The sequence below is a fragment of the Antechinus flavipes genome, chromosome 3 (genome assembly GCF_016432865.1).
Source record: "Antechinus flavipes isolate AdamAnt ecotype Samford, QLD, Australia chromosome 3, AdamAnt_v2, whole genome shotgun sequence".
Classification (NCBI taxonomy): domain Eukaryota; kingdom Metazoa; phylum Chordata; class Mammalia; order Dasyuromorphia; family Dasyuridae; genus Antechinus; species Antechinus flavipes.
The window spans coordinates 259,989,127-260,061,215 of record NC_067400.1 but is presented as its reverse complement, the minus strand read 5'-3'; the positions used below and the strand labels follow the sequence as shown (position 1 = coordinate 260,061,215).

Genomic DNA, 72,089 nt, shown 5'->3' with positions numbered 1-72,089 from the left:
AAAGAAGTAACATTTATCATCTCCCCATATGGAAATGTAAAAATTTAACTTTATTGAGTCCTCTGGGGTTTCTCTTTCATGTTTACCTTAAATACACTTCTCTTGGGTCTTGTATTTGAAAGTTGAATTTTCTATTCATCTCTGGTCTTTTCATCAGGAATGTTTATAAGTCCACTATTTCCTTAAATATCCATTTCCCCCATTGATCATTTTTTTATTGTAATCTTAGGTATTTTGTCTTCCTGAATATTATATCCCAAACCCTCTGCTGCCTAACAAGGCAGGTGCTAGATCCTTTGTGATTCTGACTGGCTCCATGATACTTAAATAATTTATTTCTGGATATTTGAAGTATTTTTTTTAATCTGGAATTTTACTGTAATATTCCTGGAAGTTTTCATTTGGGAGATCTTTTATAGTGGAGATAGGTGGAGTCTTTCCATTTCTATTTTACTCTCTGGCTCTAGGATATTGAGGCAGTATTTCCTTTATCTTTTCTTGAAATATTATGTTTAGGATCTATCTTTGATGATGGCTTTTAGGGAGTCCAGGGATTTTTAAAAATACTTCTCTCAATCTATTATCTAGGCCATTTATTTTTCTAATGGGAATATTTTATATTTTGTACTTTCCCCCCTTCTTTTCACTTTGTTTTATCATTTCTCAATGTCTTAGAGAGTCATTAGCCTTCACTTCTCAAATTCTAAAATTTTTTTTTCAATGAGTTTTTCTATCTCTTTTTTCATTTGACTAATTGTTTTTTAAATTCTTTTCCTCAGTGAAATTTTGTTCCTCTTTTTCCATTTGGCCAATTCTATTTTGTAAGATAGTATTTTCTTCAATATTTTTATGCCTCTTTTACCAAACTATTAATTTTTTTTTCATATTTTTTCTCTTGATTTCATTTCTTGGTGCAATTTTCTCTTACCACTCATATTTTTTTGAAAAGAGTTTTTTCAGCAGAATTCTCATTAGGTTTGTGTCCAATTCACTTTTTTTTCCCTTTAAGGTTTTTTTCTGTAACTGTTTTGATTTCACTATCTTGTTCTGAGTTTACTTCTTGATCTTCCCTGTCAACTTAGTAATTTTTTTTTTTTTTTATGGTCAGATTCTGCTTTTGTTGTTTGCTCATTTTCTCACCCTTTTTTTCCCCCTTTGAACTTTATTTTAAAGTTGGGCTCTGTTCTGGGCATGTGAAGGGAGAGGCACTATTTCAAGCTTCAGGTTCCCTCCCTCCCCCATTGCTGTTTTTCGGTGCTAGTTTGGAGTGTTTGTAAGTTTTCTGTGCTTCCAAGCGAGTGTGATCCAGGGAGAGATGTAACCACTTCTCCCCTGATATATATATATACCCTCTGGTTCTTACACAGGCAGGGTCTCTGATTCCTTGGGACTAGAGGTGATCCCATGTGACCAAAAGCAATACTGCTACTCAGGGGTTCCTCTTGACTAAAAGTGTTCCTCTCCACCCTTAAACTATGACCCAGATATGAATATGGGCAACGGATTTGCCAAAGTGTATGGTTTTGTATACCATGCTAGAGCAGGAGTCTCTTGTAATTTTTTTTCTGATTAGCTGCCAATTACCTTACTATCTCTGGCTTGAAAGCATCTGAAGCTCCTGATTCTGTCACCACTATCCAGTGCCACCAGTAGTGTTTCATCCATGTGGATTCTAGGCCATCTTTCACCTCAGAATCATGAATTTCTTTCCCTCCTTTTCCCCCTCTCTCTCCCTCCCTCTGTCTTCCTCCTTTTCTTCCTCCCTTCTTCCCCTTTTCCCTTCCTCTTTCTCCTTCTCTCTTTTCCCCCTCTTCTCTTCCCTCTCCCAAACTCCTAAGTTGTCTTGTGTTGGAATCTTTACAAGCTGCTAACTCATTAGAGTTGATAGATTATTGATCTGATCTTACAAGAAGATGTTTTGGGCCAGAACCTGAAACAAGGTACTATGTAGAACTAATTGATACAATGCTTGTGTTAACATCTTTACTCATTGGAGTTCACACTTTTGGGAAATTTCAGGGTTTAGTATGAGATATCCGAATTTACACCTCCCTTGAAGCTCTTAGGGCCAGAGAGCATGCTGGGAGATATCCTACAATTCCTCTCTCTCATATATAAGAAACAGACAGAGGTTCTCAGACAGAATTCAGCTGAATTACATGGAGAGGGGAGCATCAAGTCAGAAGAAGCCACAAGTCGGAGTTGAGCTAGAGCCAGGAGAGAATTACTTTGGAAGGCAAGAGAGAGATTTATCTTTGTGCTGGCTGGAGGCTAAAGGGGACAGAGGCAAAGGACAAAGCTGCAAGAGCTCTTGGAACCAAACAGAGAGATAGATCTCAACTAACTGGGCTATTTTGGAAGGAGAAAATAAACATTTGCATTTTATCACCTGGCTGCGTTTTGAGGTGATTATTACTTTCAACTGAAACTAAGACTGCCTCCAGAAAACCTCCCCAAGAAACCTGCTCGCTCCCAGAGAGAACCATTATTATATTTATTTTAAAGAAGAAAAAGAACATCACAGTCTTGGGCTGGAAGAATATCTCATTCTGACCTGTTGTTGGTTCTGCCACTCTAAAATTTGATTTGAGGCATTATATTAATGGCAACATTTAAAAGGCAACATCAGAAGAGCTAAGCTGAGTGCTTTCTCTCACCATTTTGGCTGTCCTCCAAAAAGTGAGGCATGAATTTTACATGATTTTTAGACAGTCTTTTCAGGGATTATAGTCATAATAATGACAAGAGATATGTAACAATAGCAAGCAGAAATGGTTGGACAAAATGGGTTTTGTTTTTTAAGGAGGAAAAAATTATTTTTCTCTCTGTTGAGGAGGTGGCTACAAGAAAGAAAGATTAGAATTAGTGAGATGGTGGAGATGAGAGAATGGATAATCTGTTGGAAAAGATGGATGGAATATCTGTTATGTCAGAAAACCCTATTTGATCAGTCTATGTGATGGGGATGCACTGGAGGATATTGAGGAGAGAAAGTTTGAAAAAGAAAAAAAAAAACACTGTGGGTAATATAAGATCTTCAAAGGCAAATTAAAAAAAAATAAAAGACTTCTGAGTATTGGTGAGTGTGTAGTTTAGAGTAATTATCTTGAATTTGATTGATCCAGTCATCATCATAGAAAGATATTCTAGGTTAAGGGGTAGAAATGAGGATGTGATTTATATTTTCCCCCATCTAGCTCAGGTGATATGTCATGGTGTGCAAATTTGTTGGCCCAAAGTAAAATAATTAATTATATTTATTTATATTGTTTGGTCATTTCAATCATGATTCTTTTTGACTTGGAGTTTTGCGGCAAAGATATTAATATAGTTTATTGTTTCCTTCTCCAATTCATTTTACAGATAAGGAAACCGAGGAAAATAGGGTTAGGTTAAGTGATTTGCCTCGAGCCATATAGCTAGTAAGTTTCTGAAGCTGGATTTGAACTCAGAAAGAGGAATCTTCCTGACACTAGGCCTGGCTTTCCATCCATTATGTTACCTAATTGGTCTATATTGATCTATACAATAAGCTTTATGGCATTTTGTATTTTCTGAATCTATTAAATTTGTAAAATATTCCCATTTTTCTATAATCACATCTTTTACATAATTTGACATTGAGTTTAGAAGATTTATACACACATATTCTTTAATTTTCCTTCATAAAACCATACTTTTATCACATTAGGCTTTAAATTCACCTTTGACAGCAGGGCATTTTTCCAAGACCAAACTCAATTAAAACCTTTAGATTCAAATCAGATTTAAATCATGAGTTCCCAGTCTACTAATGCATGTTTATCTCCATCAATTATAAACACATCTTAATCTTTCATTTTCTATAATCAGTGATATGTTTCAGTTTTCCATTTTTATTCAGAATGCATATCATTCCAGAATAATTCTTTCTCAATATATTAATATAATTATTAAAGTTCATTATTCCCTCAATGTGGACAGGACCTCAGGAAAAAATCCCTATACCATATTGGGGTTAATATTTTGCATTATGATAAAGATGCCCAGATGTTTCAATCTATTGGACAAAGCAATGTTTTTGACATAGCGTGGAATGGAACACTTTAATTTATTAGTAAAAATTACCCTTCTTTCAATCTTTATTACTTTAGTTTGTCTTACCATGATAAATATCTTTCATAGCAAATATTATTGTTTTTATTTTTGTATAAGAAGTCTAGATTGATGTATAGACCCATCAATATCACCTCCTCCAGATGTCAGGCACCTCTGAAAGTCTTCAACTGTTTTTTGAAAATTAATTAGATTGTTTATATATGTAGTTTGTCACTTCTTAGTGGGTTGGTTTTTGTTTGTTTTCGAAATCACATTCTTTTTTGTGGATTTGTTTGACTGGTCTTATGTAATTATATGCTTGAATAATTCCCAAAACAATTTACTTTCCCACATCAACAACCCCATGCAGTATGTTTAAAAGTCACTAAAGTATGCTCTTTTGTTTGTTTGTTTGTTTTTTGTTTTTAAGTAAGCTTTTAAAAAGCTTTTTTTTCTCTTGGAACTATGGTTTCCTTGGAGTAATATTCATTCTTATAAGCTATAAAATTAAAAAAAAATTAACAAATTGAACTAACTTGACAGAGAACTAACTAAATGTGGAAAAGCCAGTTTAATCTGATTTCATTTGATCAAGAGAGGGAGGTTGTACAGTCATTGTGTTAAACCTTGTATTAAACCTAGAGTCAGGTAACCCTTCAAATTCTGATTCAGATACTTGCTAATTGTATAACCTTAAACAAGTCACTATCTCATTTCCCTAAATTTACTCAACTGTAAAATGGGGGTAACAACTATTTTGTGAGAATTTTTGTTAATTTGTAATATTTGTAAAGCACTTAGCTTGATGAGATTAGATTCAGGGAACCAAATGATGAGATTAGGGTTCCTGGTGGTCAGAAAGTTAAATGATAAGGTTAGTGGCAGTTCGGGGATCAGGGAACCAAATGAAGAGTTTTGGATTATCTGAATCCCCTTGGCACATAGCAGGGAGTTGTGGGAACTCTCTTCTGAAAGCACAGAGGTCCTTTGTAAAGGAATTTACAAACCTGAAAAGCTAGACTGATTAAAAAAAAAGAGGTTTATTTTTGGCATTGGGAAGTCAACCTTTGCTATGCATGAATAGAAAGGCTGAATTCCTTAGCAGCAAGGTCCTGACAGAAAGATGTAAAATCTTGTTAGGGAAATAGGTGAGGAAGATAAAGAGAGGATAACTATGAAAGAGATTATCATTCCAGTGGGCAGAGTTTGCTGCTATGCCAAGGATGGCATGTTAGGTCCTCTGCAAGGAGTGAGTTTAAAATTGGCTCTTTTATAATAGAAGCCTTTGGCTACAAGCAAAAGCCTGCTCCTGATAGGGGCCAGTGGGTGGAGTTTGAGCTGGAATTGAATAGAATTGAATAAGTCTCTTTAATTCAATAGAAATCTTAATCAGTAGTGAGTGTTATCAATGGGGGTGGTGCCCATCTCTCAGGGTCTTTTACAGAGGCCCGGATTCAAGGAGAATCTGCCCTTCAAGGAGTTTTAGAGTTTCAGGGCTCCCTTCATCAAGCTCAATGTCTGGCACATAGTAGGTTATATATATGCTTATTTCTTTCCCCCTCCCTTCCAGATTATCCATTCTGAATCAGACTTGTGTCAATATAATACATACATTATCATTGCTACCACAAAATGAAAATATAACAAAATTATTTCTCATCCAAAAGATGAGTTGACTATATTGAACAAGGTACCTGAACCAATGACAGTACTAGAAAATCTGTTTTTATTTTTCAGGTATAAGGTACAGGATACTCTTTTATGCAAGGGACCTATTGATTCAAGTCCCATCGGGATACATATAGAGAAACAATTCCTTTAGATCACTTTCAGCTGGATTTTTAATATTTTATCTGAGATATAGGCAAAAATGGTTGCTTTGGTTATCAAAACTTAACTAATTTCAACTTCAGGTATGAAATTGCAATTATAATTCAGAAATTATGCACAGAAACAAATATAAAACATAAGTTTTGGTTCCAATAAAATTTAAAATCCCTGAGTTCAGAATCCAAAGCTAGATATAGTTTCAAGTAAATAGGATACAACAGATTTTTTTTTAAGTCATTCATATACTGCTATAATTGCAGATTATAGTCATACATGATCAGGTTTAATGTGTAAACATAAGATCTTTGGGATCTGAACTCTTAATGTATGCAAAAGTCTTTAACTGGGTTTAGAAGGGAGGAGCATTATTGACTAAGAAAACAAGTCAGACACACCTTAGAGTTATTTAAATAGCTGAATGATTTTCAGTATTTTGAATTATAGCATGGGAGTTAGCAGATTCCAGTCTTAGGAGAGCTTTGTAGAGCAGATCCCTCCAAAAGAGAGGATACTTCCTCTACTCCTCTGAATCCTTTAACAGAATCACTGGACTAGTAAAAGGCAGAGAGGTATTATAATGGAGAGAGTGCTGGGCTTAGACTAAGGAAGTATTTGAAGACTCAAATCCAGTCTCAGACACTTACTAGCTGTGTGACCTCAAGTTAGTCACTTAACCCTGTTTATCTCAGTTGCCTCATATGTAAAATGAACTGGAGAAGAAAATGGCAAACCACTTTAGTATCTTTGACTTCAAAACACCAGATGGGTCATGACTGAAAAATGATCCGTCCCAACCAGTAAAAGGCAATGCATTCAATAAGGAGCAAAAATATATACCTGAAAGCATATATATATATATTATATATAATTACATATATATATATATATATATATAAAATACAACAGATTTTTTTTTGTTGTATATAGTATACAACTATATATGGTATAAGTATATAGTTGTATAAGTATAGTATATAGAGATAGTAACCTCAAATGAATGTAAAACAATCACTTCAAAAGTGTCCTGTCACCTTTCCCAAAGTAGAAAAGAAGGTCTGCTATGGACTCAAAAGGAAAAAAAAAAAAAAAAGAGGAAAACCTAGGAGATAATGATCTATCTATCTGTTGCACCTAAGGAGATCTAGTTGCATGTAGACTCTATGATAAGGGGAAAAAATACTTCTGGTATCCAGAAAGTTTTTATACCAATTTTTCTTATAAAATCATCTTATTTAATGCCTTTGCTAAAATGTAATCAATTCTAGTGGATGTTTATTCAAAGGAATGACATTAGTGAGCTCATGAACTACGATAGGAGGAATGATGACCCATGGGATCACTCTGAGGGAGGAAGTACCTCTAAGAGGTCTCATCTTGGGCATAGAGGTTGGGAAAGTAATCCAAAGGAACTTTTATACAATAATAGAGGATATTGTTGAAATAGGTGACTATTAGATTTAGACTCAGAAAAGAGCTGAGTTAAGTCATAATAGGTATAATAGTTTGGGGGAACATAGAAAGATGGAAGAATCAGAGATTATTCTGAAGGTTTAAAAAGATGTAGAGGTATGAGATTATGAGCATGATGAGTAAATGTCAGAAGGTGAATTCCAGATTTCAGTATCTTAGTTTAAAATAATAAAATATCTTATGTTTCTTTCTTTGGGTGTAGCTAAAGTATAGCAGGAATGGAAGTCATGGGAGTTAGGAAAGTTGATGAATTAAGAAATCAATCAAAAGGATCATTAATAGGAATATTGAAGTCTTTAAGGATGATGACAAGTATTTTTTGGGTGAAAAGGAACTTCATTCAGGTGCTGAAGTAATTGAGAGTTATGAGAGAATATACTACAGATTGATAGCAGCAGCAAGAATTCAGATACTTGATCTAATGATGACTACAACTTCAAAGAAGTTATTAAAAGATTAAAAGTAGATGTTTGTAAATTAATTCCTTTCCCTAGACCTCTGAAACAGGTAATGCCATTTTATATGCATAAGAGTAAAGGTAAAGAATTGAAATATTTGTAGATATATAGATGTAGATATAGTTTTTTATTTATTTTAAAGAAGGAATAGAATTTTACAGCCTGAGATAACATGCATCTCTTCCTATACTAATTAAGTCCTTATTAGGAGTTTCTGATGTGTATTACATTATCGAATCCTCAGTTTTCTCTTGCCTTTATACTTCCAAATCTTTTAGACAACAAAAGCATTATCCTTATTCTGAGGGAAGGCTGAGTACGGCCTGTCAGCAACCAATGTGAAAAGAATTTGGACCACTTGCTGACCATTGTTAAGATAATATTTGCACTCATGAAAGTAATCTAGGAAGTGAGATTCATTGGCTTTAAAACTAGCCAGTGAAAAAAACAGCATAGAGGAATGATAGAGAATAGGAATGGAAATCCATCTGTGAGATTTAAGGTTTGGCTTTATTATAATATCTTAACATTAAAAGCCACCTTCAGGATTTCCTAAAACTATAACCAGAAAGAGCTAAGATTATAAAGGAAATAAGATGCTATACAATATAAGGATTACTATTTAATATTTTATTGTATTAGTATCCCAATCTCTTGGCAAAAGGAAAATTCCCCCTTCAATGTCTTTTACTGAAAACAAACAAAAAACCAAAATATTTCTCAGCCAGATATAAAGCAGCTTCATTTCCAGACTGATTCCAAACTGCAAGATGATGAAAATCATTAGTTTGACACATGAGCATAAATAATGCATAACCATGAAATTGATACAGGGTGCCTTATTGCAGACATGAAGTAATATATTAGAAAACCACTATGAAGTATAGGATACTTAAATAGAATATGTTTCCTTTTTTGCCAGCATAATGAAACATTTCGAGGCCCAGTTATTTTCAAATGATTATATCAATGCATTTTTATGGTTTCATTTCCCAACACAACTCCAGGTATGTGCCAGAAATTATAGCGGTGAATATGAGGAAGTGGCCAAAATGCAAACTTCTATTCTTTCTTTAATGTCTTGTTAGTAGAGTTGAGCTCAACTTATAAGTGAAAAGGATGCATGGAAACCATTTGTCATCTGCTACAGGTTGAGCAGCAAAAGGGTTCCAGAGACCTCCTGTTCTCCTCCTGGACTATGATTTTGCTTTTGTTCTCCAATTTTGGGGTTGTGATAAAGATGTTAATTCATATACCGTATTGATTAGTTGCATAAAATTGCTTGGAACTTGTCTTACAATTTGGTTGATGCTTGTCTATTACTTGTATTCTATTCTATCTGCAGCTAGATAGGCAGTGTGGAAGCATTTAGTAATCCTGTGTGATCCTGTGAAAATCATTCCATTTCTGCCTGCCTCAGTTTCATCATTTGTAAAATGGGTGTAATGATAGCAGATAGCTCTCCCAGTTGTTGCATGAATGAAACAAAATATTCCTAAATATATAATATTTAGCAATTTAGCTTTTCAGATATATAAATACTGCTATAGTTGTTGTTCACTCCAAAATGTGTACTTGAGAGACTTCCTCTATAGTCCATTGTTCTGCCTTAGGCAGTTGTCTTACTGTATCCTATCAGTTACTTACTCAAGGTGAAGTATATAAAAATCATAGCAAACTCTGAAAGGGTAAAGATGAAAACAAAGGCATAATATATCTTAAAATGTCACAGTAGCATTGGTGAGGGTTAAAGAGTAGCAAAGAATTGGAAACAAAATAAATACTCCTATGGAGGGGAGTAAATTTTAGTTGACAGTCTAGGGTTTCTACATAAGCCATCATTATTACCTTCAAAAAAAATGATAATTTTGTACCCCATTGCTTATTTTATTCCTTAAATTTCTTTTTTTAGATCTTATTGCTATAGCTTGCATTTCTAGTACAATACTGAATAACAATGATGATAATAAACATCTTTGTTTCACCTTTGATCTTATTGGAAAGGCTTCTAACTTGCATTTATTAGAGAGAATATTTGCTCTTCATTTTAGATATATACTACTTGTCATTTTAAAGAAAGCTATAGTTATTTCTGTTTTCTAGCATTTGTATCAGGAATGGATATACTATATTTTCAATTTTTTGTGTGTCCATTGAAATAATATCATTTTTGTTGTTTTGTTGTTAATAAGATCAATTATAGCTACATTTCCCTTAATATTGAACCAACTTTGCATGCCTGATATAAATCCATCTTGGCTATAGTTATGATCTTTGTGATATATTACTGTAATCTCCTTGCAGTTATTTTATTTAACATTTTTGAATATATGTTAATTAGTAATTGACCTATAATTTTTTTTATCTACTTTGATTATCTCTGATTTAAGAGAATTTAGAGAATAGAATATTGATACTTGGTTTAAGTATCAATACCACTGAGAATAAACAAGAAAGCTTAAACTTTTTGGTGAGTTAGGAGGATATCTACCCAAGTGTGTGTAAACTTTTCTTGGTGAAATGCATCAATGAAAACAACTTGTTATAGTAGCCATGAAGTCCATGAAGGAGGCTGAAAGAGGTACTATAGAACTTTTAGAGGCTGGTCAGACATTGAAGACATTAAAGTCATTCATTTTCTCTCTGGCCATCACCAGTCGTCTTGACTTCTGAACTACCACTAGACTTAGATGAGTCAGGAAGAGAGAGTAAGGCTGACAACTGTGCAACTCTACCTCATTTAAATCCAATTCTCACAAGTCAAGATATCACCTGAAATGTCACTGGTCCTCTTTGGGGGAAAAAATAAGTAAAAACAGAAATAAGACCATATTTGTGGCATGAAAGATTTGGTAGAATTCTAATTTTTTTTTTTTACCAATTTTTAAAAAATATGCATAGTCTTAAATGTTCTTTAAATGTCTGATAGAATTCTCTATGAATCAATCTGAACCTGAATTTTGTTTTGTTTCTTAGCAAGTCTATTTATTTTTTGAATTTTTTCGTAAGATAAGATTATTTAAGTATTCTATTTCCTGTTCTAGTCAATTTGTATTTGTTAATGTTGATGCATTTCATTTAATTAGTTTTATTGGTATATACTGAGGCAAAATAGCTCCAAAAAATTTTATTTCATCTTCACTGGTTTTAAATTCACTTTTTTCATTTTTTTATGTTAATAACTTCATTTCCCTTGAAAAATAAAATTAGCTACTTGTTTATCAATCTTATTTTTTGTTTTTAAAATACAAATTTTGATTTTATATATTAAATGTTCAATGGAAATGTAGCATGAATTTGTGACATCATTTTTATATTAAAAATATTAGGTAAACTCCTTTCTTTTACCACTTTATTATTTATAAAGAGGAAAGTAAGGTCAAAAATGGGGAAAAAGTACAAGAGGACAAAATGGAGAGAACTACATAACTGTCAATTATAACCCTAAGTTTGAATAGGATAAACTCATAAAATAGAGAAAGATAGCAGAATAGATTAGAAAGTAGAATTCAGTTTTAAAATAAGATACATATTTGATACATAGTCACAGAATTCAAGTAAAGGCACTGGAACTTGTGTCAAGCTTCATTTTATTATATTTCAGATGAACTAAAAAAATCATGGATATTCATATGAGTCTACAGAAAATAAGATATGATTTTTAAAAGTAAGTTCAGAAAATTTATTATGCTTAAAGGCAACAGATGATAAATTAATATCAGTTTTTAATATATGTACCAAATAGCAAATTATAGGGAGAAATAGATAGGAAAACTATGGGTGATATACCCATCAGTGAGTTAGGGGGAATGTATACCTTAAACATATGAAGATTTACTTTGGTAGAATTAGTGGATTAAATTAAGGCAGCTGAAGCAGATACTGTGGAGCATTTAGAACTTGATTAGACATCAAAAATGTAAAGGTCATTCACTGCATCATGAGTTTTGCCAGCCATCTTGATTTTTGTCTTGCCACTGAATTTTGATGACTCTGGAACAGAGTTAAAGTCAGAAGATTGTGCAAATCTATTGCTTACTTAAATCCAATTCATACCAAAGCAAGAATCACCTCATAATTTCATTGGTTCTCTTCAAAAACAAAAGTTGAACAACATATGAAGAGTTAAGATAGTAAATCAAGAGTTTACATGTGTTACAATACCATTTTCTAAGTAAATTTCATAAGGCTGTTTGAAGGAAAGACTATAAACCTTAAGCATATAGTATAAAAATGAGTTGATGTTGTTTATACTCTACCACATATATGTCCTCTCAGAATGTATTGTTGAACAACTTGTGCACAAGAAAGAAAAGTGCATTAAACCTCAAGAATATTTAAGAAAAAATAATGTCTTTGTGACTGAATTCTCTGGTTAGCAAAGTGATGTCTTTCCTGTCTTAACAAATGCAGTCAAGTGAAAATGAAATCTTTGGTCATTTATAATTGCTATTATTATGTTGTTGTTTGTCCTTTGTTTTCTAAGAGGACCATGACATCAGGGAGGTGATGCCATGAAGTGCAAATCTATTAGGTTTAAGTGAGGGAGGGCTGTGCAAGGTCACCTGCCTCACTTTCTTATTAGAGATGGCCCCCGATGCAGTGGAAGACTTTGTTTGTTTGAAGTCTCAATTTGACCGGGATAATACATAATCAGTGATTAAGGTTATATAAGAAATGAGGCAGAAAACGACCTCTTTTACTCAGTCAAAATATAAATATCTGGTGGGGAAAGACCCTCAGAGTTTCTAACAAAATAGAAACAACTGTTATTAACATTCATACAGAGACAATCAGGACCCAAACAATGACCAAATAGTACTTGGCCTGGGACTAATTCTTGGTCAGTCTATAAGAGCCTGAGTGATTTGAGTTTAAGACATGATCCTAGACCTTAAACTTCAAGATACCTTGCAAAGTTTTAACAATCAAAATTTATATTTCTTTGGGCAGAACATCTGCTATACCATAAACATTTCTATTTTGTTCATAGGTATAATATGGGAACATTTTTTAAAAATGCTTAACTGAAATATAATTGTGTGTAGTTTGACATTGAGATTTGGGGGGCATGCTATATTTTTAGAAATAATCAATGATGAGCCACTTATAAGTAATTTAGTCCTTAATGTAGATTTAAATTTATCTGCCACCTCTCCTAGAGCTACTTAAACTTGAGGAGTATCCTAGTGTAAAGAGATTGGAGCTCAAGGATACCCAGTTTAAGTTCTGGTTCTTCTGCTCATCAACTCTATAAGTTTGGGCAAATGTTTCATTTTTCTATTCCTCTGTTTCCTTATCTGTAAAATGAGTCAAATATTTGACCTCTAAAATTCTTTGCAGCTTTAACATACTGAAATTCTATTTTTTGACAAAAGAATTTCAGGCTTTAAAGATTTAGGCAATTCAGTACCATAGGGTCATAGCCTGAGATCTAGAAGAAACCTTAAAAGCCTCCAAATTCATCTACATCATTTTACAACTAAATATACTGAGACATAGAGGATAAATGACCTACTCATCTTCTCTAGTACATATCTTTCTCAATCATTTCCTTTCTAATTGTCTATTTATTTTTTGTAATTTACCAGTTCCTTCCTTACCATTTCAAATGCTTAAATCTTCACAGCCTTAAAAAACAAAACAAGTAACAACAATAACAACAACAACAAAAAACCCCTTCATTGGACTCTACTAACCTTCGGTCTAGTGTCTTATAACTCTCCTCTACTTCTCAGCCAAAAGCCTTTAAAAAACCTCTCTATAATTCGTTCTCTTTCCTTTCCTTTTCCTCCACAAGCTTTGCAGTTTTACTCAACCTCAATATTTAACTGAAACTTTTCTCTCCAATATGACCTAAAATCTCATAATGCTCAAATCTGATTACCTTTTCTCACTCCCCATTGCTCTTTATTTCTCTGTTGTTCTTGACCCTCTTGATCACTCACAATTTCTCTCCCCTGAGGATGTCTTCTTAGTCTCTTTTGGTGCCTTATAATCCCTATCATATTAGATTATATACCCATCCAGCTGTAAGTATTCCCTAAATTTTATAGTTTTATCCTGGGCTCACTACTCTCTCTCTCTCTTTCTCTTTTGTTTTCTCTCTCTCTCTCTCTCTCTCTTTCTCTCTCTCTCAATTTATATACATTTACATATACATACATATATTCCTTATCTTGCTGATCTTATTAGCTTCTAGTACCCAATCTGTTCTTTGAGCATTAAATCCAACCTAACCAAATATTAATGATCTCTCTCTATAATTATATTGTACTTAGTAACTTTACATTTATGTTTCTGAATTTATATTTATTATCTTCAAATTTATTCTTCATATATTTATACATGTAATTATTTTCTCAGATTAGATTGAGAACTTCTCAAGAGTAGAGATTATTTCATTACTCAAATTTCTTAGTGAATTAATGAATAAAAATCATTTATTAGTTTCTTTTATCTTCCAAGCACTGGCTATACAAATACAAAAGTAAAATCAGTCTCAGTTACACAACTAAGTAATGTCTAAGGTAGAATTTGAACCTTATACACTGCAGAGTAGGGAGAGCAGCTTTCCTGGAGTCCTTAAAAGTATATTATATAGGTGGCTATCTACTCAACTAGCATCTAAAGCCTGCCTTGAATACTCTACAACTTTCTAAACTTTTAGGTAAATCTCTGATTTGAACTTCTTTTCTAGTCATTAATTGTCTTAGGAAGATTCTGAAGATCACCTGCCAGACATCAATATCCTCTCTTGAACTAAACTGCCAAGCAATCAAATTCTATTGCAGAGAGCGTAACTCTATTGGGCTGGCCATGTCAGAATACCAAATGTACACATTTGCCAAAAACACTACTTTATGGAGAACTCACACAGGGCAAGTTTGGAATGCTGTGGATAACTTCTCTTACCTTGGCAGTACTTTTCAGGGATGTCCACATTGATGAGGTTGACATATTTGTTTTCAGTTTCATATTCTACTCAATATTTGGGAGAGGAGAGGTATTAGACTGATCACCAAACTGAAGGTCTACAGAGCTGTGCTGACCTCATTATTGTATACCTGTGAAACCTGAACAATATACCAATTCCCTGCCAGGAAACTGAATCACTTCCATTTGAATTGTCTTAGGAAGTTCTGAAGATCATGTGGCAGGATAAGATACCAAACACCAACTTTTTCCAACTAAATTGCCAAGATTCCAATTCTACTGCAGAGAGCACAACTCCACTGATAGCTGGCCACATTGTTCAAATGCCCAAATGTTTGCTTGCCAAAAAGGTCTCTCTTAAGTACTTTAGAATTGATTGTATGATATGGGAGACATTGGCACAGGACCACCCAGCTTATCACACTCCCATCAGAAAAGGTGCTGTGCTGTATGAGCAAAACCGAACTGAATTAGAAGAGATGCAAGATTCTCAGTTAGAGTAGCCACCCTAAATGTTCTTAGGAACAATTTGTGTCTGACCTGTGGCAGAGCATTCTGAGCTTGTATTGGTTTAATCAGCCATAGTTGGACACATTAATTTAACTCTAACATAATGATGTCATTTTGGTACTCTTCAGGAACAAAGGACAATAACCAACTAACCAACCACTTTAAGGTAAACATTCTTTGACTAATTAAGGATTGCTGATAAGTGGGTCCTCAATGAAAACTTTTTTTAAATGACTGTTAATATTTTTTTAAAAATCTTGAGAGTATCATTGTCATACAGTCCTTAAAAATGTCTCTATGTACTTGATACTTTTCTGGTCACTTTGCACATAGAGAAATATTTCCACAGTTCCTGACCTTTATAATCAGAAGTATAAATCTAGCTAACAAGATTGAATCATGTAATAAAGTTACCATTACACAGTAGTCTAGCACCTGTTTGGAATCAGAGAACTAGAGATTTGTTCTTTGTTTAAATGGATTTCAGGAAACCCAGTTTATCTCCCCATTGTTAGATATCAGAAGACTTTAATTCCCATTAAATTTTAGTGATGTCATTTATTTTATAAAAGTTATTTTTTTATATACCTATTAATCTCTCCAACTAAACCTTCTCTGATTGTAAATAAAAACAGTTAAAAACCAAATGACAAAATGACAGTGTCTGACATTGTATCTAATACTCTATACTTAACAGCTTTTTACCTTTCCAGCAAAAGGAAATAAGTGTATTTCTGAAGGATAACTTAACAGAGGTTTTGCTATTCATTAACTATGTGACCTTGAATAAGACTGAAAATCTTTCTTGAGCCTCAATTTTCTGATATGTAAAATGAAAGCATAAATTAGCTTACATCAGTGGTTTCCAACTTTTTTTAAATCACAAATTCCTATCAGTAAATAATTTTTGGGCAACCTCTCAATAGATGTATATTTGCTTATTTATATATGTGTTATTTTACTAATAGTTTTCAGCATCATATAACATAAAATAGATTTAAGGTGGGTGAGATAAAGATGATATGATATTTTAAAATATTTTTAATAGGGCAAAATGTTTTGCTCTTACTAAAATTATAATAATATTTTAGAGAAAGCAGAATGGTTTAATGTTTCATTATTTTTGAAAATCATAATTTAATATTTTGCAATAGAAACTTGAAATTCTTATTCTAAAGTTTTTATTTAAAAAAAACAACTGAAATAATGACTGTCACAGCTAAAAAAAAGGTACCTCAAAAGGTATGTAGTTACAAATGGGAACATTCAGCTTTGACTGAAATTATTAAATCAAGATTTTCATTTTTCAATATCATTCACAATTTATGTCAAAGATTTTGGTGAAATTAAGCTAACAAATGTCTATTTTCCATAAGTTCTTGCATTTTAATAATTTTATTAAATAGGCTCAAAACTTATTGAAACTCTTCTTTTGGAAACTTAAAAAAAAGATTAGATACAGAGAGAAACAAAGAAAGAGAGAGACAGACAGAGAGAGAGAAAGATAAAGACAGAGATCTACAGACACTGAGGACTGGGGGTGGGATCTGAGCAATGGTGTGAAGCATTCTAGCACCCAAGGACTGAAACAAAGCTAAGATAGGCACTGAGCTAGTAAGCACTAAAGCAGAAAGAGATCTCAGAAGTTCACTGATTTACCACTGCATGCAGGAATGGATACCACATGGCAACTGTTATGTACTACTCAGTGCTAGGTCCCAGATCCAGGATAGAGAGAAGCACTTGTGGGTATGGCTCCATCTAAGTAAGTCATATTATCAAGAAACATATTCTGAGACATAGCTATATATTTTCTAACCAGAAGCAGTAACTGAGTTCTAACCTTTAGACTAACATCCAAACCAGTAGAAAGTAGTAGAATAACCAGAACAGCAATCACAGAGCATAACAAGCCAATTCAGTCACCACAAACATGTAAAACTTCTTAGCTTGGTAACAGTGATTGATTCTAGCAGCAATCTGTTGAAACTCCTAACCAAGGACAAATCCAAACTAGGTTAGAATCTGGAAGAAGTCAGACCAAGAAGTCTGAGTAAACAAGCTTAGGCCTGATATCCTCTCTTCAACTCCTGCCTTGAATTTTACAGAGCTTAGCACTAACATAAAGTACAAAAGTCAATAAGTTGGTTGGAAGAATGAGAGAAAAAATAAAACAATACCACCATTAAGAACTAATGGGGAAGGGGTAGGGGTCAGGGCAAGAAAGCTCAAGTCAGAAACAGGAAAAAAGAATGACTTAAAAGCATTCATAAGCAAAGCCTCAAAAATAAATGGAAAGTGGATACTAAAAAATTTAGGCAATAGATTTTTTTAAATAGCTAAAATGATTTTTAAAACCAAATGAAAGGAAGAGGAATAAATAGAAAAAGCAGAAAGATATGAAGAAAGTTAACAACTTGGAAAAAGAGATTCACGATCTTACTGAAGAAACCAGCTACTTGAAAATTTAGAATTAGCTAGATGGAACTGATTGAATCCATGAAGCATCAAGAAATAATAAAACAAAGTAAAAAACCTGAAAAAAATAAAATGTGAAACATTAATAGGAAAAACAACTGACCTGGAAAACAAGTTGAGGAGAGATAATTTAAGAAACATTGTACTACCTGAAAGCCAAGAATAAAGAAAGGTTAGTCATTACAGTTCAAGAAATCATATATATATCTTAGGACCAGAAGACAAAATAGAAATGGAAAAAATCAACCAGTTACCTACTGAATTATGGCCCAAATGAATACTCTGGGGAGAGGATACATGTAGTCCTTCAAAATCTTATCATCATTTTCTTGCACATCATGACACATAAGTTTTTAAAGGATAATACATGGATAACATATCAGATTGCTTGCTGTCTTGGGAAGGGAGGGAGGGAAAAATTGAAATTTAAGGTCTTAGAAATGAATATGAATCTTTACATGTATTTGAAAAATAAAATATTTTTGAGGGAAAAAATAAAAACATGTTATGTGCAGCAATAAACAGGCTTTATTAGACTGTCAAAAGTATTTATTTTAAAAATTAATCCTCACTTTTAAAAAAACCACACAAAAATCCTTTAAAATTACTAGGGTTCATTTAGGAAATCTAATTAGATAGAGACTAGATATGATTTTATTAATGTTTAGATCATCCTACAATAAGAAAAGAAATATGGGATATAAGAATGTGCTGGTAGAGCAAGATAGAGAGGGATGGAAGAAATTGTCACATAAATGGGGTACACAAGATATAAAACAAGGAGAAGACACTGGTAGGAAAGCAGCAACATTTGAAGCTCATTCTCACCTAAATTGGCTAAACAAGATACAAATATGCATACATTCAGCTGGATACAAAAATATATATTATTCAACAGGGAAAAGGATGGAAAGGCATTAAGGGAAAAGATGGTAATAATAGAGATGGTAGATTAAGTGAGTCATGAGCAGCAAAACATTCAGTTGCCATTATATATACATTCTCATACATGACCAATGTATTGATTTTTTTTGATGGATTATATAAATTCAATTCCAATGTTAATATACTCTTTTGAAACTGGAAAATGAATCATTACATATTTGGGAGGTTTTGATCTGATTTTTCTTGTGCAGCATGACAAATGTGGAAATATGTTTAAAAGAACTCAACATGTTTAACCTATATCGGATTACTTGCTGTCTTGGGATGGGGGAAGGGAAGAGAGAGAAAGAAAAAATTGGAACACAACGTTTTGCAAAGGTAAATGTTGAAAATTATCTTTGCATGTATTTGGAAAAATACAATACTATAACTGTTTTAAAAAAGATTTGAGAGAAGGGAAGTGAATGATTAATTATCTAATACCTATTATGAACCAAACACTGTGCTAAGCACATTCTAATTATTATCTCATTTCATTCTCACAACATGCTGTGATTTAGATTATTTCTTCAATTTTACAGTTGAAGAAACTGAGGCTAATTAGGGTTAAGTGACTTGTTCAAGGCCATACAACTAGTAAGTGTATGAGACTGGATTTGAACTCCGGTTTTCCTGATTCTTTTATCATAAAAAGCTGTGAAGACAGGGCAGATCAAAACACAAACTTAGACAAGGACAGAATGTCCATAGAAGAAATCTCAAAGAGTGGTATGTATTGGTCTCAAGTCCAAAGAGGCTTCTTGGAAGTGCTCCTAAAAGACTTTAAAAGACAAATGAGATGTAGAAGAAAAAATGAGAAAGGAAATGAGGAATATATGAGAGAGTCAACAGCTTGAAACAGGAAAGAAAAAAATTGTCTGAAAAAAATCAATCCCTTAAACAGTAGAATTAAGCAAATGGAAAAAAAAAAGATATATGAAAGCTAACTGAAGAAAAACACACATTAAAAATTAGTACAAGGCAAATAAAAGCTAATAACTTTGTGAGACAGCAAGAATCAGTCAAATAAACTAAAAAGAATGAAAAAATGGAAGAAAATGTGAAATACTTCATTAGAAAAATAGCCAATCTGGAAAATAGATCCAGAAGAGACAGTTTAATAATTATTGTCCTTCCTGAAGGCCATAACCAAAAAGACAGCCTGGATAGCATTCTACAAGAGATCATTAAGGAAAAATTTTCCAATATTCTAGAAACAGAGAAGGAACAAATCCATCAATCACTTTCAAGAAGAAATCACACAAGGAAAACGCAAAGTAACACTTGCAAAACTCCAAAATTCTCATCTCAAGCAAAAAATACTGCAAACTGCCAGACAAAAATCATTCAAATATCAAGGAGCAACAGTCAGGATTACCTATGACCTGACAGCTTCTGCAATAAAGAATTGGAGGGCCTAGAATATCCTGTTTTGGAAGGCAGAGGACCTAGGGTTACAATTAAGAATTAACTATCTAGCGAGACTCAACATCATCTTTCAGGGGAGACGATGGAGCTTTAATGAAGTAAGAGGCTTTCAATCATTTCTATTGAAAAAAATGGAACAAGACATAAAATTTAATCTACAAACACAGGACTCAAGAAAAGCATAGAAAGATAAACAAGGGAATATATATATATATATAATTTATTTACTATTTAATATACTAATTATTTTACTATATAGTTATATATAATATATATAAAATTTACTATTTAATATACTAATTAATTAATTTTATCTATCTATCTATCTATCTATCTATCTATCTATCTATTATTTAAAGGTTAAACTGCTTGCCTCCCTATTTGGAAAAATGATATCTGTATTTCTTGAGAACACTATCAATGGGGTAGACAGAAGAGGGCATCACATAGACTGAGGGTGTGGTTGTGAATGGACTCTCTTTTGATGACATCCAAGAAAATGATATTAAAGAGTGGGAAAAAAGTCTGCTAGAAAAGAGGAAAGGGAAGGTATAATGGAAAAATGAGTTCACATGAAGTGCAAAAGACCTATTACAATCCAGGGAAAGAAGGAAAGGGGATGAACATTGTTTGAAGCTTGATGTCATCAGTTTTGCCTTTAAGAGGAAAGAACTTTATCATTTGGTTACATATAGAAATTAATCTAAAACTATAAAGAAGTAGGCAAAGAAAAGAAAAGAAAAGAGAGACAGGATAGAAGAAGGGCAGAAACAGTAGGAGAAAAGTAAGAGAAGGGGGGAAGAATTGATAAAAGATAAGATAGTGGGTGGAGTGGGTGAAAAACATAGAGGACAAAGAGTAGGCTGGAAAGAGAGAAAAAAAATACATACAGAGAAGAAAAGAGTATGGAGGTAAATACAGATATGGTAATCAACTGTGAATGTGAATGGAATGAACTCTCCCATAAAAGAGAAGCAAACAGCAGAGTGGATTTAAAAACAGAATCCTACAATATACTGTTTACAAGAAACACATTTGACACAGAGACATATGCAAAATAAAGGTAAAAGGCTGGAAAAGAATTTATTATGCTTCAGCTGGAAGTTAACAACAAAAGCAGGAGTAGCAATTTTATTAATTTTCTTTTTTTCTTTTCTTTTCTTTTCTTTTTTTTTCCCCTGAGGCAATTGGGGTTAGGTGACTTGCCCAGGGTCACACAGCTAGTTAGTGTTAAGATTTGAACTCAGGTCTTCCTGAATTCAGGGCTGGTGTTTTATCCACTGCACTACCTAGGTGCCCCCTGGGGTAGCAATTTTAATTTCAGATAAAACGAAAGTGAAAACAGATCTTATTTAAAGAGATAAGGAAGGAAAGTACATCTGGATAAAGGATACCTGAAACAATGAAATAGTAATGATACTAAATGTATATATAGCAAGTGATAGAGCAGCCAAATTCTTAGAGAGAATTTTAAGCCAGTTATAAGAAGAAATAGACAGCAAAACTGTGTTAGTGGGGGACCTCAACCTTTTCCTCAGAATCAGACAAATCTAACCACAAAATAAATAAGAAAGAAACTAGGATAGTTAATAGAATCCTAGAAAACCTAGATATGATAGACCTCTGGAGAAAACTGAATAGAGACAGAAACAAATGCAATATGATTTCTTTGGGATACAGACTCAATAGTGGCACTGCTGTATTCCAAAGAAATGATAAAGAAGGGAAAAGGACACACACACATGGAAAAATGTTTGTAGCAGCTCTTTTTGTGGTAGCAAAGAATTCAAAAATGAGTAAATGTCCATCAGTTGGGGAATGGGTAAATATGTATATGAATATAATGGAATATTATTATTGTATTTAAAAATGATGAACAAGCTGATGTTAGTAAGGCCAAGAGAGATGAACTAATACTAAAGGAAACAAGCAGAAGCAGGAATGGATTGTACACAATAATAGCAAGAATGTATGATGATCAACTATGAAAGACTTGGTTCTTCTCAGTGCTTCAGTGATTCAAAGCAATCCCAATAGACTTTGGACATAAAATGCACTCTGCATCCAGAAAAAGAACTAAGGAGACTGAATATAAATCAGTACATGCTATGTTCACTTCTTTTTGCTGTTTTTTTTTTCTGGTTTTTCCCTTTTGCTCTGATTTTTCTTTCCCAACATGATTCATAAAACAATGTGTGTTTAAAATAAATTAAAAGAAAAAAAGAAAAAAAACACAGGGTCCATCTATCCTAAGGTAACTGATTAACTATATTAAGATTAACAATACTTTTTTGCCTCAAAATATTATAAAGATGATTGATATTCAGTCTTAAAGAATATCATAAATAGTTCAAAAACCTTTAAAATAATTTTGTAATAAGTAGGTATAACTCTTCCCAAGCAATATAAAAGACTAATATGAAGTACATGGCATTGGATTTGTCAAATATAACTAAAAGCATTTTTATCCAGATGGAGCACACAAAATTGATAAGATTGATTGCTCAGGTCCCTCTGTGAGCAATATCCATGTGTACTCAGCCAATAATAGATACACAACGAAGTACCAAAGAATACATGTATCATGAAGATTTATTTGTGGAAAGTAAGGTTTTTATGATGACAGTACAGGACCAAATCAATAAACTTAGAAATTATAAGAGGATTATCCTTAAGAAGCTTTGGCTTAATGACCACTTTAGAAAGTGCAAAGATAAGGTAGAAGGTGTGAAAGGTATCATTGCAAGCTTTGGGAATTTAGCATACACCTAGCAAGACAGGACCTAGATTCATACATTTAAGCTGTCTTTTTTTCATGATTTGCAAGATGGCAAACCTCCCATGCTAAAAATATAGGCATCAAAATATCCAGAAGTCTACTACTAACCCTTGTTTATTAACTAATATAATGATAATGTAATATAACATAAATGAGAGAAATGATTATTAATAACTAATGTTTTAGAGAGTCAGAACTACCTCCCCCTTCTTGCTAAGTCCTAAATATAAATGCAGTTCTTAAAGGCTTTGCTAAAGATGAGATTTGATTCACTTTCTTATTCAAAACCTTATAAAGATAGAAGTTATTGTGTTCTGCTCAGGCTTCCAAAGGGTATACATTCTTTAAATTGATAACCTAAAGCTATGGGTGGTCTGGAATAGAGATACTTTCCCTTTCCAAAGGTAATATTCCCAGTCCTTGATTTTAAAATGGCCCATTTCCCATCAAAGATAACCAATTAGATTTAATTGTTTTTTAATGCATCCTTCCTTGTCCAAAGGCATAAAAACCTAAAGAAGTAACCATGCAGTCTTTTTGATTGAAGGGGAAGATAAGAACCTTTTTTTTTTTTTGTTAATCTCTTACTAATTGAGATTTATAAAATTGATTATAATTTACCCCAGATTTTTTCTTTCTAAATTTTATTTGCCCCATGAATTAATAAACTGAGTGGAACTGGAACATCATCACAGACTGAACTATTGCCCCAAACTATTTAGCTATAATATCAATGATGAAAAATTAGGGAAATTTTCCTTAAAGGGTCCTATTCTCAATATCCATCATCTACAATCCACATGAGCAAAAAAGCTTTTATAAGATAGAGATCTCACTGAAGAGATTTTTGTTGTGTCCCTCATTTTTGAAGAGAACCAGTGATGTCCTATTCACATGGGTGATAACTTGCATGTGAATTGGATTTCAGTGAAGCAGAATTGTACAAGGTCTTCAGCCTCACTCTTTCTTCCAGATTCATTGAAGGCCAATGAGAAGACAAAAGTCAGGATGATTGGCTATGGCTCATGCATAATTCAGTGTATGGCACTGGCATCTTCAGTGTCTAAGAATTCCATAGCACCTAGTTCAGTCACCTTCATGGATGTTGGAACTGTGCATTCTACTAGAGGAAATCTTCATATCTGTAAAATGGATTCCCCTCCCAACTCACCAAAATCTCTAAGGTTTCTCAGTTACCTTCAACTTGATTTAGCCATCTGTGCACTCTTATCTGCACCTTCAAGAATCTATAGATTGAGCAGGGGTTGTACTCTAGTAAAATAAAACAACACAAAACTCTTGTTTAAATCTAGTCCTAAGAATGCTTTCATTGGGTCTGGGACAGTTCATTTTATTTCACAACACAACCCTCCAAAAGAAGCTATTTTATCCAATTATGCAAAGATTTATAGTACATGAAATATAAAAGAAAAATAACATAACAGAAACTTGTTCCAGGATTATTTCTCTGTGAATTCCCTCACAAAAGACAATATGAAACCAAAGTATAAGGTCACAACCTTAAATACAAGCATAGACACCATCTCTTAATTTCTGATCATAAACTAGTTTATGATCAATAACCATAATATGGTTCTTTGTAAAATGTTTTTTATTTGTTATGATTACGAGATGTCATCATCATTATTCTTTCAATGACTGCTGTCTTCTCTACTCATTTCTCTTCTCCCCCATCTTTTGGAAATGCTGATATGATATAAATGAGGATGATGGCAAGCAAAATACTAACATTCTGAATGAATGGGACATGGAATCAGAACACTTAGCATGGTACATTTTTTAGGATTCTAGTAAATATATGTGAAGACGAGATGAAGGTAATGCAAATATACACTATCATTTTTAAAACACAGAGATAACAAAGGATATAGTAACTACATCATGACACTCATCTTCTAAATCCTTTTGGTGAGGAGAGAGTTGCAGTCTTAATTTCAGACTCAGAAAATCAAGTACTCTCTAGGTGATTTAGAAGATTTTAGGAGATAATTACTTGAGACGATAAATTTTTCATTTTAGAATACCCGTCATTTATGGATGCTTCTATTATCCCTAGGCTGACTCAAAGCTGTGACCTTGACCAGATGAAACCTGATTGAATTGATTTCTCTATCTGCTTTCTATGTGTTAATTGATCAGTTTCATTCTATAAATATATTTTATTGATCTTTCTTACTGTGTTTTTTAACCATCATTTTGAAGAAGGGATATAACTCCAAGGAAGTATGCAAAACTTGTAGCTCCCAAAGAGTTCAATTTAGTAACTATTACAGATATTATGGCAGCCATTGGTGTGGAATAATTTTAAGGATCATTCAAGGACACAAATACAACAGGATCAATTGCATTTAAACACAAAGGTAAGTGCATTGAAAATAAATTTTTAAAAATCAACTACAAGAACTGGCAAACTCTTACTGCAAAAGAACCTGGCAGGTAAACTAGTTATTGTTTCATTTATAGCATGGCAAAGACTCCTTACAGTTGGAAGAACAATGAAGAGCAGTTTTATTTTATTTCTTTAATGGTGCAAGCAATTATTATGAATTATTTTTTTTAAAATCATACAAGGACAAGACTATTGAAAATGGGAAAAACATAATTTTGATTTGTGAAACTCACTTTTTCATTTGGGGTTACATCCAACTTTTGAATTCTGATAAACCCATTGGTATACTGAGAAACAGAATTGTTCCAGAATTACAGAAATTCCCAAATGAAGATGGAATACTTCAGCATAATGTTGAACCAAACCACATTATCAGGAAATTAAGTCAAGAAGTAGAGTTATGCTTCAGAGACCTGAGAATTCACCCAAATGAAAAGCCAATGAAAACTTGTAAGCTATAATCAAGGCTATACTTAGAAAAATGTTGTTGTTGTTGTATGTGAGAGTTAGATGAGGTTTTAGTTTCCACAGAATTACATTTTAAAAAATCGGAAAAATGAAACTAAAACCTAAGAAATGAAACTTAGAGGTTAGGCTAACCTGCAACAAAGGAAGCAAAAATTATAGAAGGACGACCACAAGTCAGTCAGTCCTCTCCCCAAATTCAACTGTGACCAAATAAGATGAACACAAATGGGAGATATAATCAAAGTGAAGACTTAGGTTCTTTGGGGGAATCAGGCAAGTTGTTTAGGCTGTAATCTCTGTATTACTCAGTCAGAGGGGGAAACAGAGAAGGAACTTGTATTTCAGGACAGAGAATAAAAGACTGTGCTCTTGTGCCTACTAGCTTAGACACCTGCTCTTTCAAGAACATAAAAATAAAATCCTGTATTCATCAGTGAGTCAGTGAAGTTCTTAATAAGGCTCTAGTCTCTTATGTTGTTCAGTCATTTTCAGTCATGTTCAAGTCTTTGTTACTCCATTTGCAATTTTCTTGGCAGATATTAAAATGGTTTGCCATTTCTCCTCCCATTTATTTTACACATTAAGTCACTGAGGTAAACAGGGTAAGTTTCTTACTCAGGGTAACACTAGTAATTGTCTAGGGCCAGATTTGTACCCGGGCAGATATCTTTCCAACCTCAAACCTGGCATTCTATCCACTTTACCTCTTACCTGCCCTAGAATAATAACCATTTGGCAAATTTGGTACATTTAGTAACCAAAAGAACAAATATATAGTTCCACGATGAAGAATTAAAGCACATATGGCAAACCTTTTGCACTAATGTCAAACAAGAGATTACAGCAAAAGGGGGCATATTGCACAGTGAAAAGTTATTACAAATATAAAAAGGTGGAATGTGTATTATATAAGAAAAATTGGTCTTCCTGAATCACAATTCTAATCTTATCATCATTATCCCTCTCCCCAAATTCAACAAACTATAGTATTCCCAGTTATTTCTGGGATCAAATATAAAAATTTCCATTTGTTTTTAAATCCCTTCATAACCTGGCTTTTTTTTTTTAAACTTGTAAGTCTTCTTAACCATCACTTTCCTCTCTATACTCAATGATTGAGTTGCTCACACAACACACCAGTTTCCTAATTTTAGACATTTCCACTGTCACCTATGCCTGGAATCCTCTCCCTCCTTATTTTTGCTTACTGGCTTCATTGGAATTTTTATAGTCTTAGTGGAAGTCCCACCTTCTGCAAGAAGCCCTTATCACTAGTCCTTAATCTTAGTACTTTATCTCCATTGATTATATCCACTCTGTTCTGTCTATATCTTGTTTGGACAAAGTTATTTACATGTTTTCTCACTTGTTAAACCTTGAGAACATTGAAAGCAAGGACTGATTATTTTTTGTCTTTGATTATGCTTTTCTTTGTATCTCTAGCACTTAGCACTATACCTGACAAATGCTAATTAACTAAATCAATAAATGTAATTATTTTACTTTGTCTCAGTTAATTTACATACTACTTTAGAGTATTGATACTATGAAGCAAACAAAAGCCTATTTACTGCTGTAGGACTTGGTTCTCAAAAGGCCCCTCCCAGTTTGGTTCTTGTTTTCATGTGTTTTTGTTCAATGAAAATAATTTATCTGATAAATAAGAAAATGTCTCTGGAAAACACATTATCTAAAGCCCCATTTTTCAACATGCCTTCTGTAGAATGAGTCCCATAAAATAGTGCTGTTTAGATTGACGCTATCAGGAGACAATAGCTTTTCATTTATGTTCAACTCTTCATGATCCTATTTGTGGTTTTCTTGGCAGATGCTAAAGTAGTTTGTCATTTCCCTTCTCCAGCTCATTTTTAAAATTAGGAAACTAAGGCAAACCGGGGTAAGTGAATTGACCAGGGTCACACAGCTAGCATATGAGATTGGATTGGAGCTTAGTTCCTCCTCAGAATTCTAACCATTGTGCCACCAAGCTACCCAACAACAATACAGAAACAGACAACAGCAACTAATATTGTGAATTACTAAGCTACATATTGGTCAGAAATTAAAGAGACATAGCTACCTTTTTTTGGTCCCAGGTTTGTTAATGACTTTGACTTTAGGCAAGTCATTTAAAGTTGAGATAGCCAGTTGCCACAGTAGATAGAGGATTTGATCTGGAGTCAGAACTATGTATTATATACACACATATTATATATGTGTATACAGAAATATACATGTACAAATATAGTATTGAAGAGGTAAAATAAGCAACAAGAATATTAAATATAAAATAGTTTCAGGAGAACAATAAATATTATGTGAAAATATTCAATTTGTGTTGTGGAACAACGATGACAAGACCAATCACAGGTACAAAGAAGTTCTATTTATTATTTGAATAAACATACAGAAGTTAGCAAGGAAAGGGGTTTAATAATTAACAATTAACAAGGGAAAAGCTAAGTTCCCCTAGTGGAACTCACAATTAACTAGGAGAAAGGGAATATGCCATTGAATAGTAGGTAAAATCCATAGAGTTTAGCCAATTAACCCTAAAATGGGTTAGCAACAGAAGGCAATTACACCATGGTCTGGTGGGCTAATGCTAAAAGGGATTTAGCATCCTAAAAGACTTAGCTGGCTATAACAAGGATTTGGATGCCATGAGGCGTGAGGGGAGTGAGTGAGAAGGAAGACACCATGAGGCAGAATATCCTATGGAGGGTTAAAAAGGGATTTTAGCAAAGATGGCATAGGTCATAGGCAGATTTATAGAGGAAATTTAACCTCAGGAGATTTGACATCATTACTTGACTTTCTGATTGGATACAATAAGGTGGGGTTTCCAAAGACCTCTCCAGGAGGTGGAACTGTGATCAAAAGTCCACATGAATAAAAGGCCTACTTAAGAAGAAAATGCATATTATATAATTATGTATATTATATATCTATCAATGTTTACCTAAAATGTTAGACATATATATACATAAATATGAACTTATACCTACACATATGTGTATATGTATTTATAGTTTTCTTTTACACATATACGTATCAAGTCCAATTCTATCATTTGCAGATGAGGAACTTAAGAGTTTCAAGAGGTCAAATTCTATCACTTTCAGATGAGGAACTTGGGGTTTCAAGAGGTTAAATAGCTGTCCAATGTCACACAGCCAGTGATGAGGCAGGATTTGCTGACTTCACATTCATTGCTTTATTCACTTCACCACTAGCTGCCTTTAAGGTTTCTTGCCTACAGTCACATAACTATTTGGTGTTAGGATAGAGAAGAAATCAGGAAGAATTTTACTGAAGCATGTCTCACTTTGACAACCCAGCACCACACAGAAATGCTCATATTAGCTAAGAACATTGTTAAAGAGAACTTTATTGAAACAACTGGCATTTATCTGTTCTACTTGAATGGCCCCATTTTGAGTCATTATGAACTTCACAGGTAAGTTCTTTTAAAATGTCTATTACCTAACTGAAAGATTACTTTCATTTCTTTAGGACTATCACTATTTATCATAGTCCATTTACTAGTAACTTAAATTAAGGTCATGTGTAGCCCTTGAAAAATGGGATCTTTGCAGTCTTGGTCCTACCATTAAGCAGCACCACCCCCCTTTAGTAGACAGTTTCATGAATTTTCCTCTAATTCATTACTTGCTCTCCTCCTAGATGACTTTCTTCATGACACTACTATTTTAGGGAGGACTCCCAGACATATTATACTTCACTTAAACATGGTCTCTTCTTTGGACTTCTCTTTCTCTGTGCCTGCAGTCTTGCTATTTAAAAAAAATTATGTTTTACTTATTTTAACATTATTTTTTTAAAAAAAAATGGTGCTTCCAATTCTTTTCTTCCTTCGGGTCCTTCCCTATTGAGAAGACAAGCAATAGGATATCAATTATTCATGTGAAGTCATGCAAAACTTATTTCCATATTTGCCATATGGCAAAAACAAAAAAAAAAACACAAGAAAAATAAAGGAAGAAAAAATATGTTTCCCTATGCACTCAGAATTCATCAGTTCTCTCTCTGGATATGGATAGCATTTTTCTTTATGAGTTTTTTGGAACTATCTTAGATCATTGTATTGATTAAAGTAGTTAAATCTTTCACAGTTGATCATCAATACAACATTGCTGTTACTAGGTGTATAAAGTTTTCTTGGTTTTGCTTATTTCACTTTGCATCCCAGGTTTTTCTGAAATCATCCTGCTTATCATTTCTTATAACATCATAGTATTCCATCACAATCATATACCACAAGTTGCTCAGCATTCCCCAATTTATGGGCATCTCTTCAATGTCCAATTTTTTGGTGTATACACAAAGAGTTGGTCTAAATCTTTTTTTTTTTTTTTTTTTTGTACTTACAGGTTCTTTTCCCCTTTTCTTTGATCATTGTGGGACCTAGACCTAGTAGTGGTATAAGTAAGTCAAGTGATATGCATAGTTTTATAACCCTTTTGGCATAGTTTGAAATTGTTCTTCAGAATGGTTGGACCAGTTCATAATTATACCAACTTGTGTTAGCATATCTATTTTCTCCCTCCCCCTTCAGCATTTGTCATTTTCTTTTGCTGTCATGTTAACCAATCTGAGAAGTGATGTGATGCCACAGAGCTGTTTTAATTTGCATTTTCTAATCAACAAGGATTTAGAGCATCTTTAAAAATTTTGACTATTGATAGCTTTGATTTTTTCTTCTGAAAACTGTCTGTTCATATGTTTTAATCAGTTATCAATTGAAGAATGGCTCTTAGTATTATAAGTTTGGATCATTTCCCTATATAGTTGAAAGCTGAGACCTTTATCAGACAAAGTTGCTAAAAGATTTTTCCCCAGCTTCCGCTTTCCTTCTAAATTTGGCCGTATTGATTCTGTTTATATAAACCCTATATCTAATATTGAATTCTTGCCTCCAAACCTTGAATACATTTTACAACTATATATTGTGTACCTAATCTATTCCATTGTTCTACCACACTTGCTCACAACCTGAACCAGATTATTGTGATGATTACTACTTGGTAATCTGATATCTGATACTCTTAGGCCATTTATCTTTGCTTTTCATTCCCTTTGATCTGCTTCACTATCTGAAAATATCCTTCTGCCCTGAGGCTCTAATTTATTGATTGGTAACTTCCTTCAGTGACCACCATTTCAAGTAGGACTAGCTATTGTTTATTTCTTTTACACATGGCCTTATATCTTGAATTTTACCTCTTCCTCACAGCTGCTTTGCCATGTTCATATTGGAAAAGTCCCTATTCTCTTGATTGGTAACTTGCTCCCTAGGTTCATCATGTTAGGCAGGAAAGGAGCCGTGCTTCATTTTACCTACCCTTAGGCTCATGCTCCAGATTTCTTTTTCTCCTTGCTTGTCACCTTGTATTCTTCCATCATGCTTCCAGTTTTCCTGTCTATATTTGTTGTCATTTCCTCTTCAAAAGTAAGCTTCTTCTTGAAGATGGAGATTGGTTCATTACATTTTTGTCTTCAGTATTAAACACAATGCTTGGGACATTAAAAGCACTTCAGTGTTCTATTTGGCTTTCTGCTTGCCTGTGATTGAAACTTAATTGATCTGTGGAAACTTAACTTTCCTTGATTTATCACATTTTGAAAACCATTGGTAAATGTTACTTACAAGTGGTATCTTACATTACTTTGAAACTTACAACATTCTGTGGAAACCTAACTTCAGTATTTCTCACACGGTATGTCTATCTGTCTATATACCTAAGTAGCTAGTAACCAAACTTTTGATAAGCCATTCTATACTTAACACAGCTGGTCCTTGGAGACTAGACCCACAGTATGTTACTAAATCCTAGTCAAAGTTTTTACAGCTTAGTAGGACTTGTCATGGCTTATTATGTACTGACCTTGTCTTTGAGAATCTCAGTTCAATTCAATATTTCAATGAAACATTGAAATACGATTTTAATGGAGAGAATGGACATAGCTGTATTAGAAAAATATAAGCAGAAAAAAAAATACTGCCTAAAGGTTGAGAATGAAAAGGTTTTCTCCACTGTAATTGTGCCAATAAAGGATACTATTTTGTTTTATATTTTCTAAGATATATCCTTAGAAAAAATTTAATAGCTGTTTCTTGGGACTTTTCCATATACATTCATTAGTGACATATTAACATGCATTTTGGAAAGAAAGATGATTGTGTGTTTGACTGTGACATCTTTTACATTGTCTCTTTTTTATTTATGCACATGCACATGTGTGAGTATGCATACACACTCATGTGTGCATGTGTACATGCACATGTGTGTGCATACACATACATGAGTTTTGAGCTTGGTTTCTCAGAGGCAGAGTCAGTAGATCAAAAATGGTTTCAGGTCTTATCAAAGTGGAAAGGCTTTAGTATAACCCTAAGACAATGTGTTCATCTGCCCTAGCCAAACACAGAGAAGTTTGTTACCAAAGGATGATGAATTTAAGCCCCAGACTAATAAGACTATTCATTAAGACAGAGTGAATTATACTAGGAATTGGCTAGTATAGCTCCCACACCAATGACATCACAAATCTTTTTTCCTAATCATAGACCTCATGCTGAAAAGCTTTGAAAAGAGAAAGCTTATTAGGAGAGATTTAGCGGGGAGGCTTGTTTCTCCTCCATATCTAGGTAATTCACATTCCTTAACACCAATAGAAAAGGCAGCATAAACTTAGAACAGAAGACCTAAACTTTAGTCATATCTCTGCTTAACTAGGTGTGTGACTACAGAAAAATATCTTAGTCTCTCTGGTTATCATTTTCTTTCTCTATACTGTGGGTGAGTTAGAATAGGTCTTTTTTAAGGTCATATTCAACTCCCAAAATTTAATTTTATTAGATTCAACAAGCATTTATTAAGCATTTTCCAAGTGCCAGAAACTGTGCTAAATTGTTGGGATAAAAACACTTTGACTTCACTACTCCCTTCCCCCCAAAAAACCAAACAACATACCCTCAGCCCTATCCTCAAAGAATTTATGTTCTATTTGAAGGAATATGTACAGAGAAGTAAATACAGAATAATCTCAAGAGGCAGCATTAGCAACAACTGGGAGAATCAGTAAATGATTCTCTTAGGAAGATATGCACTGAGCCCTAAAGGTGTTTAGGAGTTCCCTGAAGGTGTTTAGGGGTTCCAGGAGGTAGATTATTCCAAACATGAAGGACAGTCTACGAAAAGACACAGAGGTTGGAGATGAGATGCATACAGTGAACACTGAGTAGCCCTTATGAGAGAGTGTGTTAGTTAGTGATTAGAAATAATGTGTGATCAATTTAGAAAAATGGATTGCATCCAGATTTTAGAGAGCTTTAAAGTCAAGCAGAAGAATGTGTATTTTATTTTGCAGGCAAAAAAGAACAAACAAAATTAACTGAACAGGAGAACACCACTATCAGTAATCACTCTCTGGTGCATGGAAGTGGGGAAGACTTGAGACAAGGACATCAATTAAGGAGCTATTATACTAGTACTGGCAAGCAACTCCACAAAGTAGACATATACTTAATGAAAAATATTATATGACTTTATACAACACTAAAATCTTGTAAAATTAGAGAAAATATGTATAAAAGTATAGCAGAGGAAACATTGATTATATTTCTATATTTTAAAACAATTCTATATGGTTAAGTTTTTATTCTAGACATTTTGTGATAGTACCATTACATAAGTTTTAAGAGGGAATATTAGAAACTTCTGCTAAAAGAAGAGTTTTGACCTAATGATCAAAAAAGACCAGCAGAGAGGCAATGATGTAAAAAGCCTAGTTATAGAAAGCGAGATGTAGTCATGGTAGCAGAATGTTCAGCAAGTGATTTGTTCATTTCTTTGTGCATGGAGATTTTTTTTCTACATGGAATTTCTATGTGGAAATTTTTTATGTGTAATGTCTGAATAGGCTAATGTAGTGGATCCTTCAAAACACCCATTAAAGCATTGTATCCTTAGAATCAGATCCTATTTCTTGAATCTGTAGATGTCTAACAGCTGGACAATTGGAACATGGATCACTTTGTCCTAAGAGTTGTTACTTAGGTGACTAAGCAAATATGCTTGTTTAGTCAGCATATAGCATTTAAAAATACAAATGTAGTTCATTTTTCTAAAAGAAGGAAGTCCTCATTTTAAAAATGACATCTACAGATGGTCCTTAAGGGATGAGGGAGGAATGTCATAAAAGAAAGTGTTTCATTTGGCTCTTGTTATGTTATTTTTTTATTTTGTCCAAAATTCATGTGGATCTTATGATATTTTGCAAGAGCTCTCCAGCTTTTCCATTTCAGGGAGAAGAGAAAGGTGGCCATTATTCCTTGGCAGTGGAGCAATTGTGGCAGCAGCAAGTATCTAAAATATCTACAAACCATGAGAGATGAACTTTAAATGAATAAAGTAGGAGGGCTATGTGCATGTGCGTGTGTGATTGTATATGTGTACATGTGTGCCAATCACATTTTTATTGTGTCCCCTTCTTCCCGTCGGAGTTCTGAAAAAAAAGAGCTAGTAAAGAACTGCCCTACCCCTGCCTAACATTAATTCTATTTAATTATGTATGCATTTTTTAAAATGCTGTTAAGGAATACATTTGCCAGATTTAATATTACTTCTCATAAATACTTGTGTTGACACTCTCCTTATGTTGCCTGAGGTCTCTTTATCTGTGGCATGAGACCAAAATGGAAGACACCCAGAAGAGAGAAAACTTTCTTAGTGTTCTCTTTCCTGGGAGCTCAACCCCCAGAAAGTTGTGCTCTTTAACTGGAGATTAAAGTAGCAGCCATTTCATAACTAGGAAGTGTACTAGAAGTGCCTAGATTCATGAGGAAAACTTGGGTTCAAATATAGCCCCAGACACTTACTAATTGTATTATCATGATCAAGTCATTTAACCTCTGTTTGCCTCAGTTTTCACATTTTTAACTGGAGATAATAATAGCACCTATTCCCCAGAGTTATTATGAGGATAAAATGAAATAATATTTGTAACTTAGTACAGTGTCTGATACATAGTAGGCACTTAGTAAATATGTACTTCCTACTCCTTTTCTCTGGCACATTTTTCAGTCAGATCCGACTAATCATGACCCCATTTAGTGTTTTCTTGGCAAAGATCCTGGAATGGTTTGCCACTTCTTTCTCCAGCTCATTTTTACAGATGAGAAATCTGAGGCAGAGTTAAGTGATCTGCTCAGAACCACACATAAATGTCTGAAACCAAACAATCTCACACAGATAAATATTCCTGACTCCAGACCCACACTCTATGTACCATGGTACCCCTTGGCAGCTCTTGGCATTGAAGCTTCCAAATCTGTGAAATGAAATGATGGAACCTAAGTTACCTTCCATTTCTCAATCTCAGGACCTGAGTTGAGAAGCAGAAATTTTCTCAAACTTGGCATTGGCTGCTCTGTTTTGAAAAGAGATCATCTCTTTACTGACTATGATCATTGCATTCTGGTAGATCTCATGTCATGTTGAAGAACCTTCTTCTCCCTTCTTCCTGCCAACAGCTTCTTTCTATTCCATTTTATTCTCAAATATTTCCCCGTTATCATTTTCATCTCACAATGTTATTTCCTCTCAGTATATCCTGTAGAGAAGGGGAAAGTGATTTGGAGGAGGGTATGAAGGATGCACTTGGTCATGATATACCACCCATCATTCCAATGTGCCTGGAAAGTGCCACTTCCACAAAGTAACTGACATTGTCTACTGGATGAGCAGTTGGCTCTTTTCCTTCATTTAGTGCAGATCTCAGGGTTCAAAAGAAAGCAAATGCATGGTACTTATATAATAGGTGCTTTTGTTGAGTGAAGTAGTGAATAATTGCATGAATTAATAAAATTCTGGATTTGGGCTGATTTGCAATCAGGGCATGTCCACACTCCTCCCCCCTATGCTCTCATCATGTCTTCTACTTTCTACATTCAGTGAGGAAAATTCCCCATTGTCTGCCTCATCCTTGGACTCCCCAGAGAGAAAAAAAGATGCTGCCCATAAGAAGGTAGAGAATTTATATCCAGGAAAATTCCCCATTGTCTGCTTCATCCTTGGACTCCCCAGAGAGAAAAAGAAGATCCTGCCCATAAGAAGCTAGATAATTTATATCTAGGAACCTGAAAAAGAAGCTATAAAAGCAAAGCTTAGTTTCCCACCCTTTCTCACCTGCTCAAATCGGGTCTCTCTTTCCCTTCTATCTTACTGGATCCATGTTCTCTATTTTTGAAATGAGAAGCTTGCCACACAGTAATCCTATGTGTGACAAAAAGTAAAATTGTTCTGAGCACACAATCGTTTCATTAGAAGCTTCCATACTGTGAAATGAGGAAGGAAAATCAATAGCTTAAAGGTGAGAGAAATCCAGAACAGGGAAGAATTTGGGGGCAGAAGTTCAGCCATTCCATTTTAACCCAAATGGGCTGCAGAGAAGGCAGAGTACAACTGGGAAATTTCTGCTGAGTGATGAAGGAATGTACCTTGGACACAGCCTCATCTGAGTTACTACAGCTCTTTTAAGGTCCTTTCTCGTTCTAGGCACTGAGCCAGCAGTTTAAAGAAACAGGTCATGTCTTCTGTTCGACTTTCAGACTCTCCACATACTAATGCATTAAAAAGTATCCTTCCCCATAACCTCCTGCCTTGAAGGCTCAGTTGAAAAATGGAACTCTCTCTCCTCTTGTGATTGTGGACACTTCCTGAATGCATAGGGGCAGAACTGCATGCTCTCCCTCAGCTTTCCTAAAGCTAAATTGGCTCTTGGCTGCTGCCTTTGCAAACATAGGCCATGATAAAGCAGGTTAGTCTTCTTCCTCTGTGGCTGCCCCATGAAGCAGCAATTGCAGGAGACAGGTGAAATATTGGCTTCAGTACTGAGATTTGTTGGCAGAAAAGAGCCCATCAACGAAGGGTACCTCGGTAAATAGGACAAAATTTGCAGTGAAAAATTTGCTTTTTTTCCTTTTTGGGAACTTCAGCAATTCTTCCTTCTGTTTATAGCTTAGATGCTATGGTCAGGGCTATACTGTGTGCATCATTATTACTGAATTCCTTTCAGCAAAGGATCATACTGCTTCTATGAGCTCAGTGATTGAAAGGCTTCTGAATTTAAGCCTTGGCTAGGAAATTAGTCCTTATTTGAATAAAGGGAGGGAATACTTGGAGAGAGGTTATTGGATCACAGGATCATGGGTTTAGAGCCAAGAGAGAGATCTCCAAATCCAGCCTCCCAGCATTTATTAGCTTTATGACCCTGGGCAAATCACTTAACCCTATTGCCCTCAGTTTAGTTATATGTGGAATGAGCTGGAGAACAAAATAGTAAATAAGTATCTTTGCCAAGAAAATCCTAAATGGGGCCATGAAGAATTGGACACAACTGATTAACATGTGCTAGGCACTCTGCTAAGCTTGTTTCAAATATTTCATTATGTTGTCCTAACAACCCAGGAAAATATGTGATGTTATGATCCTCACTTTACAGATGAGAAAACTGAGACAAACAAGTTAAATGATTTATCAAGGGTCCCATAGCTAGGAAATATCAGAAGTCAAGTCTTCCTACCCCGGAACTGTGTCTACTATACCACTTTCATGAATACAAATAATGTGAATCCAGATCTTCTGACTTCTGAGGTAAGCATGTATTTCAGTATATTCCCTGCTTTCTCTGAATTGGAAGTAAGCAAGGAATGCATGTTATGTTTAAGACATAGTCTTTCAGTTGAAAATTTATTTAAAGTAAGATAAGGAAGAGACTAATGTAAAAATCTGCATTAGGAATATTTTCTCCATCACTTTATTAAGTTTAAAGAATGAGAAAAAGGAAAGAAGAAAATCAAATTGTTAGTCTCTAAAATGAAGTGGGAGAACTTTCCACCAATGAAGAAGAAATTAGGAGTTATTTTGCCTAATTTTGTGTCAATAAATTTGATAATCTAAGTGAAAGGGAGGAATACCTACAAACAGAAGAGGAAATAAATTAAATAGTTGCACTTTAGAAAAAAAAAAAAAGAAACAGAACAAGCTATTAATCAACTCCCTAAGAAAAAATCTACCAAAATTCTACCAAACATTAAAAAAAAATTAAATCCAATACTATGCAAACCATTTGAAAAAAAATAGGGAAAGAAGTCCTAAAAATTCCTTTTATGACACAGATATGGTGCTGATAACTAAACCAAATAGGATGAAAACAGAGAAAGAAAATTATAGACCAATCTCCATAATGAATACTGATACAAAAATCTTAAGTAAAATATTAGCAAAGAGATTACAGAAAGTCATCCCCAGGATAATACACAAATGACCAAGTAGGATTTATGCCAGGAATGCAGGAATGGTTCGATAATAGGAAAACTATTAGCATAATTGACTATATCAGTAACCAAACTAACAAAAATCATATGATTATATAAATTGAAGAAACAGATAGATTGCAGATGCAGAAAATAGCATTTGATAAAATTCAACACCCATTCTTATTAAAAACACTAGAAACTATAGAAATAAATGGACTTTTTTCTTAAAATGATCAGTAGCATTTATTTAAAACCATCAGCAAGGATCATATGTAATGGGGACAAACTAGAACCATTTCCAATAAGATCAAGGATAAAACAAGATTGCCCACTATCACTATTACTTTTCAATATTTTATTAGATATGTTAACATTAGCAAAAAGAGAAGAAAAAGAGATTAAAGGAATTAGAGCAGCTAGTGAGGAAACCAAATTATCACTTTTTGCAGATGATATGATGTTATACTTAGGAAACCCTAGAGAATCAACTAAAAAACTATTAGAAACAATTCACCTCTTTAGCAAAGTTGCAGGATAGAAAATAAATCCACATAAATCATTAGCATTCTTTATGTTAACAACGAAGTCCAGCAGCAAGAAATACAAAAAAATTCCATTTAAAATAATTGTCGATAATGTAAAATATTGGGGAGTCTATCTACCAAAGCAACGTCAGGAACTATATGAACACAACTACAAAACACCTTTCACACAAATAAAGTCAGATGTAATCAACTGGGAAAAATATCAAGTTATCATGGGTAGGTCAAGCAAACAAAAAACAGAACAAAAACAACAACAACAACAACAACAACAACAACAAAATATTACTTAAATTAATTAATTTATTTAGTGTCACATTAGTGAAACTCTCAAAAAATATTTTTCAGATCTAGAAAAAATGATAACAAAGTTTATCTGGAAGAACAAAAGTGTCAAGAATTTCAAGGGAATTAATGAAAAAAAATATTAATGAAGGTGGCCTAACTTGGCCAGACCTAAAACTATATTATAAAGCAGCGGTCATCAAAACCATTTGGTACTGGCTAAGAGACAGAGTAGTTGATTAATGGAATAGGTTTAGGATCATAGAACAAAATAGTGAATAACTACAGCAATCTAGTGATTGACAAAACCAAAGATTCTAGCTTTTGGGATAAGAACTCACTATTTGACAAAAACTGCTGGAAAAATTGGAAACTAGTATGACAGAAACTAGGCATCGACTCACATCTAACCATTTACCAACATAAGGTCAAAATGAGTTCATGATTTAGACATAAAGAGTGATATTATAAGCAAGTTAGAAGAATATAAGATAGTTTACCTCTCAGATCTGTGGAGAAGAAAGGAATTTGTAACCAAAGAAGAATTAGAGATCATTATTAAACACAAAATAGATAATTTTGATTATATTAAGTTAAAAAAGTTTTTGTACAAACAAAACAAATGTAGACAAGATTAGAAGGGAAGCAATAAACTGGAAAAACATTATTACTTCTGATGAAGATCTCATTTCTAAAATATATGGAGAATTGGCTCAGATTTATAATAATTCAAGCCATTCTCCACTTGATAAATGGTCAAAGGATATGAACAGACAATTCTCAGATGAAGAAATTGAAACGATTTCTAATCACATGAAAAGGTGCTCCAAATCACTATTGATCAGAGAAATGCAAATTAAGACAACTCTGAGATACCACTACACACCTCTCAGATTCACTAAGATGACAGGAAAAGATAATCAAGAATGTTGGAGGGATGTGGGAAAACTGGGACACTAGTAGTAGTAGAGTTGTGAACTGATTCAACCATTCTGGAGAGCAATTTAGAACTATACCCAAAGGGTCATCAAATTATCCAACAGTGTTTCTACTGGGATTATATCCCAAAGGGATCTTAAAGGAAGGAAAGGAACCTACATGCATATAAAATGTTTGTGGCAGCCCTTTTTATAGTGTCAAGAAATTGGAAACTGAGTGGATGCCCATCAATTGGAGAATGGCTGAGTAAGTTATGAATGTTATAGAATATTATTGTTCTATAAGAAACAACCAGCAGAATAATTTTACAGTGGCCTGGAGAGATTGATATGAACTAATGTTATGTGAAATGAGCAGAACCAGGAAATCACTGGACATGACATAAACAAGATTATATGATGATCAGTTCTGATGGATGTGCCTCTTTCCAACAATGAGATGATTCAGGCCAGTTCCAATGGCCTTGTGATGATGAGAGCCCTCTACACCCAGAGAGAAGACTGTGGGAACTGAGGATGCATCATAACATTGAATTTTCACTCTTTTTGTTGTGGTTTGCTTGAATTTTATTTTTTCTCTCCTCTTTTTAACTTTTTAATTTGATTTTTCTTGTGCAGCAAGATAATTGTATAAATATGTATGTCCATATTGGATTTAGCATATATTTCTCTCATGTTTAACATATATTGGTTTACATGCCATCTAGGGGAGGGTGTAGAGGGTCACAGAGAGTGGGGGAACTCTTGGTGAGATATAAGACCCTTCAGTCCAGAGAGATTCTGCTCTCATCTCCCTTGGGGGTGTCTCAGCCTTCCTCAGAAGTCAGGGAGATGTGACAACCTGTGTTCTATTTAAAGTAGAGATATTTGCAGTAAAGAGTCATTTGCATAATAATAGTAAGGTGCTTATAGTTAGCACATGCTCAGTGTGCTGCAGTGATGTAATTGTACTAAGATATTTAGAGACTGAGAGGACTTGAAATAAAGGGACTCCATCTTTGTTACCTCTGTGTCCCTGTTTCATCAACTCTCCACTAAGACTAAGGACTAGAGCTGGTACCAAGATTCTCCAAAGAGGTAGTCCAGATGGTATATTTTGTCACCCCAGTGTTGGGGCTCTAGAAAGCATAGTACATTTTGGCACTTCAGTGTGGGGGCTTTAGAAAGCACATTACAGGAGAGGGAGAGGAAAAGGGGTTAAAATTGGAACACCAGGTTTTTCAAGGGTCAGTGTTGAAAAATTATCCTTGCATATGTTTTGAAAATAAAAACCTTAAATTAATTTTTAAAAAATGTTCAAACAATGAACAGAACAATTAATCAAGCCCTGATTTGTAGTGTGTACTGATTTCTGAAGTGTAAGTGCTAACAATGATAATTTAATGATTAGCTCTCTTGAGATGGTATAAGCTGGCTCCAGCACCCAAACTTCAAGTTATCCAAGTGAAAATGTCCCATCTATGCCCTAAAAAGTAACTGAGTATCACCCAGCTTCTGGCTCCTTTCCTTTTAAACTTTCCTTTCATCTTCCATAGGAATCTTGAACATAAACATATCTATTTATGTACATGTTGTCTTCTCCATTAGAACAAGAGCTGGAGGGTAGGGACTCTTTTCACCTTTTCTTTGAATACCACAGTGCTTATCATAAGGCCTGCTACATAGTAAATGCTGGAGTCCTCCACTAGTTTTTTATTTAAAAACATTAGTGATACGAACTAGGTGTTCATGTAGGCTTTAGTTTATGTTAAATGTTTCATCATATTAGGAAAACCATTGAAGAAACTTGAAAAAAAAAAAAACATTATTAAAGGTAACCCAGATTGATGGAAGCAGACAGTCCAAAGCTGTCAATCAACTTGTGTTAGTTTTTGCAAACCTTTATCAACTAGGTGGGTTCCATACTATCTCAAAAGAATCTAAATAACAGCCCTGAGAAGATAGAAACCTAGTCAGTGGGCCACATTAGAACAACTACCAAGAGCAAAAGATATTTCAAGAATTCTGTAGCTACCATAGAAAATTCAAGAAAGAAAGGAGAAAAGGAAAAAGAGAGAGAGAGAGAGAGAGAGAGAAGGAGAGAGAAAGAGAGGGGGGGGGGGAGGGAGGGAAGGAGAAAGGAAGGAAAGAAGGAAGGAAAAAAGCTATTACCAATTTTCTCAACAGTTATTCATGGATTTATAATCTTAGAAGACACAAGGCAAAAGAGCAAGAAGAAAAAATGGCTAAAACTGCTGACATTTGGAAATTATTGTGATAAGAAATATGAACAGACTTTTAAGGCCTTAGTTAGTGACCTCACACATGTACTATATTGGCTTTTGCAACTCCAAGTCTTTTGTGGAAGCAGTTTATTCCTGGAAAATAATGGTCACTAGAGGCCCATTAAATTTTTCCATAGAAGGCTCCTTGACAATAATGCTCTATTAGCCTATCCACAAATTATATTCTTAGCATTGAAGTGGTTTGTTGCGGATAAAAATCTGAGAATGTGTATGGAGCTCAATTTCAAATATAGATTGACAACACATTCCACTATCATTCTGATGAGTCCTATATTTGATATCAAGAGCCAGAAATGAGTAACAACTGACTGTTAATTCAGTGTGTATTGTGAGCCAAGGAATAATACTGTGGCTATAGATCAGTGGTTCTCAAAGTATGGTCTAGAGAATCCTGGGGATCTCTGAAACCCTTTTAGAAGGTCTACAAATTCAAAAATAGTTTTTATTTCCAAATGGTAAATGTCTATAAATATAATCCAGATAAACAAAAACTCTTTGGAGAGATCCTCAATAATTTTTGATAGAATAAAGATACTGAAAACAAAAATTTAAGAACCATTGCTATAGCTGATCTGTTCTATAGACCTGTGAATCAATCAACCAAGCATTAAATAAATATGCATTTGTTAAGCACTTACTATCTGCCAACTATTGTATACAGTGCTAGGGATTAGTGTGTTGTTCCTGTTCTTATAACAGAGGAGACTATATGCATACATAAATTTATAAAGAATATATACAAAATGAATATAATGGAGTCTGAGAAAGCAATAGCATCTGTGGGGAGGTGTAGAAAAAAGAATCTGAGCTGTCTTGAAGGAAACCACAGTTTCCAAGGAGCAGAGGGAATGTATTCTAGTAACAGGGAACAGCAAATACAAAAGCACAGAAAAGGGTTATGGAGCATCCTGTGTATGGAATAGTAAACAGGCATCAGAAACTTTGGTGAGTCTGACAAAAAATGATGAGGGGCTTCTATGAAAAAGTGCATTTTCTAAGAGTCTAAGGTGCTTCCTCCAGAAAGAATGGCATCAGTCTTATAGCAATTGAGCTAGTCTTTACTCTCCTGCAGTTTAAAAGACTACAAAGCCCTGTGGCCAAGGAAGCAACAAAAGTTGTAAGAATGATGATTTCTCTTTCATATTAATAATCAGTTATTGAATTAGGATCAGAATCTTTTTTTTTTCAGAATCCTGTAAGTTGGTCAGTCTCTAAAAGCATTAGTGATAGATGAAATTATCCAAATCTCCAAAGGTCATGCTTTTTTATCCTGAGAGACCCTATCCAACCAGAGAAACTTATAAAGAATTTAATCTAAGGTAAACTCTGGTCTGTTGTGTTCTACTTAGGCAGGTCTGAGTAGAGATAGACCCCATTTTGTTTAGATTATCCTTTATGGGGTGAAATGAGTATAAAAAACCTTTTTGACCAAAACTGAATGATCAGGCACCACCCCCCAGACTCTCATTAGAATAAACCCAGCTTTTATTATAATATTAATTATCTCACTTGTTAACCAATCAGAGTTGATGGTCACCCTCAGAAACAGCTATTCTATCAACCACTACATGTTTTGAAATTTGAAATTCAGGGGATTTTTATATTTTTTGTTATTGTTTTTCTGCTGCTGCTTTGTTTTTTCTTCTTTATTCAGAAGTTTTCAGAATTTTTATTGTAATATTTCCTGAAACTCATGGGCAGTATGGGAGAGGCAACATTGTTCCAGCAGCCATAGCTTTTACTCCTGTTACTATTTGTCACAACCTACCACTGCTTTTCTCTCCATGATATGTCATGTGCTCTAGCACAGAGATTATAAATAAATGTGAAAAGTTTAAATATCTAATATAACTTTTACAAAGCAATAAACTACTAATTAATACAGAGAACACAAGCAAATGATTCAGAATTAAACAGAGACAATAATGACATCTTGACTAATGAATAAGCTAAAGAACAAATCATAGGAATAATTAATAACTGTGAAAAAGAATGCTAGTGATGGAACTGCATAACAAATTTGTGAGATCTAGCTAATATAGTCTTCAAAAGAAAAAAAAAAGGCTCCAAAAACATATTAACAGAATGGAGAGGAAAGAGATGAGTAATAAACAAATGTGCAATTTTTTAAAAATGGGAAAATCATCAAATAAATTTATTCAGCACAAAAGGAATTCGAAGAGAAAAAAGATAAGATTAGAAATCAGAGTTTAATCTTGTTCAACAATTCCAAAATCTGGTTCACTGAAAAAAAGTAAAAACATCAACAAATCTTCAGACAACTTGATTAAGTTGATTAAGTGAGAAGAGTGAAATTGTCAAAATAAAAATGAAATAACAACAGGAAAGAAATGAAAGAATTATTAGGCCCTCCCATGATAAGCCAAATGGTGCATGGTGCATATATGTAATCCATGCTAGTTAGGAAAAGATGAGTGAAGCTGGTGATCAGTCAAATTTGAGAGTGCTAAGGGGCATCCAGATTCAAGTCAAATCTATGACTAGTGATCACATTTAATTCTATTGTTAAAGTTTTGATGATGATTAGCAGTGAGTGGGCTTGTATTTTGATCCCTAGCAAGATAAAGAGACACAGTTAAAATCAAAAAATATGTGAGCAAAATCGATAAGTAAAAAGAAATAGAATACCTTCAAATATATAAAATATTAAAATTAACAAATAATGAAATGAAAATTGCAAATAAGATGATTTCAGAAAAGGAAATTGAACTGGTAAAACAACAATCAAAGGATGAGGTAGGGGACGGAGGATCATGATACAGATAGATTTATAGATAAATTCTTTCAAACTTTAAAAGAATGGTTAATTCCCATATTATAGAAATTATTACAAAAATTGGGGAACAAAATACCAAAAAAAAACTTCGTGAGACAAATGTAATCTTAAAAATAATCTAAAGGAGAGATAAAGTAAAGTGGGTGAAAAAAATTAATATTAATTCAAAACTTTTAAATAAAATTCAGGCAAAATTTAAAAAGACTACAATTAATTCAAACAATCATCCATTATGATCAAAGACATAAAACAACATAAAACAATATTCATATACCTAAAAATTCTAAGTGTAGAAGGGTCTTATCAGAGTTTGGTATTATTTTAAATGTGAAAATGTGAGAAAATTTGCTGATAAAGATAAGAGTAAAGCAAAGTTTTCCCTTTCCCTGCTGTTTTTGTTATAGTTCTTAGTTGCTAAAATTAGTTATAAGACAAAATTAAATTAAGTGAATATATAAATATAGGCAAAATGGAATATAATAATATTACTTTCTGATTACAAAATGATTTGTATAGAAATTCAAAAAATCATTTTAAAAAAAATGCTAGTGATGAAAGAATTGGTTTTCAAAATTCACTCCCAAAATGCAGTTCTATTCCAACATAGAAATGATAAAATCCAGAAGAAAATAATAGAAATTCTATTTAAAGTTGATGTGAATCCTGAAATCAGCTTCTTTTCTTCCCCTTTTCAGGAAATGCTTAAAATGCTCATCCTAGGAACTTAGTTTTCCAGACTGTCTTATTACCATAGTTAAGGCAAGCATGATGTGCCCAGATTGCCTGAATTATCATTTTTAACATAACTATAATGGAAACCAGGCTTTCCCAGACTGCTTTTATTAGTATCTTTAAGGCAGTCTCAATATTTCAATATACATTCTTGTTCCCATTTTTATCTTCTCTACTGCTTTGAGGAAACCCCCAATGTTTTTTTTTTTCCCCCTATAAAAGATGTGTTTATGATGAAGATCTTTGCTAAGTCCTTTCCAGGAGCTACGAAGTACTTCCCCCCTCCTCATATAATGATGTCTTCTTGATGAGATTAGTGTTAAGGTTCCTGGTGGTCAGGGAGTTAAATGATGAGGTTAGTGGCAGGTTTGGGGTTCAGGGAATCAAATTTAGGCTCCCCTAAATCCTCTTGGGTTTTGATGCAGGGTAGGGAGTTGTGGGAACCCTCCTTCTGGTGACACAGAGGTCCTTCATAAAGGAATTTACGATCCCAAAAATCTAGACTGATAAAAAGAAGTTTATTATTGGCATTCGGAAGTCAGCCTTTGCTATGAATGAATAGAAAGACTGAATTCCTTAGTAGCAAGGCCTGACAGAGAAATAAAGTTTCTAGTAGAAAGATCCCATAAGGTATCAAAGGTAAAGATACCTTTATAGAGGTATAAAGTCTGGTTAGGGAAATAGGTGAGAAGGAGATAAAAGAGAGTAACACTGAAAGAGAATATCATTCCAGAAGGCAGAGATTGCTGCTACGCCAAGGATGGCATATTAGGTCCTCTGCAAGGACTGAGCTTAAAAGTGGCTCATTTTATAAGCCTTGGCTACAAGCTGGGGGTTGCTCTTGATGGGGGCTAGAATTTAATAGTATTGAATAAGTCTTTCTTTAATTCTATAGTGTTGGAATTCTCTAGCTCAGGACTCAAGTAGCCCCACCTAGATAACTGAATGAAGCTGTTTATCTTGTTTCCCTAAGGGCAGGGTCTTTCACAGAGGCAGAATTCAAGGAGACTTTCTCCTTGAAGGAGTTTTAGAGAGTTTCGGGGCTCCCCTCCTCATTCTCTATAATCTTTCTCTTTACTATAGTTAAATTTGGTTAGTTTGTTAAATTCCTCTGTGGATTTAGCCTGCCAGTCAGTGGGATACTCATACCTCATGGCATATTCCTTTAATCACTTCTTCTAAAACCCTTTTTTTGCTAACTCTATTGCTCTCCCAATTCTACTTTATATTTAGCATTCCTGGTGCCTATTTTACTTTTTCAATTTGTCTGTAATCTAAAGAAATCTTTTGACAGAGAGAACATGTGAATTTGTCGTGTATTTTGGAGCTAGGAATTGCAACGCTAACCTCCAACATTATAATTATAAAAGTCATTAAAAAAAAAAAAAACAGCAACAACCTGGGAATCAATCTACTGAAGTGTTCTCAAGACCTATAGAGATATGAAATAAATCTTTTAAAATAAGTAACAAACTACTTAATTAACTAAAGGAACATTTAGTGCTTATGGCTAGGAAAAGCCAATATAACAAATGTGATGATAATCCATTAATATATAATTTAGTACTATGTCAATCAAATATTGAAGAGATGATTTACAGAGCTATACAAAATAATTATAAAACTAATTTGGAAGAAACAAAAGTCAAGAACCTTTAGGGAAAATTTTTTAAAAACCCAATAATTTGAGGACTATAGCACTTCCATATTTAAATTTATATCATAATTGGTAAGCATCAAAATTATTTAATGTTAGCTAAAAACCAAAAAGAGTAGTGGACCAGATTAGATAAATATTAGAAACAGTTTAACTAAATGACCCATGATTTGATAAACTTTAGAATATAAAGGACTTTGGGCAGCTAAGTGGCACAATAGAGAGATTATAGGGCCTAGAATCAAGAACTGAATTCAAATTTAGACTCAAATACTTACAAAATTTTGTGATCCTTTTTGTCTCAATTCCTCATCTATAAAATGTTATAGAAGGAAATGGAAAAACCATTGCATTATTTTTGCCAAGAAAATCTCAAATGGGATTACAAAAGTTGGACATGACTGAAAAATGACTAAACAATGACTCAAAATAAAAGATTTGGGGAAGAATTCTATATTTGATAAGAAGTCCTAGGAAGTTTTACAGAAATTTGGTTTAAGACCATCATCTTATATATGAAGTAAAAAAATTACATATAATTTGATTAATAATCATAATATAAACAATTATGAGAAAACAAGATAAAATACTTTTTAGCTAATCTAGGGGTGAGATGAAAAAAGGTATATATATTTTTTTCCTGAGGCAATTGGAGTTAAGTGACTTGCCCAGGGTCACATAGCTAGAAAGTGTTAAGTGTCTGAGGACAGATTTGACCTCAGGTCCTTCTGACTTCAGGCCTGGTGCTCTATCCACTGCACCAACTAGCTACCCCTAGAAGGGATTCTCATGAGAGTTAAAATGGGTAATTTTTGTAAAATTGAATTTTTTACACTAACAAAATCCTTGTAATTAGAATAAGAAGGAAAATAAGTTGATTGGGTAAAATATTTACATCAATATCTCTGATAAAAATCTGATAGCCAAAGATAAATAGGAAAATATAAAAAATCAGAAGTCATTTCCCTATAATGGTGACAAACACAGTTGATTAAGAACAGACTGAATCTGACCTGGTCTTTGTTCACAGATCATTGAATTGTTTAAGGCTAGCCAGACATTGTCACTTTCAGCCTCTGATTATTTTTTAAATCTCCCAAACTCTTTCTTCCAGAGACTTTCAAGCTTTCTTTATGGATTTTTGCTTTTTGTGAAAAATAATGTATCTTGTGAAACTGTGAGATAGTTAAATTCCTTTCACCTGTAGCCTAGTCATTCTCTCTGCCTCAGTAACTTGAATAAACTCAGTTTCCTCATCTCCTCCTTGGGCTACTCTAGCACTTGCTGTGTAGCATCCTGAGTGAGTTATAATTCACTTGCTTGATTAAAACCCTTATTTTGTTGTATTGAATGTTTTCATTTAAATTTAAGTTGACAGTGGTCAAAGATTATGAACAAAAACTTTCAAAAGAATTGCAAACTATTAAAAGTTAAATGAGATTGCTCCAAGTTAGTATTAATAAGAGAAAAGGAACTAATAAAACCAAGTAAATTGGAAAAAATGACAAAAGGTATAAATGCTCAATTTTGAAAGAGTTGTGGAAAAATAGAAAAAAATAATACCTTGTTGGTAGAGCTGTGTATTGGTCCAACCATTCTGGAAAGCATTTTCAAATCACCAGAAAATGTATGTGTGTGTATATGTGTGTATGTATGTATATATAATATATATACACACTAAGTCATTGATAGTGACATAAAAATTGTTAATATAATTACAGAAATTATTAATACTAAATGTAATATGTACTGCTGCTCCCTTAAGTGATTCTTGTAATGTCAGAATTTCAGTAATGTAGGAATCTACTATTAAAATATTTATTCTTGAATTGGTTAAACTGAATCACACCTTAGATCCCCAACCCAGGCATTTTGCCTTGTCGGTGAGCTCAGCTCAAGCTTCTAGAGTGCTTGCCTGCTTCCATTAGGAGTCATGACCTGAAGGGCAAAAGAGCCAGAATGAAATGGCTTTCATTATTCAGTCTTCCAGGGTCTCCTGTGATCTCATGACCAGCCCTTGCTACTTTATACTGCCTCTTCCTCTTCCTCTCTTCCTTCCCATCTAATGGTATAAGAAGCTTTTGCGTGGTTATTGGAGTCGGGAAATCCACTAGTCATCTTCTAGAGTAACAGATTGGTTATTCTGTTATCTCAGTTAAAGATGCTTTACTCCTCAAGTCATAACTTTGATTTATTTCAGGACTTGACAATGATAACTCTTTCTTTAATAATAGAGCTGGAATCAAAGCAGTTGACCATTGATTAAGAATGACTAGAATGTGATACATGATGGTACAATGTCTTGAGAAATAATGAATATGAAAAATACATGGGCATGTGCATAGTGAAGTATATAGAATTAAGGAACACAGTATACACGATGGCTATAACTCTGTAAACTGAAAGAGAACAATAATAGCAACAACAATAACAAAAATCAATACTGAATACTATGAGTAAAACAATCAGCGGGTGAGGAGATTTTAGAATGAACTTTCTTTCTTAAAAGAGATGAAAGATACTGAGATGGTACACAACATACATATCAAAGTTGATTGATGTGTGGAGGAGTTTTGCTGGATTGCTTCCCTTCTCTTCCTCCTTCCTTTTAAAAAATTCTCTAAGTAAGAATTTATTGGGTGAGGGGGGAATGTGTTGAGAAGTGAAAGTAATATAAAAACAAAAGATATCTATAATTTTAAAAAATACAACTAAAAAGTTAGCAAAGTAATAACTGCAAAACAAATACAAAAGAAAAAAAAATGAAAATCAAAGAACTGGGAGTCTGAATGTATATCAAAGTATACTATTTTCATTTCTAGGGGTGACTTTTTTCTTTTATTCTGTTTCTTCTTTCACAACACAAGTAATGTGGAAATATGTTTAATATGATTGTACATGCATAACCTATATCGGATTGCTTGCTGTCTTGAGGAGAGGGGAAAGGTGAGAGTGTGGGAGAAAAGTTGAAATTTGGAATCTTATAAAAATGAATGTTAAAAACTATATCTCTACATATAATTGTGTTCTTTTTTTTTTTTCTTTCTTTCTTTCTTTTGCTAAGGCAATTAAGGTTAAGTGACTTGCCCAGGGTTACATAGCTAGGAAGTGTTAAGTGTCTGAGACCAAATTTGAACTCAGGTCCTCCTAACTTTAGGGCTGGTACTCTATCTATTATATCATCTAACTGCCCCTCTACATATAATTGGAAAACATATACTATCTACATTAAAAAAATCAAAGGAGAAAAAAATTAACAATATGTTACCATTATATTGACAAACTAATACATCCTTCTTAAAGTAGAAAAATTATTTGGAATAATAGAATTTAATTTTATTTAAAAAAGAACAAAATCAAATTATCAAAATAAAAACATAGAAGAATTACTGACAGGTAGAGAAGGAATAAATGAAATTATGAGAAACTATTTAATTATTTGCCAACAAAATGAAAAGCTGAAAAGAAATATATACATATAAACAATTCCACAAGTCTATATTACTTAACATTAGCAAAAGAACAAATCTAAACATCTCAATTTCAGAGATATGTCATAAATGAAAGGAGAGAGAGAACTCCTGAATCAGATAGATTTACAAATCATTCCATCAGACATTTAAAGAGCAATTATTCCTAAGTTTTGTAAACTTTTGCCAAAAGTTGAGAGTAAGACATTCCCCTGAACTGCTTTTATGAGATAGATATGATCAAGTAGAGAAGAGATAAAGAAGAAAAAAAAGAGAATCACAGATCACTATCACTAATGAACAGTGGCATAAAATATGAAATTATTCAAAATGCCCAAGTTAGATTTATATTAAGAATGAAAAGATAATTCATCTTTAGGAAAATGATTCATAGTGTTAGTTATTAGAAAAAACAACTTTAAAGAATTACATCCATAGTGTTAGGTAGAGTAATGAGGTGCAAATGATGAGATGTGAGAACTGGGGTGGGAGATCCTCTCTGGTCAGAAGCAAAGGTCCTATGTGAAAGAATTCACAAACCCAAAATCTGTGTGCCAAAAAGGGATTTATTGGCACTGAGAAGTCAGCTTGCTAGGAAGACGGACTTCTTAGTGGACAGAGAATAAGCAACAGTGGGTTACACTGAGAAGAAATATCTTCACCACTGGGTAAGATCTTGTTTAGTACATCTGCGAAGATTCAGGGTTCAGAGTTGTCTTTTATTAGCTATCTGAGGCTTGGGGCTTCAATTCAATTCAAAATTGAATGAGGTTACTTATCTGGGAGTTTGAATCGGATGTTGACAATCCCTGAGGCCTAGATCTCCAATTGAAAAGAGATTATTTCTCTGGGGAGTTTGAGCTACTGGGACTAATCTTCAAATTAATAGAGAGTATGACCATGTCCCTGGCCAAGATCTCCAACTGAGGGAGACCTCTTAACTGGCTTCCCTGAGGGTGGATCTCTTTCAGAGGAGAATTTGGACAGTTTCAGCATTCATCCCCATCATTTCCCCCCCAAAGATCTCAGTTTACTTTAGGGGGAAAGCCTTTGTCATGGTTTATTCATTCAATTTTTTAAAAAAAATATACTAATATGTATTAGAAATGGAAAGATCTTAACTTGATTTTTTAAATTATCTAAAATCAAGAACTAACATTAATAATGAAATATATTTTTCCCCCTCAAAAATATTGAGGGTGACACAAAGAAGCCTGTTATTGACTTAAAGCTAGAAATATTAACTTTAGCAATAATATAAGAAAAAGAAATTAAGGGAATAAGCATAGTTAAATGGGAGGCAAATTATCTCTTTCTGCAGATGTTAATGTTTTATTTAGAAAATTGAGAATCAAATAGAGAATTTTTTTTACTTGAGTAAAGAAGCATGATTTAAAATAAATCCTCAAAATAATTATTATTTCCATATATTCTGTTATTATTAAAACCAGGAAGTAAAATAGAAATAGAAATTCTATTTAAAATTACATTAAATATCTGGGAGTTAACATACAAAGACACATATGACATATAATATATTACAAAATAATTTACATAGAAAGAAAGCAAATTCTATATAGTTAAGTTCAGAATTAATGGTTGGACCGTGTTAAAGTATAAAATGATGCTAATTTCAAATTTTGTGCCATTAAATAGATTACCAAATATATACTTTGTAGTGATAAAATTATATTTAGAGAAACAAAAGGTAAATAATTAAAAGAAAATAATGACGTTTAAAAAAGAATAAAGGGTAAGGGCAAGGGAAAGCAAGAGACAGGGACAGAGGGAGAGAGACAGATATCTCAATTATTTTATAAAATCGTTATCAAAACTATTTGTTATAGGGATCTCAAAGCTCACTGATATGGAACTCTCCTCTTATTGGTGGAAGAGTGGAGATGAAGGTTATACGCTGAGTGAGGCTGGTAGAGAGATGATGAGAGGCAAGAAACACCAGTCCCCTTCAATCCCTCAGTAGTCTTCAGGACTAATCACTTTTGTGAATCATTAAACTCTTGGCTTGTCGATCTTTTCCCAGGATTCAGACTAAGAAAAGCAAACAGAGTTAGGTCATATGCATGCTTTATTCCTCCCAAACATGTGGTTCTCCAGTTAGAATTGAACTTGGGATGGGTTTAGGCAGGAGGGATTATAAAGACAAAAACCACAATGTAGGGAGGTGAGAAGGGATGAAATTGCATCCTGATCTAATCAGGTTTGGTCACAAGTGTGGGCTGTTCTTAGAGATTATAAAATACCTTCTCAATAGAAGGAAGTGGTTTGGAGTGGAAGGTCCCAGGAGGACCCCTTAATTCACTGAAAATCAGCATAAACTAGTCTGAGCCAGTTCTCTGGCTGCTGGCACTGCAGAGGGAGTTCTGGGTTCAGCAAGCAAACTCTGCAAAGAATCTCTAGTATGTCCAGCTTAAGAGAAGCTGTCTGCCTCCTGATTGAATGACCTGCTCTACAAAGTAAGAGAACTAAAGTAAATGTCTGTGGTTAGCAAAGTCATTAACTATCTCAGTTCCATACAGCCTATTTTTTTCTAGCACTTCGGGCTTCCATCTTTGTTTTTCTTTGTTTTTAATAATAGCATTTTTTTAATTTTCAAAATATCTAAGCAAAGATAGTTTCCAACATTAACTCTTGCAAAACCTTATATTCCAAAATTTTTTCCCTTCCCTCCCCAAGTCAGTAAATAATTCAATATAGGTTAAACAAGTGCGATTCTTCTAAACATATTTCCACATTTATCATGTTGCACAAGAAAAATTGGATCGGGGTGGGGCGGGAGGGGAAATGAAAAAGAAAAAAGTAAGCAAGCAATAACAAAAAAGGTGAAAATATTACATTGTGATCCACATTGAATCTCCATAGTCTGAATTGACCTGAAGTATCGCATTGCTAAAAAGAGCCACATCCACCACAGTTAATCATCACATGATCTTGTTATTACCATTATTGAAAAGTCCCCTTTGAAGAAGGGTGGGAGGAAGAAAAAACTATATATGCTTTTTCCTGCCTACCAACAGGCCTCAATACTAGTGGCCCCTTTTACACTCATGGTCTCCACTCCTACTACCTGTGGAGTCCTCTCTTACACAGCCCTCCCTCACTTAAATCCAATTCATTTGCATGTTATGACATCATCTCCCCAATGTCATGGTCCTTTCCAAGAATGAAGGATAAACAACAATCTAGTCTTTAAGGAATGAATGGGCATTGCCTTAGTCCAAGCCACCAATGCCTGGAAAATAACTTTGATTTAGAAAATTTTTGGCATTTTTCTGTGACCAATTTTGTTTTGAAAGAAGGGTTTTGTCTTCTCACTTTAGAAAACACTTTTTGGTTATAAAAATAGCAAAGAAGATCAGTAGAACAGATTAGATAAGTAGTTCCTAGAAGCAGTAATGAGAATTATTTCTAGTTCTTCTTGTGATTATTTACTGATTTATCTCACAAGCTGTAAATGTCCCAATATTAGAAACCATGGTTCTCTCTCTAACCCAGCTATGTGCATGTTGTATTATAAGGGCTTTAGATTTATAATTGAGAAAGAAGAGTTAAGGTTAGGAAAATGCACATCTTCATGCTCACAATACTCAACTTTATATTAAGATGATAAAAATTTCTTTTTCTTTTACTTTTTATATTTATTTTTGTCTGTTTCCTGGATCCATATTACAGATTTTCTTATCTCCTTCCCAAACATTTCCTTCTTTTATATTCCTGTGAATCAGGAAAAATAGCCTCAATCCTCTGGATACATGAGATGTGAACTCAAGACAGCTTGCTCTGAACCTAAGACCAAAATTCCTTAATCCGTTCTGAGACCATTCCCACAAATCACACCTGACCTTATTTTTCCAAATCCTCCCTGACTTTATCATAGTTCAAGTATCAGTGATTTCTTCCTGCTCTTCCTTAATCTTATCCTACAAGCATCTTTCCCCACTCCTCTCTGATCTTATCTTACAAAAAAAAAAAAAAAAAGTCTCCCCAACTGTTTGTCAAAACAACTCTCCTGGTTTCTCACCCCCTCCTTCTGTTTATAAATCACCCCTTCTCCAAGTATGGCACTGTCATAATTGGATTTTGTCTGAGATCTTTACTCCTTAATAAAGGAACCTTTTGGTAGGGAGAATGCCTTGTGATTCTTCACAATTTTGGAGCCTCATCTTTGCTTTCCTGAATTTCATCACATAACTGCATCATTTATTGCCAAAGCCCACATCATAAACCACATCACATGTATGCTAAAGATAAATCAAACTGGAAATCAGGTATTGTCCCTCAGCCACAGTGGCATAATAAGGATTGTTTCCTGTATCTCTGTCCCTTCATCCATGTTTCCTATTAGTCGTCAGAAAATATACTGTTTTCAGTGATCTGGACCACTATATTGCTTTCTCCCAATGACAATGAGAAAATGTGTATTACAACTCTTTGTCAAATATCATTTGTCTTAATCCATCAATACAATGGAAAAAATTCTCACTCCTTTTGAATTGCAGATTCCCCAAATGGCTAAGCCTACATGTTTGTTTAGCTGATACATTGTTGACTAGCTATAGAATAGTGATCCTAAAAATAAAATTGAATAAATATCCCAATAGTTCTCTGTAACTAACTTTCTTAGGGAAGTTTTCTTGTCATTACAGTAGATAAAGGCAAAACCCTTCCAGTTTTCCATCATTTCTTTTTTTTTCTTTTTTCTTTTTTTTTCTTTTCTTTCTTTTCTTTCTTTCTTTTCTTTCTTTCTTTCTTTCTTTCTTTCTTTCTTTCTTTCTTTCTTTCTTTCTTTCTTTCTTTCTTTCTTTCTTTCTTTCTCTCTCTTTCTTTCTTTCTTCTTTCTCTCTCTTTCTTTCTTTTTTTCTTTCTTTCTTTTTTCTGAGGCAATTGGGGTTAAGTGACTTGCCCAGAATCACACAGCTAGAAAGTGTTAAGTGTCTGGGGTCACATTTGAACTCATGTCCTTCTGACTTCAGGTCTAGTGCTCTATCCACCTAGCTGACTCAAGCCATCATCTCTTTTCTTAAGAATAGCAGTGAAAATTATGTGTAATGGCTAACATTGTTTTCTTCAGCTCTCAAAGCTCTCAAAACACTTGGGTAACAAAGTGGATATCTTCAGGCTTTGGCATTTCACACATTAATTTCAGCTAAGACAATCATTTGAAGAAAAAAACTAATCATAAGTAAAAGCCTCAATTTTCTCATAGGTAAGGCATTACTACTGTGAAACATAGCTGATTTTAAGCTGCTACTGATTTTATTTACTACAGATAGACTAAAGTTGACCTTGTCCAATTCCTAGACCCATAAATTGCCCGAGGCTGACCAAGGGTTACAACCAATTTATTCCCAAGCTTTCTCTATGAACTTTTGGTTGTTATGCAAAATAAACCTGGAATATCCCAAGCCTCTAATCTGTTGACTTTAAGTTTTCTGGTAATTACTTTGCCTTGGGGATGTCATTTTTGTTAAATGCAAATGTTTAGCTTGGAGAGGATGTCTATGATTAGTCCAGGATTCTGGGTCACTTTATTCTTGTATTCTGTCTCTTCACCTCCTTTTAATGACATAATCAATTAAAAATCAATATTTGCTTCAAAGGTACATTTATAAAATTGTATTTTATTTAGGTATATAGAATATAGTATTGCATGATAGTCATGACATGCACAAGTCTTCAATAATAAGTGATTATTATTATTATTATTATTATTTCTGATTCCACTGTCTCAAGCACTCTGATAGTCTGATAGTCTGTGCCTACTCTGGTGATAAAGTCTTACAGAATTACTAGTTTGTTTTTTTGCAGCACTTTAATGGTGAAGATCTCCAGGCCTTTGTTACATGTATTTTTTTTACTTTATCAGGTTTTGTTAATGTTAGGGGCATGTGCATTGATAGTGGTGGTATAGCACTTTCTTGCAAGTAGCATTCAAATTTCATGAACCTGTTCTTCCTTCCTTTTGGGAAGCAGAGAAGCTTATTGACTAGATTTGTTTTGATTGTGAAACCTACTCTAGTTTTATGGCCCTTCCCATCTCTATGGCAGTTCCAGAAAAAAATGTGTATTCAGACCCAATTTCAGCAGTAAATTTATTTTTTCTCCTAGGATTGCTATTTGAATGCAATACCTACTGAGTTCTCTTGCAACAAGAACTGTTAATTTTTCAGGTGGATTGGATTTTATGTTATCAATAAGTATGTGCATATTCCATGTACTTATGGGGAATGGAATCAGCTCACAAAATGTTTTGTACATTTTTTTGCATTTCAACTGATGAAGCACTAAGTAGCTAGATGGATGATGACAGAAAGAACCTGAATTACTGTATATAATCTGGAGGGCTTGTTACTTCCTTGAGATAAGCAGGGAGGTTGTTGTTGTTTGTCCTTCCTTCTGGAAGAGGACCATGACATCAGGGAGATGATGCATTCCATGCAAGTTAATTGGATTTAAATGAGGGAGAATTGGGCAAGGTCACCTGCCTCATTTTGTCTTCCAGAGCCATTTGGGTCCAGTGGCCAGATATAAGTCAGGATGCCTGGGGATGGCCCTGGATGCAGTGAGGGACTTTGGCCTTTTTAAGCTAAAGTCTTCAATAAGTCTCAGTTTGACTGAAGTTGTACCCATTCAGTAATTGAGACAAAGAATCTCCTCTTTTATTAGATGCAAAAAATCTAAATAAATAAACAGATAAATGAATCTGGGAGAGGAAAACTCTCAAGGTATCTTCAGTGTCTAATCAAGCTCTAAGAGCTTAACAATGTTTGCTTCAGTTGCCTTATGGCTAATTAGAACAAATTGTTTATATCATTCTGCTGGGTGGTGCTCATATGCTTGGGATGGACACCCCTATTAACCTCCAATGGTGTTGAGGCTCACTGGTTACCTTCAACCTATTTTACTCCTTTGCCAAAACAGTTTATGGAATATGACTGATGGAAGACAGCACTAGGGAGGTCCCCCAGACCTTGGGGTGCTTCTATTATAACAATCTGTCAATGATTCTAAAGTTTTTTGACCTTAGAATCAGTGATCCCGATCCCCTACATGCCACTAAATCTTATGGTAGAGTGCTATTATTCTGGTAATCTGTCTGTCAATGATTATAAAAGTTCTCTGATCTAGGAATATAATAATATTTCTTCCCTTAGACTTTAGGGAAGATACACTAAGGATCCCGAGGCCCTCTAACCTTAGAATACTATTGTTCTAACAATCTATCTATCAATGATTCCAAAGTCTTCTGGCCTTAGAATAGTCCTACAAACATTACTGACTGTTAGATAATTAATCTGTTGGTCAATGATAAACAAATTCCTGGGACAATAGTGAATAGACCACTCCTCAAAACTATTTATAAGCCATAAGATTAGCAAATAAATAAGATGAAACTCTGATCAACTTTGTCTATAAATCTATCTTTTTCTCCTGTTACTTTGCTAAATTCTTTTGTAACTTAGCCCACTTCAATTGGCATTACAATTACAATAAACGTTGCTCCTTGATTTGGAGATGAATTCAAGCCTGCAAATTCTTTTGAGACACCTCATGACACCACTCTACAACCCCCAACCTTTTGGGTCCCTTCCCAACCTTAATTACTGCACATACTAAGCTTCTAAAAGTCACAGGTGATGGTTAGGTGACAGGTGGATACCAAAGATAGAAAGCAGCCCTTAAAAAGGTCTCACACCAGAAGAACTATCTTCCATGAAATCTCACATATCCCACTTACGTGGGCAAGTCACTTAATGTTGTTTCCTTCTATTTATTCGATTGTAAAAATGAGCTGAAAAAGGAAATGGCAAAATCCAGTGTCTTTACCAAGAAAATCCTAACTAGGTAAGTCAGACACAATTGAAAACAATAGAACAACAAACAGCATTACTTGGAAGTCTAAAGGTTACTTCCCATTATTAACAATAAATTAATAATAATTTAATATTATATAATAATAAATTAATAATAAAACAAGGAGGCCAGTCAGTATGGCAGAGTAAAAGAAAGCTAAACAACCCAGATCTCTTCCACAATGGCTTTATCACCAGTCTCTAAAGAAAAAAAAAAAAAAAAACATAATGGATCATTTCACAGTACGGGGAGAAAGCCATATAAGCCATAAGATTAGCAAATAAATAACATTTATTTGTTAAGGTGAGGGTCATCCAGGAAAACTCATGTAGAACCTTTTAGCACAAACTACTGGCTATGTACAGGAGAGGAAACAATAAGAGGAAAAACTGTGATTGGAATACTGAAGTAAGTTCATTGACCAAGCTTGAATGCAGGCTGCACATGAATCTTTCCAAAGCAAAAAAAATGGGTGAGCTTTCAGCTCTGTCCCTTAGACTCAAGGAGCAGAATTACAGATTCAGGGTACAGAATCTTCTTGGGGTGCAAGTGGGTCACTGCTTCAGGAAGCACAACATGTGCCAAGATTTCTGTCACTATGAACCATTAGGATCCAGGAAGCTGATAGAAGGAGCTCTCTTCTTGTGAGAAAGGGATGGAGGAGAAAATGGTGACAGGAGATATCTGAATAAAACAAGATGAGAAAGAGGAGAGAAGAAGAGGCTTTCTTTAAATGCCCTTAATTATTTCTATTAAATTTAATTTATCTTTGAAACTATCATTTATCTATTTATGACATTTAAAAAATAATTTTGAGATCCAAATTCTTTTCCTTCCTTCAACCCTTTCCCTACACATTGAGAAGGCAAGCAAAATAATATCAATTATGCACGTGAAGTTATGTAAAATATTTCCATATTAACTATGGTAAAAAAAAAAAAAAAACAACTAAAGAAACTGGAAAAAGCATACTTCAATTTGCACTGAGTTTATCAGTTTCCTCTGGAGGTGGATAATGACCTTAATTTCTTCTGTGAAACATGAGGGAAGTTTATTAGTTGAGAGGTCTGGGGGAAGGGAAGCTGTAGGAGGTCTGAAGAAGAATAGAAAGATTTGAAAAAGCCATCATGATGAAATATAACAATTAAAATGGGGAAACATAAATATTTATCAGGTTGATTAGATAAAAATGTTCACTTGTTTTCAGTTGTATTCAACTCTTTGTGATCTCATTTGTTTTTTTGTTTGTTTGTTTTTGGCAAAGATAGTGCAGTGGTTTGTCATTTTCTTCTCCAATTCATTTTACAGATGAGAAAACTGAGGCAAACAGAGTTAAGTGACTTTTTCAGGGACATGTAGCCAGTAAGTGTCTGAAGATGGATTTGATCTCAGGTCTTCCTGATTCCTGATTCCAGACTTGTCACTCTATCCACTGTGCCATATAGCTGCCCTAGATATCCATATAGATTAATGAAGATATAAATCTATATGTAGATAAATGTCAGAAAATTATAAATCCAATCAAACAAAACAAAATGTGAAACACTTACATGTACCAGGTCAAGACTGGGAATACAAATGCAAAGAATAAAACAATCCCTGTGTTCAAGAAGCATATTTTCTAAGAGCAAGATAGAGAATATGAATTCATATATGCATAATATTAAATCCACATTGCCATGGACATGAGAGATACATTTATAATTTATAATATCCCAATGAATAAGAGGATTAGAAAGTACAAGATATTTTAGAGAATAGGAAAGTATAGATTTGAACTAGTTCAGTGAGGGGTCAAAATCGGGAAGAAAAGAGAGTGTTACCACAGCATGGGAAGCTCTGGGAAAGAACTGAATTTTAATATTTAACACAAGTATTTCATAGTGAAGTTTTAAGTTACAAAATTTTAAAACAGCTAAGGGTTTAGGAAATTCTATTTATGCATCAAATTGAATAAAGTTGAAATTCTTTTCAAAAAGTCAAATAATAGGGAAAAGTAGACATTAAAACTGTAATAGAAACCTTAGTCTCATTAAAATAAAATAACACAAAAATATATAGTAAGAAATCTGAATAGAATTTCAGAAATGTTAAATATATTAAATCTTTGACAGAAGATAGGAACAGAAAAAAATATAAATTATGATACTGTTAAAGATTGATCATTTATTAAGGCATAAAACTTCAAAAACAATTGTAGAAAAGGAGGAAAATGTTAAATATATCCATTGCTTACTAAAATATAATAAAATATTTTTTAAAAGAGCTGCAGAATAAAAGTAAGATTGATTGAAGACTAAATAACTAAATCCTAATGGTTTGGTGGATCAAAGAACAAATCAGAAATAAGAAATAGTTTCATCAAAATTAATAAGAAAAATAAAACAATATACTATCTTTTTTTTTTTTTTTTTGAGATTGTTAAATAGTCCTTAAGGGAAACTATGGATCTAAATTCTTTTATAACAAAAGAGAAATAAATAAATTAATGAAATGGATATGTAGCAACAACAAAAAGGAAACTTAGAAAACCAAGATGATGAAAAATGCTATTAAACATTTCAGGGTAGCTAGATGGCAAAGTGGATAGAATGATCCTGGGCTTGGAGTCAGAAAGACTCATCTTTGTGAGTTCAAATTTGGCCTCAGACAGTTACTAGCTGTATGACCCTGAGCAAGTCAGTTTCTTCATCTGTAAGGTGAGTTGGAGAAAGAAATGACAAATCCCTTCAGGGCTAAGAAAAAAAAAAGGGGTCAAAAGAATCAGACATGACAGAAAAACGTTTGAACAACAACAAAAATTAAACGCTAACTTAATATTTTGAAAATAAATAAAGAATTAAAAATTAAAGCCAAAAATTGTAATCCATAAAATTAGGAACTTTTTAAAAAAGAAATAAATCATTAGCTGGAGGAACACACAATTATCAGTATCAAAAAAGTACAAATGAAAACTGCATATCAAATGAAGAAACAAAGAAAATTTTTGGGAAACTACTTTATTGACCTCTATCTCCTCCTCCCCCCAAAAAAACCTGGCAACAAATAAAATATGTATGTTTATGTATATGTCATCCAAATTAAAGAATCCAAAAAAGGCTAAAAAACCTAATTTCAGAAAAGAAATTGAAAGGCCCATAAATGTATTACCAAAACAAAATCCTAAAGATTATATTTACAAGTGAATTCAATAAAACATTCAAAGAGTAATTAATTTCAATATTACATCAATAAAAATGTGAAAAGAAGAGGTCCTACAAAATTATCATGTGACATGAATCTCATTTTGCTATATAAATAAGAAATTAAAAAGAGAAAGAAAACTAGACAAGTACTAGTCCTATTAAATATCAACACAAAAAATCTGAATAAAATATTAGCAAAAAGGTTATATCAACATATTAAAAAAGATTACATACCAGAGAGGATTTATATCAGGAATTTAAGATTAGTTAAGTATTAATAATGCTATGAACATAATACATTATAGTAATAATGAGAAAGACAAATCATATAATTATGTGAATATATGCAGAAAAAGCATATGCCAAAATATAAAATCAGTTTCTTAAAAAAAAATTAAAATAGATAACAATAAATCGGACATAATATTAATGTGGAAAATAGGATTTATTTAAAATAGCTAGCTTTTTTAAAATAAGGACAAAACTAGAGTTTTTTTCTAATAAGATCAGGAATAAACTAAAGCTTTCTGTTATTGCAGTTATCATATCATATAGTTCTAATAATACTAGCTATAAGACAAGAAAAAGAAATTGAGGAAAAAGACATAGGCAAAGGTAAAACAAAATTGTCATTTTGGATATAGTTTAATTATTTGCTTAGAAAACTCAATGAATTAACTAAAACAATAACTTCAAAATTGTAGGCTATAAAATAAAACCAGATGCCATTGGCATTTCTGTATATTGTCCACAAAATCTAGTATCAATAAATGGAAAATGAAATTACATTTAGAATGACTAAAAGATACACAAAATATTGGAAATATTGGAACTATATAAATACAAGTCTAAAACATTTTAAAGAACTGAAAATGAAATATTTAAAAAAAATAACTTGGAAAAGTATTAACTGATTATGAGTAGGCAACTCAATATAGTTAAAAAGGTCAATATTTCCTAACTCAATTTGCTTATTTGGTGCCAGTACTAATCAAAATATGTAATGTTCTTTTTTGGTTTTCTGGAGGTCTTGGAGCAGCCTTCGTTTCAGTTCAGTAATCATCACAAGAATATCCAGGTGTTAAAGTCCAAATTCTTTATTGTCTCCCTTGCCTGGTGCTCAGCTAGCTTTCTTGTGGTCTTCCAACAGGACTTGGTTTCAGTGGAGAAAATGCAGGAGGACAGACCAGCCAAGGCTGATGAAGATGGAAATGAATCTCTCTCCTTGCTTCGAGAGCTTGAGCTCCTGCCTCCAGTCTGCTTGTCTTCTCTGATTCTGAATGAATCTGGCTCTGCGTCCCAGCTTATATGCTCTATACTGAGTATAAACCAATCATTATATCATGAGGAAATCATTATTTGTTGTAAGATTAAATCAATCATACTGAATTTAGAGAACTATTAATCACCATGCTAAACTAGATAACCATTGTCTCATCAATTCCACTGACTTAGCACTTGTAAGAACCCTTGTTTCAAGTTCAGAGTTTTGGCCCATAACAAAAATACAAAAGCATTGCTTTATAAAATGTAAAATAATAATGACATTCATCTAATAAAGTAAAAATTTCAAAAATCTCAAGAAAAATAATGCAAAACAGGGGTATATGTGGAGAGAATAGGATACAGAAAGTAGCTGAATAATATCACATCTCAAGTGCATACAGCAGTAGTTCTCAAACTTTTGTTTTCAGTGTCTTTATCCTATTAAAAATGTTTGTGCCAAAGCATTTTTGTTTATCTGGGTTATATTTATAGACATTTACCATATTGGAAATAAAAACTATTTTTGAATTTGTAGACCCTCTAAAAGGGTTTCAGAGATCCCCAGGATTCTCTAGACCATACTTTGAGAACCACTGGCATACAGTAAAGCAGTCATCATGAAAACTATTTGCTATTGGTTAAAAAAAGAGAGCGAGCTCAGTCAATGGGTAAGATTAAATTACAAAATTCAGAAGCAAATAAAACTAGTATAATAGTATTTACTTAATAAATAAAAGACCCCAACTTCTATAGTAAGTATTCATTATTCAAAAAGATTTCTGGGAAAATTGGAAAGAAATCATAGAGAAACCATATACTAAGATAATCTCTAAATAGATAAATGACTTAAGATATAAAAGGTCCTATCATAAACAAATGAGAGGAACAAGGAAGAAATCATCTTTCAGATGTATCATGGCCAAATAGAAGATGAAAAGATTACAAAAGTTTAAAATGGAAAATTTTGATTATATAAAATTAAAATGTTTTTACCTATAAGCAAAATCACAGTAGTTAAATTTAGAAGGGAAAAAAATTTAGCTGTAGAAAATTTAGCTGTGTCTTTTGATTATATAAAATTAAAATGTTTTTACCTATAAGCAAAATCACAGTAGTTAAATTTAGAAGGGAAAAAAATTTAGCTGTAGAAAATTTAGCTGTGTCTTTACAGTATTTCTCTAATAAAGTTCTCTTTTTTAAGATGTATACATATATACTTATACACATGGAAATTGATTTCAAATTTGTGAGAACCAGAATTGCTTCAAAAACACTGTGATGTAAGTCTGAAAAGACTTAAAAGCTCTGATTGAAGAAATGACTGGCCAGTATTCTAGAGTAGTAATGGTGAAGCATGCTAATTATCTCTTGGTGAAGTGGTGGACCTAAAGATGTACCATGAGACAAACATTTTTGGAATGGGAATATTAGAATTTGTTTTGCTTAAGTATGCATATTTTTTCAAACTTTTTGCTATTTTCTGTTTTTTCAATCTGTGGTATATGAATATAATAGCATAATATGAAATCATTAGGGATGAATAATATGAATCATTAAGGGAACAACTTGTATGAAGCAATACAAAATGAAGAAAACAGCCAAAAGAATATCCTGCATAATGGCTTAAATAATAACAACAAAAATCCATAAAACAAGTGTAAAAGCTAATGTTCATACCAAATTATTAAGATTAAAACAATTTCTCTTAATCATCAGTAACTATGAAAAGTGTAAAGTAGCATCTAAAATCTGTTGCAATTTCTTCAATTAGGTTATTTGCTTAAACTGTTTTTGGAAAAGATATTTTGAAGAAGAGTTCATTTGGGAGTTTGTTGGAAGTTGTAGTAAGGTGAAATGTCAAAATTAAAATGGGGATATATGTATATATATAGTCAGATAAACTAGATAGAAATAGATGTGGATATAGACTAATAAGGATGGATATAGCTCTATAAGTTACATAAGTAATTATGAGAAAATTATAGACCCAATCAATAGACCCATTTATTAAGCACCTACTTACTATGTACCACGTGAAGGCTGGGAGTACAAATACAAAGAATTCAATCCCTGTTCTCAAGAAATGTACATTCTAAAGACAACGTTCAGAATACAAGTACATACATGCCTGACCTCATCCACAATCTTATGGATGTGAAAAATACTTCCATAAAATGCAACAACGAATTATGGAATTGGCATTTGGGGATACTTTAATAGAGATTTCTTGGATTAAAAAAAAGAAAAAGGAGAGAAGCTGGGTCAAGGAAATGGAGTTTGACAGTCTATCCTCTAGCTTGGAACTATGTTTGTGAGTGTCAAATCCAAACATTTACATAGCATCCTTATCTGAAGAAAAACTTAGTTGAGTGGAGACCATGCTAGAGATAAGACTAGTGTCTTCCTTCGAAGCGGTTAGCCTTTTAACTTGACTATAAGTCAGGAGAAAGAAAGCAGTTACTATTAATTGACTTACCCTTCTGGAACTTAAACTCTTCACCATGGTATAAATGCAATTCCTGACTAGTTGCAGGTAGAAGTGCTTAGAAGTGACTGCATATATTCCCAGACTCTCTCTTCTCTTTGAAGTCTATTGTCATTTCCACACCTTATCCCTCTGTTATACAAACAGAATAGTATCTGCTAATCCTTACTGCATATTTAGTGTTCATCATGCTGTTGGAGATTTGGAATAATGGGCAATTAGGGAAAAACAAAAGCTATATCCAGTCTCAGCATATTATGCTGAGACAGTAGTTACCACAGAATCACAAAAAGCTTAGCGATTTTTTTTAGTGTTATTTAACTAGCTTAAAGTTGATTTATAGTTGAGAGTAAATAGAGAGAGAGAGAGAGAGAGAGAGAGATTAAAAGCCTAAAGTGAATCAAGCCCTTACATATAGTAGAAGACACTAATCAAGATCTGGGACAGTATGCATGTTAAGATATATTCGATTCTCTACCAGTATAGATATTGTTTCTCTTACATTTGGGTATATGTGGGAGAAGATTTAAAAAGTGAAAAACTGCCTCTCACTCATATCTATTACATATATTGCACTGGGGAACCATCTCTCTGTCTTTGTCTCTGTCTCTTTCTATCTCTCTCTCCATCTTTCCGTTTCTATCTCATTCTCTGTCTTTCTTTCTGTCTCTGTTTTTATCTGTAAATGTAGATAAATATGTGTAAAAGTATATAAAGAAGGAATATAAAGATAAAAGATGCAAACAATTATAAAATTTTTAGGAAGGTTTTTTTGGGAGGTGAGGAGGGGCTCAACCCCCCCACTTGCCAAAATGATCTTTCAGTATGACAATTCCCCTTATAGACATACACATATACACATACACACACAATACATACATACATTCAGTAAAGTGTATTGCCTCCCTATTACTTCCAGAATGAAATATAAAGTCTTCTATTGGGCTTTTAAATTCCACTGATGCTACATCTCCCAAGGTAGCAGTGATATTTTAATAGCCAAATCCATTGGTTTTTTTCTCAATCCCCATTCTTGTCCTTTCTGCATGACACTGTTGATCACCCTCTTCTTTTCTAAGTTTTCAGCATGTCTCCCTCCTGATTCTCTTCTTACTATTATATCACTTCTCAGGATCTTTTGCCGGATTCTCACCCAGATCTTACTCTCCAATCATAGGCATTTCACAGTTTTATTTTGAATACTTTACTTTTTCCCCTTTACATAACTTCACTTGACAATCAATCAGTTCCCATGAATTTAATTATTATTTTGACGCTGATGATTCTTATCTCATGAGCTTCTTGTGAGATTCGGATCTCATAAACTAGTGCTAATTTCTCTGTCCCCCTAGTCTGGATATCTGAAAAGTATTTTAAACTCAGCATTTCCATAATTAAATTCATTATCTTTACCCCCAAAATCTCTCTCATCTAAAATTTTTTATTGCTCTCAAAGGAACACCCATTATGCCAGTGTTTCAAGCTTCAAATTTATCTTTTACCTTCCATATCCAATCTGTTTCCAGGGTCTGTCCATTTTACATTTGTAACATCTTTTGAATATATTCCCTTCTCTTATCTTATACTGTCAAAACCCTAGTGTAGGTATCCATCACCTTCTGCCTGGGCTATTGCAATAATCTGTTTCTGGGTCTGCCATCCTCATCTTCCCACTCCAATCATCCTCCATTTAGCCACCAAAGTGATTTTCCTAAAGTACAAGTATGACCATGTCACTTCTCTATTCACTAATTCCCTACTCACTGACTTCCTTTTACACTCCAGGATCAAATACAAAATCATGCTTGGATTCTGGGCATTTTCTCTATCTCCCCTTGACTGGAATATTTGCCTTCTTTTCTACCTTTTGATTTTGCTGGCTTACTTCAAATCCAATCTTCAAGCCAAAATTCCATCTTCTATAGGAAACCTTTTCCAATTCCATTTAATTCTAATCCCTCTCTTCTTCAAATTATTTTCATTTATTTTGCATATGACTTATTCATACATATATGTTTCCGTGTTGTCTTCTCCATTAAATTGTGAAGAACTTGTGGACAAGAACTGCCTTTGACCTCTTTTTATATCCTCAGTTCTTAGCACAACACCAGGCACATAGTAAGTGTCTAATAAATGTTTATTATCTGACTAATTCACTGACTTTTTAAAACCTAATTCCCCATTTCGTCCTAATTTGGGCCAATTCACAATCTCTTAACAGGTTGTTAATGTGTTTTTCTTTCAACACTGATTCTTTCCACTGTATTGAAGTAACTTTGCTAATTTGCTGAGTGTCAGGTGAAGCCTCATTGCTGTTTTGATTTCCATTTCTCTTTGTGTATGTGATTTGGAATAATTTTGATTGTTATAGTTTTCTGTTCTTTTGAGGATCCTTTGTTTAATCTTTTTGACCACTTATCTATTTGGAAATAGTGCTTGATCTCATGTTTGTTGATTCCATAATTATCTTGGGTATAAGACCTTTATTAGAGAAATTTGATAGAAAGATGTTTGCGCTATTTAATAGATGCCTTTCTTATCTTAATTTCACTGATTCTGTTAATGTAAGAGTTTTTTCCTTGGAGCTTACAACACTTTTTGTCTCCCTCTCTCTTACAGATCTCACATACTTTACATTATTATGCTATGATACCTTTCTATATAGGTTATCTCCCTACTGTTTTCCTCTCTGAGAACAATGACTATTTCTTTAAAACTTAGATCTCTTGATCTGTACCCCGAGAGAGGACTGTGGGGAGTAAATATGGATTACAACATAGTATTTTCAATTTTTATTGTTATTTGCTTGCATTTTGTTTTCTTTCTCATTTTTTCTTTTTGATTTGATTTTTCATGTGCAGCATGATAATTGTGGAAATATTTATAGAAGAATTACACATATTTAATATATATTGGATTACTTGCCATCTAGAGGAGGAAGTGGGGGAAGGGAGAGAGAAAACATTTTGGAATACAAAATTTTGTCAGGGTGAATATTGAAAATTTACTCTGCATATGTTTTGAAAATAAAAAGCTTTAATTAAAAAAATTTTTTTAAAACATTTCTCTCAGGGCCTATCTCAGTGCTTTGTCTAAAATAGGTTTTTCTATATGTTTGTTGAAAAAGAGCAATGGAGGTAATATGCCATAGGAATAAATTGGAGAAATGAATTTGACACAAGCCATAGAAATAAGTGCCCTGGAAATGCAAAACAAAATGGAAGCAAACCAAAGAATAGATAAAGAATCAGGTCTTATTAGTCTATGAGTAGCCATACAGGAAGAAAAAGTTGCATTTTATATCACTATGGTTTTGTGGCAATATGTACATTTTAGGCAAGAGAGGGTGGTATTGTCACAACTCCCTTTAGATTTTTAGAAGCTTCAAGTTCTACAAATGCCAATGAACTACACAACATTATAATTTCTGAATTATACTTCATAGACTAACATAGTGGTTCCCAAATTTTTATGAGAACACATTCTGTTTTATAGAAAAGTGTATTGTGATCCAGTAATTTTTCATAAAGCAATCTATGAAAATAGTTTGTTATTGTAGAGACCATGAGACATATAAGACAATTAAGTTTAATTTCTGATCATTTCAAATGGTGATCAATAATTGTTTCCAGCTTTCTGTATTTTTTGTGAGAAATAGTTTATTATATTGTTCTTAAACAAAATAAATTATACTGTGAAACATAACATACAATAGCACCATTAATCTTCTACACTAAAGTTGTGTTAGTTTAGATACTTTGTCAAATATATTAAGTCTGGGTTTTTTTAAAACATTTATTTGAACTTCATTTTAATTAATAAAAAGGATGCATTTGCATGAGAGTTGTATGTTCCAAGAATGTTTACCATTGCTTTATGAACTCTTATTTGTTTTCTGGATTGTGGGTGGCAGTTACCTCCTAGTTTGAAAAATTCTGAACTAAGGGAAACAGACACCAAAGTATTCTGATTCATACCTAATTCTTTTATTTTAGCTTCTTTGGGGATAATTTTAGATGCAGTGCTTCCAAAGAGAATCATCCTTCTTACTTCATTACTTGCCACAGGTATTAGTAGTAAACTAAACATTTTTTCAATCTCTGTTTTAAACTTCTGTACATAGCATAAACATAGCACATAAACATAGGAAAAGCCAAAAAGTGAACAAAGTCGAAGAATCACAATAAATTAAGAATCTTAGGATAAAAGATGGCTTTTTTTTTTCAGACAGTACCAATAGTAGCTTTAGAGACACTATATTTTGGTGTTATTTCCTCTGGAACAGGTGCATCCAATTATGGACTGTGTTGTTCTGAGTGCCTGAGCCCAGAGCATAATAATTCTTTGGAAAAGTTTTCAGGACTTCATTTCCCATGAGACCATATACCTGCAGCACAGGATGTTTATGTTATAAAGAGATGGCTGGAAAGCAAAGTGAAGTGAACGAAAGGAGATGGCTGGAAAGAATTAGTGACTGTTTCTTGTGTTTGTGACTACAAGGAGAAAACTGTGGGCCCAGGGCAATGTAGAGATGAATGTAACCATGACATCCCAGTGTTATTGGGAGCAAGGCAAGTTTATAACTACATGAAGTTTATGAGAAAAAGGGTACTATATAATAATGGAAGTAGTTTTCAAGCAGAGGCCCTAAGATTTCTGTATTAAAGATTTATATTCTACAGTTATGAGTATTGTGGGGAATTAGTTTCCAGACTATTCTAAAGTACCTACTATGTGTAAGGCACTGTGTTAAGCACTGGGGATACAAAGAAAAACATTCGAGGAGGAAAGAGCATCAGGAAGTTAAATATAGCTTCCTTAATTACTTGTCAGTTCTAATTATTAAAAAAATTACCAATTCAGAGCTTTCTTTTGCGTGCTTTTTGTTAGTAGAGTGACTTTACAAATTCCCAGTTTCAAACTCAAAAGCAAAACAAGACAGATAAGTAAAATGTTATTGAAAATAAGCCTGTCTTGATCTGAACCTTTGCTAAGTTGCTTGAATCCAGTGATGCATGGAACATGGGCTATACCTTTTTCCCACCTTTCATTAGCTTTGTACTTTTATTCTTTCCTGTGGCTTGCTTATTCAGTATAATGAGCTACAATGTTTTCTACCAAGACTAAAATAAGGATTTGCATCTTGAATCAATGAAGCATTTCTAAGTCTTGAGGATAAAGGCAAAATTTTTGTGAAATGTAATTTCTTGCTGTTTTAACTGAGTTTGTGATTATCACATCTCTCTTGAGATGAAAAAAGTCATAGGGACAAAGAAATTGCTGGAAATCTCATTTCATGAATTCTCCTCACTGTTCTGTAATAAGAATGATTTGTGCTTGTCACTAGATGTACATAACAATTTCACCCCTACAAAGAAAGGGAAAGCATAATCATCTTGCTTTTAAAAGATGGTGGAGGGGTAACTATTTGGTGAGGTGGATAGAGCATCAGCCCTGAAGTCAGGAGGACCTAAGTTCAAATTTGGTCTCAGACACTTAACACTTCCTAGTTGTGTAACTCTGGGCAAGTCACTTACCCCAATTGCCTCAGGGGAAAAAAAAAAAAAAGATGAAATTTATTTCAAGGTTTTAAGAAATGAGAAAGTTGAAGAACAAAAGTGGAAACTTCTAGGGCTCAATTCATTCCATGTGCTACATCCATTCTCTCCTTGTTTAATAATGGATGTGTTGCTGAGGAAGCCTTGCATATATCCCTTAGTGCCTTCTAATTAAGAGGAACAGTTAAAACCTCCAACATGCAAAGGGCAAGATTACAAATGCATAACATCTAAATGTGGGATTTCACAGGATATAGATACAGACTCAATGCTGAGTTATGTATTAGGCAGAAAATAATAGGGGACAAATGTATGTCTTTTTGGCCATGGTGAATTTGGTTTGCTTGCTTATAAGGAGGATTTGTTATAAGGGGGAATTTTTTGCTGGCAGAAGGAAGAGAGAAAAAGAAAGAAAAGGGTGATTGTAGCATTTTTTTCAATTTAATGAATATTTATTAAAAAGAAATTAAATTCTAAATAGAATGCTGAGTCTAAGGAAAGAGATTGTAGCATTTTAATAAATGTTTGTTAAAAGAACAAAAGACAATGCAAAAGAAGACAAAGATGAAGATTTTCACATACTGAGTTTATTATATATAATCTTTTAAAAATCTTTTTAAAATATGCATTGTATATAAGATTTATGGTTTTATGTGTAATCTTTTTTCTATGTAAATGCATTATATGTATATGTAAATGTTCATATTTAATGATGCTTATTAAGTTCAGAATAACAAAACAATCCTCTCTCACCCCTAAAAAGGTTAAAACTTTAAAAAAATATATCAGTATAACATCCTCTATGAACTGTAGTTGTTAAGGTTAAATGTTCAAGTAAGATTTCAAGTTTGTATTATAATAATCAAGATAGAAAATAATAACCAATTGTAATGGGCTGAGGCT

The 72,089-nt window shown here is 33.5% G+C and overlaps 1 long non-coding RNA gene across 2 annotated transcripts; it reads left to right on the top strand.

Moving 5' to 3' along the window:
* The first annotated feature begins 28,998 nt into the window (after positions 1-28,998).
* LOC127553907 (uncharacterized) lies at positions 28,999-63,607 on the top strand. Of its 2 annotated transcripts, XR_007951844.1 has the most exons (3): positions 28,999-29,228; positions 37,298-37,449; positions 63,028-63,607. It is a non-coding gene; the product is annotated as an uncharacterized LOC127553907 (long non-coding RNA). The 2 variants fall into 2 exon arrangements; XR_007951845.1 differs by lacking the exon at positions 37,298-37,449.
* The last annotated feature ends 8,482 nt before the right edge of the window (positions 63,608-72,089 follow it).